The sequence below is a fragment of the Notamacropus eugenii genome, chromosome Y (genome assembly GCF_028372415.1).
Source record: "Notamacropus eugenii isolate mMacEug1 chromosome Y, mMacEug1.pri_v2, whole genome shotgun sequence".
Classification (NCBI taxonomy): domain Eukaryota; kingdom Metazoa; phylum Chordata; class Mammalia; order Diprotodontia; family Macropodidae; genus Notamacropus; species Notamacropus eugenii.
The window spans coordinates 5,895,457-5,967,545 of NC_092880.1; the positions used below are offsets into that span (position 1 = coordinate 5,895,457).

The 72,089-nt window shown below is 36.3% G+C and overlaps 1 protein-coding gene and 1 pseudogene across 1 annotated transcript; both read right to left on the reverse strand.

The window, feature by feature from the left end:
• Positions 1–4,143: 4,143 nt before the first annotated feature.
• On the reverse strand, positions 4,144–34,878 carry LOC140516741 (olfactory receptor 4C6-like; annotated as a pseudogene).
• A 13,642-nt stretch (positions 34,879–48,520) lies between these two features.
• LOC140516578 (olfactory receptor 4C6-like) lies at positions 48,521–49,429 on the reverse strand. Its single transcript, XM_072627510.1, is given in 1 exon segment — positions 48,521–49,429. A coding segment is annotated over 1 exon segment (909 nt).
• Between the last annotated feature and the right edge of the window lie 22,660 nt (positions 49,430–72,089).

A 72,089-nucleotide genomic window follows, 5' to 3' on the forward strand; every position in this document is an offset into this window, starting at 1 on the left:
GTCTATTAGTGTGTGTACGTTCCATGTGCTGATGGTGAGTGGAACCATCTTTGCAAATGTTTTCGTACATTTTGTACATTTTTTGTGTGTGTGTTTCGACCACATAGGGGATTCACTGCCTGCTGTGGTAATCAGGCTAGGGTTGAGTAAGCAGACAATGTTTAGGGCCCTTTTTCTAGTCCCCTTCCTCACACCAGGACGTGAGCAGTCCGATCCTTAAAAGACTGGTCAGACACCTGGGAGCTGCTGTATCCCACTGCTGCTTCCAGTGAGAAACAACCTGGGCCTCCTGTGTGCAGGGTTGTGACTACAGGTCCCAGTGTATCCTCACCTGCTGCTTCATCACTTGTCTATCTCCACGGGACTTTGAGGCATAATAATAAAATGGTATGGTGATGTATTTTGATTTGTGTGTGAACTGGATTTAAGTGAGACAGAGTTACACGAAGGCTTCAGCCTCACACTCTCCTCCAGAGTCATCACAGTCCAGTGGCAGGACAGAGTCAAGACGGCTGGCGATGGCTCAGGATGCAGTGGATGACCTTGGAGTCTTGGGTGTCTAACCAAGCTGTAAGCCCTTCACATCGCCTGCTTCATCTGCCTTCGTGGCCATAGGAGCAAATTGTTTTCATCCACCCATTCCACCAGATGAAGTCTTCACATGCTTGAGGCAGACACCCCCCAACTCACCAATGGGTTTGAAAATGCTTGGTTACCCTCAACCTGGTTGGGCTGCCTGAAAAAATGATTTACTGAGGTGTGGCCACTGTGCATGCTGCAGCTTCTTGGAGCCACAGGTGAAAGTTAGGTGTAACAAGTGGACACAGAAGGTGGAAAGAGCCCCGAATAGGACTCAGCAGCCATCACACCAAAGGTACTGGTCCTCCCTGAACACACCCTGCACTCCACAGTAGACATTTAATACGTAACTGACCATCCAATTCAATATTTAGCCCCATGTGAAAGAATTAGAATTAATGGATGGAAGTCTCAAGGAGGTAAATGTAAGTTTTAGGAAAGGGAAAACCAAAACCTTCCTAACTAGATATTCCAAAAGGGTATACAGTGTTTAGTGGGTGGTGGGTCCCCATCTTGTTAGCTTTCTGCAAGCAAAGGCACCACTTTGTGAGGCATGTTACAGTGAGGAGACAATCAATAAAGTGACAAACATTTAATAATTACAAAGTATATTTCAGGCACCATGATTGTCTCTAGGAATGCAGTGACTTCAAAGATTAGAGAATGCCAACCTATATGAACAACCTCAAGATATTTTGAGCTCACTTCTGGAGAAAATTAAGTATGGCATATGAATACTGAGAGGAATAGGCTCTTATGGTGGATCTAGGCTAGGGAGAAGCTCTACTGGGATGTGGCTATAAGGTAAAGTACGCTGGTGATCTGGTAGTTTCCTGGTTTAATGAATTATTTGTGCTAATTAGATATCAGGCTTCCCAGCTTCTACTGGGGTGGAATAAAAACTTAAATTCTCTCAACATAATCTGCAGCCCCGGGACGAAGCCACACTTATTTTGGTTCAGTTATTGTTCTACATAGGTTTTAGGAGAAAATAAACATCCTTTGGAATATTAGCCCAAAAGATCCATATTCGTGTCTTGATAGCAAAGACTGCACATTCTAAGGAACACAATATAATAATTTACCAAAGTTACTCCTGCCTCACTACAAATTGGGAATCAGATTAACTAGAAACCAGTGGAAAGGAGCAGACCAAAATTTAAATGAACTAATATTAATCACCAGATTAAATACATATTGTGATACAATATCCAGTAGATAAATGATCAAAGGAAATTATTAACAACCACATATTAGCCTTCTAGAAAGACAGTCAGATACGTGCATACATATGTAGATTGTGGTTTTGACCTTCATTCTTGAAGAGGACCATGACACCACGAAGATGATGCCATTATTCGCAATTGAATTGTATTTGAGGTAACAAGGAAGTTTACCAGCCTCACTTTCTCCTTCAGAGTCATCTGGGTCCAGTGGCCAGATATAGATCAGGACAAGTGGAGATGGGCCAGGGCACATCTAGTTTCTTTCTGAGTTCTTATTTCAAAGATTTGATTTGTTTAACAAGTGAGTCAAAGGATAGATACTTTAGTTAAAAGAAAATGAAACTGGGAGGGGAAGACTCTCAGGGTTGTTGGCCTAAAGAGAAACAACTACTATTTACATTCCTCCTGAGCCATAAGAGAATAACAAAAAAGTATTATGAGGATCTTGGGTAGGGACCTATTCTTGGCCATTCAAAGATAGATAGGTAGATAGATATAGAGACTGATAAATGACAGATTTGATCAGGCCTGCACAACCTACAACCAAAGGCACTCCAAAAGATGCTTTCCTCTAAATTTGTCATGAGCTGCCTGAAATCCTTTGGTAGTTCAGCAGGTTGTATAGGCCTAGATTAGATGGATAAATAGATAGGTGACATATTAAAGATATAGGTGATAAATCTGAGATAGATTTGACATAATTAAGTATAGTTTAGACAGATAGTAATAATCATTTAAGATCATATGAGTTCCAATAGACCAAAGCCAGAACTAATCAACCAGAAGAACCACCTTTGGCCTAAAGGACATGCTTTTCTTTGTTCTCTGAGCTACCTCAAAATGCCGCTTCCTGTGTCAGTAACTGAGGTTGATCAGGATTATTCCTTTGTTTATGGTAACTAATGATAAAGCCCTAATGATAACCTTGACCCACATAGTATCTTGAATAATGCAACTTTTTTTTTATTTTAGTATTTTCTGGACATATACCATGTTATATTATGTTAGCGATAGAAGAACACAAATATTCTGGATTGTAATTTCAATTGACAGTTTGTCGACTCTCTTATCTTATTGTATTTACAACCTATTCAACTAAGAAAATTCCTTTCTCATGCTGTGGTTAAACACATATGGGGACCATAAGTCTGAGTGAAACAGACATCCTGAGTCGGGATTGCTCTAAATGTAGAAAATTTTCCCATTCTCTTCATTTCATGTCAGAATTATTCTCTGTTTCCCATGTATTACATGTATTTCACTAGCTTAAAGAAATGAATAATACGAATTTATATATGACATAGCTTGTTGGCCTTTTTAACCAAACTTCCAGGTTGATGACAGACAGATAGTTAGATAGATAGATAGATAGATAGATAGATAGATAGATAGATAGATAGATAGAACATTTATTAATTACTTAATATGTGCCAGGCACTGTGATAAAAACTGAAAATACAAAGGCAGTCAAAGAGAAAGACCATCTTCAAGGAGCTTAAATTCTACTACGAAAAAGATAACATAAAAAAGAGATACAAAGTGTGGTGGGAGTCCCTTATATGTGGAGAGGTCTTCAGCAGAATGACAGGCTAGTCTGGGTTTAAGGAATGTTTTATTGTGAAAAGGATTTCCTCAAATAGAGATTCATGAGGGAAGTATTGCCTAGCACACATTATATGCTTAATAAAGGTTGAGTAATTGAACAAGATTGCTCCAGATCACCAATAAGTGAAATACAGGTGAAAACAATTCTGAGGTTTCACATGAAACTCTGATAATTGGAAAAATAATCGGGAAAAAAGATAAAGGTGTGGCTTCATAAAGAGAGGGAAAAATATACAAGTGAAGCAATTTTAAATTCTAGAAAGCCATTTGGAATTATACATAGATAATTCAATTCTTCTACTCTGTACTTTGTCAATCATTTCCTTACTCTTATTAGTATATCAAGATAGGAAGATATCCAGTCTGGTCAGGAAGGATTTCAAACTGCTCAAACTACTTTTATAAACGGGGCAATAAATATAAACAGGAAAACACATAAGGGAACAACAATGTTGATTGATGTAAGTAATCATGAGGATATGGGATCAACTTTGCCCAAAACATATAATAAGGAGATAAGATTATTGTGCATAATCAAGGGCATATCTTAGCACTCACTCCTCTAGGATGACTGAGAACATACTGAAGCCTAAAGCCGGTTTGAACATGGCTTCACTCTGATTAACTCTGCTAAAGGGGCTGATTTCCCACACAAGAAGTGATAAATTGACATAACCACTAAAGCGTTTATACCTTTCATACTCTTTTAAATGATTTGATTGTTGGACATAATTTATTGAAAAAGCAACGTAACATTTTTAATCCACAGTTTTGTCATGACATTTTTAAAGTTTGTATTCCTAAGGGAGTAGATCAAGGTGTTTAACACAGAAGTAATCAAAGTAAAGCATAGAGCCACAGCTTTGTCTATAGGAAAAGTGACTACTGGTCTCACAAACAAGAATATACAGGGAACAAAGAACAAGACCGCCACTCTGAGAGCTGCAAGTAGAAAGGGCCTTCCATATTCCTTCTGAACTACCAACCTTCAGGGAACAGAGGATAACAATATAGGAGACAAATAGAATGAGAAAGATTCACAGGCACATTACTCCACTGTTAGCAATTACTAAAAGGCCAAGTACCTGGGTGTCCATGCAGCAATGGGAACAAATCACAAATGAAGTGGTTAATAACATTAGGGCCATGGAAGGGAAGATGGGTCATGAAGAGGAGTTGTGTGGTGCCGTGTATGGAGCTTCCCATCCAGGCTGCTGCCACCAGCAGGTGACACACACGAGTCATGTAGTGAAGGGGTTTATAGATGGCCACATGGCAATAATAAGCCATGACTACAAGGAGGATGATTCCATCACCACCAAAAAAAAATGATCGGCAAAGGGTTGATTCAGACATCTTTCCAGGGAGATGATTATCTTCTCATAGAGTCAATCCACAGCAATCTTAGAAACAGTGACTGAAGAGACAATGGTATCCACGATGGATAAGCAAGTTAGAAAAAAGTACAGGGGTGATCTCAAAGTCTGTCTGACAGTCAACGTTATTACAATGAGTGTGTTTCCTATAATTGCGATAACGTGTATGATTTAAAAATGACAAAGAAAATTTTTCGAAGCTTTGGACTTTGGTTAAGCCCAAGCAGAATGAATTCAGTTACATTGTTTTTACTCTCTATTTTGGTTAATCCTCTGTCAAATTCCTTTTGCTTTATGTTAGTTTTATTGGTTCTTTCCTTTTCTCTTAATTTCTTCCTCTAATGAGACTTTGCCTTTACCTCACCTAAAAATCCAAGTATTTTATTTCTAAATTGAGTCAATCATGAATCCTCTGCATGAAACTAGTTATTCAGTTAGGGATGAATTTTGCACAGTTTGAATAAAGTGCTATAATATTGTCAATACTAAGGTATGTGATTCATCTCCCTCTCTTCATAGAGGTAGCTGATAATGGTAAATTCCTTCCAGGTAACTTGTTTGTAACTGAAGAACGGGAAAAATAGTCAACATCATGTTTATCGAGGATTAAAACCAAACAGACTAATGTAACTCATAGTTATGTTGCAACTACCCATTTTGCATTTTAGATGGAATTGCAGATAAGGTTAATGAATAGGTGTCTTCTAAATCAAATTAGATTGGAGGATCTAAAGCTTGACTAAAGTAAGCACGTCTTTCATGTCCTTCTTTTGGCTATAAGACTCAGAGAACAGCTGCACAAAACATCTGAACCTGAGGTTGTACAATTGACAAAGGATTCAAAAGTCAAGTAACTGACTGGGAAAATGCCCCAAAAGGGGAAAAACAAGACTATAGATAGTTACTTTCCTGATGAAAATGTATTTACTTCCATCCTTTCAGATGAGGAAGAGCGAAGCACACAATCAGAGGCAGGCAGCAAGGTCAAGGCTCGTACATCCAAGCCTCCAAAAAATATATAATGGTCTCAGGCCACGGAAGAGCTCAAAAAGAATTTTGAAAATCAAGTAAGAGAGGTGGAGGAAAAATTGGGAAGAGAAATGAGAGCTATGCAAGAAAATCTGGAAAACAAATCAACAGCTTGCTAAAGGAGACCCCAAAATGTTGAAGGACATAACACCTTTAAAAATTATCTAACCCTTTGTTGTTGTTTGTTTTTGTCTTCTGGTGGAAAATAAAGAGATTAGTTGAGACCAAAAGATAAAAGCTCCTGATCATAATACTCTGCAGGGCAAGTTGTAACACTTGTCCTAACTTTTACTCCTGCCTGATACCTTCTTTTCCTCATTATCTTCCCTCTTCTAGCACACCATTCTCCCTCACTCCTTCCCCCTCCTTTCTTCTTTCTCTTCCTTCTTTCCTCCCTCCTTCCCTTAATCTTTCTATGGTGATTGTAATGGACTTCACATACATTACCTCATTTGGTTGTCATAAGTATCCCTAGTGTAAAGATAAAGAAACTTAGGTTAAACTGTTTAATAACCTGTTCAGTGTTACATAGATGGTATATATCTTAGTCACCAATAAAAGCAGGTTTTCCTGAGCCTGAAGCTTGTACTTTATCTCCTATACCCTGGAGGCATCATAAACCTCTAACACTAATATTTCCTCTCTTTAAAGATGACTTCACTTGATGGAGGGAACTGAAAAAAAGATATCACTTCAATGTGATCTTTTCTTCTTACCTCCTTTCCTCTCATTTCTGGGAAGACTTCAATCTTTTGCTCTCCAAGAACAATGCCGCTCTACATGTGGGTTGATCTCAAACCCTCCTTATCCTAGAGAACCTTGAAATGGAAATTAATTTCTTTTATTTTCAGTGTCTTCCAGGTCACTGCTTCCTTGCCTGTTGTCTAACTCCATTTTCTCTCATTCTTTAAATATAACTTCACTTAACGCTCCCATGATCCTCAATTTATAAATCTTTGTTTCCCTTCTGTTAACCAGTCTCTCCTATGCAAAACTATCTCCATTTGATGTATGATTTTTTTTTCTTCTCACTTCATAACCCATGGTAATTCTGACCTGATAAGGCATCTGAATCCAATCTTTATGAGTGACAAAGGAACTCTTAATTGGTGATTTTTTTCAGTTTTCATAATCCTTAGATTACATCACATGGAACTCAAATTTAAAAACTTCATAACAGAACATGCATCATACATAATTCTGTGATATTTGCCAATAACGATTCCCCAGCTTTCTGGATACTCTCTCACTCTTGGGTCTTTGCTGATATTATTCTCTTGGTTGTACTTTGACATTGCCAGCCACTCTGAGCCTCCTTTGTTGGAACATAATTATTGCCCTACTGCCTGACTGTTGTCACCAAAAAAATCTCTTGCTTATACATTTTCTCTTTTTTTGTTGTGCACATTTTTAGTAATATTAGATTCCACAAGTTAAATTGTCATATCTATATAGATTACTCCTGAAAAATACACATATAAAATCTATCCACAAATATACATGCATAATGCATGTGTATGTGTATTTGTCTATCTACATAGATAAATACATATATACATACATGAACAGAAGCTAGTATGTAAACAAAACATTTGTGTTTTTCCAGTCTTGGTCTGTCTCTTTAGTTTGGAGTTTACAGATGGATATTTGGAACTAGATATCATATAGACATCTCAGAACCAATTAATACAAAAAGAACTCATGTGTCCCTGGTCATTATTTGTTGGTGGCATCTCCTTCCCCCTAATCTTCCAGCTTCACAGCCCCATGTAATCTTTCAGTCAATAAAACATTGTTGATAAATTATTAAATCTTATCTGTTCTGACACCACACAGTATCTTGTGTCTAACATGTCTCTCTATTCAATATCCACTAAACTAGTTCCCCAATAGACCCTTACTCTGCTTTGTTGACATATCCACCTAATTGAAGTAGGGATAGCTGGGTGGCTCAGTGGATGCTATCCCGAATCTGAAGTCAGAAAAATTCATCAGGCCGTTCCCAAATGGTCTACTTTCTCCCCTCTACACTTCATCCTCTTTCACTTTGCAAAAAAAATGATATTCCTGTACTAAAATTATAGTGACACTCCAGAACCCCCAGAGGACTATAGGACCTCCAATGTCTCTTGCCCTTAAGATACAACACAACATTCTTTTTTCAAGCATTTAAACACTTGAAAATATGTTTCCATCCTGCCTTCCCAGGAGGGTTATCCATTACGTTCAATCATTTGCTCTATATAACCCAGCCAAACTGGCCCATAGATAAGCTACATTTAGCCTATAGAATGATCAGTCAGGACATCCTATTTCTGACTCTTAAGATTTGACTCTTCCGTATGAAAACCTATCTTACAATAGAGGAAAGTGGGGGATAAGGGGATAGACAGGGTGGGGGGATCATGGAAGGGAGGGCATGGGGAGGAGGGAGCAATTTGAGGTCGACACTTATGGGGAGGAACAGGATCAAAAGAGAATGGAAGTAATGGGGGACGGGATAGGATGGAGGGAAATATAGTCAGTCTTATACAACACAACTATTATGGAAGTCATTTGCAAAACTACACAGATTTGGCCTATATTGAATTGCTTGCCATCCAAAGGGAAGGGGTGGGGAGGGAGGGAGGTAAAGAAGTTGGAACTCAAAGTGTTAGGATCAACTGTCGAATAATGTTCTTGCCACTAGGAAATAAGAAATGCAGGTAAAGGGCTATAGAAAGTTATCTGGCCCTACAGGACAAAAGAGAAGATGGAGACAAGGGCAGAGAGGGATGATAGAAGAGAGAGCAGACTGGTGATAGGGGCAATTAGAATGCTCGATGTTTTGGGGTGGGGGAGGGGACAAAAGGAGAAAATGTGGAACCAAAAATTTTGCGAAAATGAATGTTAAAAGTTAAATAAATAAATAAATAAAAAACCAAAACAAAAATAAATAAATAAAGATTTGACTCTTCCTCATGCCTGAAATGCATTCCTTCAACAAATCGTTTTATAATCCTCAATTTCCCTCAGAGCTCAGCCTGGGTTCCCTTAGGAGTAACCTTAGAAAATCTCTTCTGACACACCTACCTGCTGATGTGCCTCCCTTTTGGAGATTATCTACAACTGATATTTATGGAAGTAACTCTATACTGCTGGTTTTCTTGCTTATTCCTTTGAATGATTTTCCTCAGGAAAAAAATAGTATATATTACCGATTTTGTCTGGTGTATTCGTTCCTCAATCCATTGCTCAACCTTTCAGTAGTGGAGATTTTCTTAAGGGATGGACTATTTCACTTGTACGTTTATATATTCAGTGGCTATCAAAGTGTCTTTCATTTAAGTGCTTAACGAATGTTTGATCAACGAATGAAATAATATTTCAGAGTGATATAATATTGCCAGACTTTGAGTGAGAAAGACCCAAGTTTCTAACCTAACTCTACTGCTTAGTAGTTGTACAACTCCTGGCAAGTCATTAATTTCTCTGTCTCAAGCAATGTTCTAGGACTTATCCAATTTTAGATACCTTCTGGTATGTGTCTGCTGGTGGGATTTCCAACACCAGAATAACTATTCTGAAAAAAAATTGCTCAAATTATATATTCATATTTACTATACTCATTCACATATTACACTTATAGTTATGACTATACCTGTCACTAACAATATGAACTTAGGCAAGTCACTTGATATTTCTTAACTAAATGTATATAAGTAAGTAAACATAAAAGATACAAAGTTATCCAAAGTAACTTTTAGAAGTTGTAAAGACTGGCAACGAAATTAATCTGGATTAACAAAATGTAGGCAATTACAGATTATCGTACACTTTGAAGAAAACTAGGGAATCCCAGAGGCAGAGGTGAGGGAGGGAGAGAGCCAGCTGATCCACGGAAACTCAGAATTTCAGAGGAGGAAGAACCTCAACATCGCAGTAGTCAAACCTACATCCTTAAAGAATACTCACTATTACATACCTGACAAAGAAATATTTAGCCTCTGCACGTAGTCTGACAATCTCTTATTTAAATATATAGGCAATGTGGTAGATTGAAATTTATGCTGGATTTGGAATCAAGTCTTACTTCATGTTTTAAGGCTTATAGACAGAAAATCTACATATTTGAAGAAAGTTACTTAACAACTTTGGGCTTTAGTGTCCTTATCTGTAATACACTGTGATGGAATAGATGTTCTGTAAGTGCATTTCCATCATAAAAGTTGAAAAAAGAAATGACAGTTTCAATCAGGTATTAAAAAACACTGAGATATTTTAGTGCAACCTCTGAGAAATTCCTTTGTGTTGCGTGATTGGGTGGTGTTCCTTTATTAGAGAGAGAGAGGAAGAGAGAAAGAGAGAAGAGAGAGAGAGAGAGAGAGAGAGAGAGAGAGAGAGAGAGAGAGAGAGAGAGAGAGAGAGAGAGAGAGAGAGAGAGAGAGAGAGAGAGAGAGAGAGAGAGAGAGAGAGAGAGAGAGAGAGATTATTGCAGGGAAACTGTTATACCACCTAACAAAAAGAATCAACAATAACTTGAAGAAAAGACAGTGTCACTGCTTTTAGGGAACCAGTGAATTACTTGATCACTTGGAGTCTTGGTTATCAAACTCTCTGTAACCAAGAAATCCACATTGCTTTCTCCTAAGCTATATGATTAAATTAGAAAATTGGTCTCCTTCCAGATGCCCAAGTGTTATTTCTTTTCCTGTCTCTGTGACCACAGCTTGCCAGAAAGTGCACAGCAGTCACTCTGTAGGGCTCACAGTGCCTTTCTCTGGATAAGATTGGTCATTATGTTTTATACTGGATTAGAAGTCAGTGTCCCATTTATTTTATTTTCCATCATTTTTACTTAATTACTTAATATTTTAGGATTTCATTTCTTTACTAGGGAGAAGGTTCAGTTGGAAGATGTCTTTACCCTCTTGCTTTTCAGCCAAGATTAACATTTGAAGGACTAGATAAAACTGACACTGCTCCAGATGAAGAGTGAGAATTGAAGTGACTTTTATAGAAACCCAAATACCTGACATAAAAACCCACTTTATGCATTGCAGAAGGATTTAAATTATCATACACCACCTGGAAATTAAAAAAAATTGCAGAGTTTTAAAAATTAGATATTGTTCAATGAATTTTGTAATTAATCACACTTTAGCTTGATAGAAAACCTCTTTCTAAAAAAAAAACAAGCAATTAAAACAATGTCCATCTTGTGATGAAGGTGGAATTTCAGTGGCATTCAATAATTACCTTCTGACTGACAATAGCATTAAGTACTGTTTCACTACTGCAATGATGTCCCATTGATAATGTGTCTCCAGTGACTAGTGAGTTAGTCAGTATAGCAGTAATTTCACTTTTTCAGTGTGAGGTGGGGGAAGAACACGAGTAGAGTCAAGGAAGATTGGTAGTGGTAAGAGAAAAGTCAGTTCATAATTGCCACTAGTAAATCGGTGGTTATATCACCAAAGCAGACAGTTGAATAAAATGCAGCAGCAGTCATAAAATACTAATGTAATTAATCAATCCCTACTGGTTTTGGAGAATACAATACTAAAAATGTCCCAATGGCAGAGGAGATCCTTGCTGCCTCAGCACAATCTGATCACCATTGGATAAGTCTATTTGCAATCAAGGAACCTCAAAACACTTAAGTCAGTAAGGATGATTCTAAACTTCCCTTTTGTTAATGTCTTCATACTACTCAAAAATATCTCTAATATTTTCTCAGTTTTGCAGTAATATAATGAAAATACTTCTGGATTTGGGGTCATAGAATACAGTAAAAAAAAAAACTAGCACTTCTGTTTGTACCCCATGTAGACTTTCTCTGATCAAATCATCTCTTTGTGTCCTACCATTCTCATTTATAATAAGAGAGAAAAAGCTTATAATGGATTGATGATCTCCAAAGTCCTTATTCTTTTAATTAATTTATTTTTAGTTTTCAACATTTACTTCCATAAGCATTACATTTTCTCCACCTCCCTGCTTCTCGCTCCTCAAGACAGTGTGCAATCTGATATAAACTCTGCATATACATTCTTACTAAAAAATATTTTATTTTTTTGTGGTGGCTTTTCTTTTCTTTTTCTAATTTTAATTTTTCATTTTTTAATACGGTTTATAACAGATAAAACAATTCAAACTTTCGGTCTGGTGATACTTCCTTTTAAAGGATTTAAAATATGGACCACAAAAGAATATTTTTAAAACATTAACCAACTGAGACACAAATATTTATGTTGCTAACTTCACAAGCTCTTGAACTAATTGTCTCCACAGTATTACCAAGAATTAAAGGACCCTAACTTATTATTGTTGGTCTAAAGTTCTATGCCTAAAAACTTAATTTTAGACTTTACCTCTGATATTCCCCCATCAATAATTTATAATTGAATAGATCTGGTATTAAGCTTAAAAACCTTTTGACTATAGGAAATTGCCACCAAGAATGGGTACATTGCAAGGACACAATATCTCCCCAACCTCATGTCAATTCCAGGCAAGATTAGATTGCCCACTTGCATTCATTCAGGCTTAAAGTCTTCCAGGTGTCAGTGGGGAAACTGAGTCAGGAGAATCCTACTTCAGCCCAGACTGAACAGTGGCTCTCCCACCCTTCCCATGAAATCACTTTTTGCAGTTCATACCAGCATCTCACCAGCTTACTGGCATGGATTAGAGGCTCACATCGCCTTTCTTGCTCCCCATACCTGGAGTTAGACTCAGAAGAACAGTCACTTAAAAGTCCCATAGCATCTAAAAATGGCAAGTTCCAATAGCTAGGTTTCAAACATGATCATAATTTCACTTTGGCAAAGGAACATCTTTTGCAGCAAGTCTTAAGTGACTTACATGCCTTTCTATACATGTACTATTTCCTGATTAACTAGCAATCATAAAATCAAATTTACCATTAAAACCTTAACTTTTCCATCAATGCCAAATTTTATGCGAGTGTACCTTCCTGCTACGGTAACGGCATAACACACCGAGAGGAACAAGTCTTATGCCTGGCCAGCAGGCTGCTTGTCCTCCTGTGGAACTCACAAGTGAAAGAATGAGGCAGGAGAACGGGTCAAGAAGCAACTACAATTTATTCAAGCAGGCACTCTGGTTATATAGTCTCTGCCAGTCAGCCCAACTAACCATGGTAACACGCACAAACAAACCCGAAACTATAGTAATGAACACAAGCCGGAACTACAGTAACAAACACAAGCAGGGGTGGGGCCATCCCTTCCAGCGCCATCTTGTTCACCCTTCTCTGCTCCAGATTCAGTTTACCTGATATTCGTCAGTGTGGCGTCCCAGATGGTGTGGTGGTCAGCACCCCTTACACCTTCCTCTAGGCAATTTAGACTGAAATTCTGTTCTCCAAACTAAAGATGTCATTGACTTATTCTCAGTAATTAATTCAGTCAATTGTTTTAATACTAATTGCTTTTACCTCACTTTGTAACATGTCCAATTTTTCTCCCCATCAGTCCCCTTACCCAGCTTTCTAATACCTTGCATTCTGATTACTCCTTCCTTGAATGTAGCCTCCCTTCTATCACATCCTACCCTTCCCTTATCCACATCTTCTCTCTTTTCTTGTAAGGCAAGATAAATTTCTATACTCCATTCCCTGTAGTTCTTATTTCCCTATTATATGCAATAAAAATTCTCAACATTCGTTTCTAATACTTTGAATTCCAACTTTTCTCCCTCCTCCGCCCTCCCCAGCCCCACTTATAAGGGAAGCAATTCAATACAGACGAAATATACTTTCTTTTGCAAAAGACTTCCATAATCATGTTGGGTAATAATAATTATATTGCCCTCTGTCCTACTCTGTTCTCTCTTATTTTTTCCCCTACAATTTACCTTGTCCCTTCTCCAAAGTGCTTATTTCTAGTGACTCAATTCTCCCATTTGCCCTCCCTTCTAACATTCCCTTCACTCCACTTGTCGCTATCTCTCCTATTTTCCTGTGGTGTGATATAAATTTTCATATCAAATTTAGTGAGGATATTATTCCCTCCTTCAGCCACATGTGGGGAGAGTAGCTTCATTTTTCCCCTCTCCCATTCTCCCTTTTCTCCTCCATTGAATAAGATTTTTCTTATACCTTTTATGAATTATGGCCTGCCCCACTCCATTTCTCCATTTCTCTTCCAGGAATTTTCCTTCTTTACCCCTTAATTTTTATTTTATATTTTTTGGGTGGCTATCATCTCTTGTGATGTAACACACCCTGTACTCTTTATTTATGTGTGTGTGTGTGTGTGTGTGTGTACATGTACAATCTCTCCATCTACCCAAATACTGAGAAAAGATTCAAGAGTTATAAATATTTTCTTTCCATGTAGTAATGTGAACAGTTCAGGTTTAGAGAGTCTTTTATGATTTTTCTTTCCTGTTTACCTTTTCATACTTCTGTTGATTCTTGTCTTGGGAAGTCAAATTTTTCTATGCAGATCTGGTCTTTTCCTCAATATGAATGATTGAAAGTCGTCTATATCATTCAATGACCACTTATTGCCTTGAAATATTACACTCGGGGGGGGGGCAGCGCCAAGATGGTGGAGTAGAAAGACACACATACGCTACCTCTGAACACACTGCCCATAAAATACCTGTAAAAAAAAAAAAGAACCACCGGCGAATTCCGGAGCAGCAAAAGCCACAGAATGGAGCGGACGAGATTTCTGCTCCAGAGAGCCTGAAAACATCTAGCAAAAGGTCCCTTGCACCACAGACCCGAAGCAGAGTCCAACCCTGCCTTGGTAGCGCACCGCCGAAAGGAGCAGATCCGAGCAGGCTTCAGGGACAGAATCTTCAGCAGCCACACGAGCCCCTCCACCCACAGGTGACAAGGGTCGGTGAGAGGGTCTCTTTGGCGAGTCGAGAGGGGAGTGGGGTGCCCCCATAACTCAGGCCCCCTCGGGAGGCAGCAGTGGAGGAGGGAGCAGACCAGGACTCCCCAAGCAGGCAGAAGCCCAGATCCATTGTTGAAGGTCGCTGCAGAACCCCCCTGAGGGAACAGAGCCCGTGAGGCGGCCCTGCCCTGACCTGAGCACCTGAACTTAAGCTCACACTGAACAGCAGCCCTGCCCCAGCCCAAAGCCCTGAGGCTGGAAAGCAGCATTTGAATCTCAGACACCAAGTGCTGGCTGGGCGGACCTGGAGGCGAGGTGGGGGTGGAGAGGACACTCAGAAGTCAAGTCACTGGCTGGTAAAATGCCCAGAAAAGGGAAAAAAAATAAGACTATAGAAGGTTACTTTCTTGGTGAACAGGCATTTCCTCCCTTCCTTTCTGATGAGGAAGAACAATGCTTACCATCAGGGAAAAACGCAGAAGTCAAGGCTTCTGTATCCCAGCCCACCCAATGGGCTCAGGCCATGGAAGAGCTCAAAAAGGATTTTGAAAATCAAGTTAGAGAGGTGAAGGAAAAATTGGGAAGAGAATTGAGTGACATGCAAGCAAAGCATGAAAAACAAGTAAACACCCTGCTAAAGAAGACCCCAAAAAATGCTGAAGAAAATAACACCTTGAAAAATAGCCTAACTCAATTGGCAAAAGAGGTTCCAAAAACCAATGAGGAGAAGAATGCTTTCCAAAGCAGAATTAGCCACATGGAAAAGGAGATTCAAAAGCTCACTGAAGAAAATAGTACTTTCAAAATTAGAATGGAACAGGTGGAGGCTAATGACTTTATGAGAAACCAAGAAATCACAAAACAAAACCAAAAGAATGAAAAAATGGAAGATAATGTGAAATATCTCGTTGGAAAAACAACTGACATGGAAAATAGATCCAGGAGAGACAATTTAAAAATTATGGGCCTACCTGAAAGCCATGATGAAAAAAAGAGCCTAGACATCATCTTTCATGAAATTATAAAGCAAAACTGCCCTGAGATTCTAGAACCAGAGGGCAAAATAAGTCTTCAGGGAATCCACAGATCACCACCTGAAAGAGATCCAAAAAGAGAAACTCCTAGGAACATTGTGGCCAAATTCCAGAGTTCCCAGGTCAAGGAGAAAATATTGCAAGCAGCTAGAAAGAAACAATTCAAGTGTTGTGGAAATACAATCAGGATAACACAAGATCTAGCAGCTTCCACATTAAGGGATTGAAGGGCGTGGAATAGAATATTCCAGAAGTCAAAGGAACTATGACCAAAACCAAGAATCACCTACCCAGCAAAACTGAGTATAATACTTCAGGGGAAAAATTGGTCTTTCAATGAAATAGAGGACTTTCAAGCATTCTTGATGAAAAGACTAGAGCTGAAAAGAAAATTTGACTTTCAAACACAAGAATGAAGAGAAGCATGAAAAAGTAAATAGCAAAGAGAAGTCATAAGGGACTTTACTAAAGTTGAACTGTTTACATTCCTACATGGAAAGACAATATTTGTAACTCTTGAGACTATTCAGTATCTGGGTACTGGGTGGGATTACACACACAGACATGCACACGCACACACACATAGAGACAGAGTGCACAGAGTGAATTGAAGAGCATGGGATCATATCTTAAACAAATGAAATCAAGCAGTGAGAGAGAAATATATTGGGAGGAGAAAGGGAGAAATTGAATGGGGCAAATTATCTCTCATAAAAGAGGCAAGCAAAAGACTTATTAGTGGAGGGATAAAGAGGGGAGGTGAGAGAAAAATATGAAGTTTACTCTCATCACATTCCACTAAAGGAAGGAATAAAATGCACACTCATTTTGGTATGAAAACCTATCTTACAATACAGGAAAGTGGGGGATAAGGGGCTAAGCAGGGTGGGGGGGATGATGGAAGGGAGGGCATGGGGAGGAGGGAGCAATTTTAGGTCAACTCTCATGGGGAGGGTCAGGATCAAAGGGGAGGAGGGAGCAATTTGAGGTCAACTCTCATGGGGAGGGTCAGGATCAAAAGAGAGAACAGAAGTAATGGGGGACAGGATAGGATGGAGGGAAATATAATTAGTTCTTACTATTATGGCAGTCATTTGCAAAATTACCCAGATTTGGCCTATATTGAATTGCTTGCCTTCCAAAGGGAAGGGGTGGGGAGGGAGGGAGGGCAGATTAGCAGACAGGGGCAATTAGAACGCTCGGTGTTTTGAGGTGGAGGGAGGGTACAAAAGGGGAGAAAATTTGGAACCCAAAATTTTGTGAAAATGAATGTTAAAAGTTAAATAAATTAAATTTTTAAAAAAGAAATATTATACTCAGATTTGTTGGGTAGGTGATTCTTGGTTTTAATCTCCATTCCTTTGACCTCTGAAATATCCCATTCCAAGCCCTTCGATCCCTTAGTGTTGAAACTGCCAGATCCTGTGTTATCCTGATGGTATTTCCATAATACTGAAATTTCTTCTTTCTAGCTGCTGACAGTATTTTCTCCTTCATCCGGGAACTCTGAAATTTGGCCACAGCATTCCTAGGAGTTTCTCTGTTTGTCTCTCTTTCAGGAGGTGATGGGTGAATTCTTTCAATATTTAATTTGCCTTCTGGTTCTAGAACATGAGGAAAGTTTACCTTGATAATTTCCTGGAAGATAATGTCTAGGCTCTCTTTTTTTGATCATGGCTTTCAGGTATTCCCATAATTGTTAAATTATTACTCCTGGATCTATTTTCCAGGTCAGTTGTTTTTCCAGTGAGATGTTTCACGTTATCTTCTATTTTTTTCAAATTTTTGGTTTTGTTTACTGCTTGGTTTAACTCAAAGCCATTCATTTCCCTGAACTCAATTCTCTTTTTCAAAGAATTACTTTGTTCAGTGAGCTTTTGAACCTTCTTCTCCATTTGGATAATTCTGCTTTTTAGAACCTCCTTGTCTTCATTGGCTTTTTGAACCTCTTTTTCCAATTGAGTTAGCCTCTTTATAAAGCTGTTATTTTCCTCAGCATTTTTTTTGTTCTCTTTTAGTAATCAGGTAACTTGTTTTTTAAGGTCTTCTATTGCCTGAGCCCACTTTAAGTTCCCTTTGGAGGCCCTGGAGGCAGAGGCCTTGACTTCCTTTGACACCATGCCTTGTTCTTCCTCTTCCGAAAGGATGGGAGGAAACATCTGCTCCCCCAGAAAGTAACCTCCTATGGTCTTATTTTTTCCCCTTTTGGGACATTTTCCCAGCCAGTTAATTGACTTCTGAGTTTCCTCTCCACAACCACCTTGCCTCCAGTTCTTCCAAGGCAACACTGGGGGCTGAGATTCAGATGAGCTGCTCCAAAGCCTCAGGGGTTTTAGGCGGGGGCAGGGTTGCTATTCAGTGTGAGATTAAGATCAGCAACTCACTTGGGGGCAGGGCCATCCCCAGGGTTCAGTTCCCTCATGGGCTTTACATGAGACCTTCAACAATGGATGCGGGCTACTGCCTGCTTTGGGAACCACGTCCCCTGCTGCCTCTACTGCTGTCTCCTGAGGTGGCCTGAGTTTTGGGAACACCTCACTCCTCTCTCGGCCAGCCGAAAAGACCCTGTCACTGACCATTGCCACTTATGGGTTGAGGAATCTGCTTTGCCGTTGGAGATTCTGTCCCTGAAGCCTGTTCAGATCTGCTCCTTTTGGTGTGGAGTGGCCAAGGCATGACTGAGCTCTGCTCCGTGTCTGGTGGGTGACCTTTCCCGTTGGTCTTTCAGGTCTCTCTGGGATAGAAATCTCCTGCACTCCATTGTTTTGTCGCTTCTGCTGCTCTAGAATATGTTGAAAGTTCTTCTTTACAGGTATTTTATGGGCTGTGTGGTAAGAACTAGCATACGTGAGTCTTTCTACTCCATAATCTTTGCAACTCCCCCCACATATTTTTACATTAGTCATATTGTATAGAAGAATTAGAAGGAATTTGGCCAACCATGAGAAATAAAAAAGGAGAGCAAATAATATGCTGCGATTTCTGTTCATACTCCATATTTCTCTCTCTGGGTGTGGATAAGATTTTGTATCATGACTCTTTTGGAGTTGTTTTAAGTCCTTGGATTGCTGAGAAGAGCTTTGTCTATCAAAATCAGTCATCGCACCTATTTACCATGTAAATTTTTCTCCTGCTTCTACTCACTTCACTCAGCATCAGTTCCTATAAATATTTCCAGATTGTTTTTTTTCTCTGATGTTCTTGCTCATCATTCCTATAGCAGACAATAGTATTCCATTACATTCCTATAGCACAGTTTGTCCAGCCATTCCCCAATTGATGCTCATGTCCTCAATTTCCAGTTCCTGGCTTCCACAAAAATATCTGCTATAAATATTCCCAGCAGTTTTTGTCAAATCATGAATTCTTTTCACAAAAGTTGAGGTCTTTGGGTTTATCAAAATGTAGATTACCACAATCATTGACTACAGTCTTGTGTTCCTAATGCATTCTACTGATCCACCATTCTATTTCTTAGCCAATACCAAGTGGTTTGGATGAATGCTGCTTTGCAATACAATTTAAGATCTTGGATGGCTAGGTCACCTTCCCTAGCATTTCTTTTATTAATTTTTTTGATACTCTGGACATTTTTTTTTCTTTCAGATGAATTTTGTTATTGTTGTTTTTAGCTCTGTAAAGTATTTCTTGTTAGTTTTATTGGTATGATATTGAATAAATAAATTGATTTAGGCAGAATTATCATGTTTATTATATTAGGTTGTCCTACCCAAAGGAATCTTGTGTTTTTCCAGTTATTTAGATCTGACTTTATTTTTGTGAAAAGTGTTTTGTAATAGTATTAATATAGTTTCTGGGTTTCTTTTGTCTGGAATCTATCCAAATATTTTATAATATGCACAGTAACTTTAAGAGAAATTTCTATTTCTATCTGTTGCTGTTGGGCATTGTTATACTATATATGTACATGTGTACGTATATATGTAAGTATGTATGTATATATATATATATGTGTGTGTGTGTGTGTGTGTGTATGTGTATATGTAATATAAAATGTGTTTTTAAGATTGCTGTTAGCAATTGGGTAGCCCATAGAAAGATTGTGATACACCTGAGCATAACATAATTTTAAAAGGTGAAGCTGTTTAGGAACAGCTAAAAGGAATAATTCTCTTGACTTCTGAACATTCTCGTCACACCCACTTTGCCTCCAGATCTGCCCAGCCAGCGCTTGGGGTCTGAGATTCAAATGCTGCTTCCCAGCCTCAGGGCTTTGGTGGAGGCGGGGCTGCTATTCAGTATGAGATTAAGTTCAGGTGCTCAGGTGGGGGCAGGGCCACCTCACGGGGCTCAGTTCCCTCAGGGGGTTTATGTAGAGAACTTCAACAATGGATCTGGGCTCCTGCCTGCTTGGGGAGCCTCAGTCTGCTCCTGCCTCTGCTGCTGCCTCCCGAGGGGGCCTGAGTTATGGGGGCACCCCACTCCCCTCTCAGCAAGCCAAGAAGTCCCTCTCACCAACCTTTGGGGTCCGTGGGTGGAGGGACCCACGCTGCTGCTGGAAATTCCGTCCCTGAAGCTTGCTTGGATCTGCTCCTCTTAGTGCAGTACGGCCAAGGCAGGGCTGGGCTTGGCTCTGGTTCTGCAGCGTGACAGACCTTTCGTTGGTTTTTCAGGGCTCTCTGAAACAGAAATCTCGTCTGCTCTGTTGTTCTGTGGCTTCTGCTGCTTCAGAATTTGTTGGGAGTTCTTTTTTACAGATATTTTATGGGCTGTGGGTTCAGAGCTAGCGTATGTGTGTCTTTCTACTGCGCCATCTTGGCTCTGCCCCCAAATAATTCTCTTGTACAAATGAGGTGTGAGAGGAAGAACTGACAGGAACAGAAGGGGCAGGAGGCAGTTCTGCAAATCAGCTTTCATCAGGATTGAGTTAAAGAGGGAGCAAGTCATGTATTTTTAGAGGAGTATAAAAGTTATCTAAATTCAGAAGGAAATATAAAGCTAAGGGAATAAGAAGGTGGAGAGGATAAGTAAGGGATGTCTAAAGAAGAATGTAAGGGATTAGGTTAAAGGTATGTTAGAAAGATTTAAGATTAATAGGAATGGAAGGTGAAGGAACAGATGCTTGCAAGGGGGATTGTTAAGTAATGAGAGGGCAAGGAAGTGGATTCAAGTACAGGAGTCAGAAGAGATAGGAAATAAGAGATACACACAAACATAAAACAAAATTCAAGAGAAGAATTTGTAAAGGGAATAAGAGCAATATTGGTAATCATGATCTGGGACAAAGTTAACTTTAGAATAGATTTAAACAAAAGAGAAAATAGGGAAATTATACTGTCACCCATATCTCTCAATGGTGTTTTGGGCTGTTTAAAGCAACTGTACAGAATAAGATGGAAATATTGCTGTGGCATAGGAAACGACTAGTTGGTGAAGGTGGAAAAATATGGAAAGACTTGGTCTTGTGAAGGAAGAGATCATTGACACTCAGAGAAACAAAGGACAAATAAGCAAAGAATAGTCTTACACAGATGCACTTGAAGGTATATGATATATATGATTATGATTATTGATTTCCAAGTTTCCAATTCCATACTAAAATTCTAATTCAAAATTCCAATTTCAAATTCCAATTCAAAATTCCAATTCTAAATTCTACTTCCAAATTCCAGTTCCAAATTCCAACTCCACATTCCAATTCTAAATCCCAGTTCCAAATTCCAATTCTGAACACTTCTTATAAATTCCAAATTCCTATTCCAAATTTCACATTTCAATTCCATACTAAAATTCCAATCCCAAATTCCAATTCTATGTTACTAATCCAAATTCTACTTTTAAATTCCTACGGTAAACTCATGTTTCAAATTCCAATTCCATGCTCAAAATTCAAGACCAAATTAAAACTGAAATTCCACTTCCAAATTCCTCCTCCATAGTGTACTTCCAAATTCCAATTTCAAACTCCTTTTTCAAACTCTAACTCCAAAACTCATGTTTCTATTCCGAATTTCACATTTCAATTAAATACTAAAGTTCTAATTCCAAATTTTGATTGAAATTCCACTTCCAAATTCCTCTTTCATCATCTACGTCCAAATTCCAATTCCGAATTCCAGTTCCAATGTCTAATTCCAAATTCCAAGTTGTTTTGTGATTTTTAGGGGTTTGGATTCGTTCCTGTAAATAGCACTCCCACATTGCTTTAAAAATGAAGGTAGTTTAATTATAGACTGTCTATAATTACATCCAATACAACAGATAATACACAATAAGCACAGAGTAATAAGTATAATAATAATCAGTATAGCAGAAAAAGAAGAAGAAAAAGAAAACATCACCAATTCGAGGAGCACCAATACCTGAATGACATCAGCTGGGGAATCCCGGGATACAGCGTTCAGGGTCCGAATTGGGAGCACAAGAGTCCCAGGCAGAGCGTCCTCTCCATGGGTGAGATTACGAGGACTTGCACTAAGAGAGGGGAGTTTATAGGGACCTAGACAAAGAAGGCTTTTTGCCAACAGCTCCACACACTGTTCCAAGCTGGTCAGGCACATGGCCATGGGAATGCAGGTTTTGTCCATCAAGGAGATATCATACGGGGGCCACAAGATATAAGTTAATTAATTATATACTGGGAGGACTAGCCAGATCCTCCAAGTATTATCTATGTGTTCCTGGAGTGGCTAGTTCCCAAAACATTAAGGCATGGCCAACTCGCGCATGTTATGTTCCTTGAGAGGTCACCAAAAGCACAGAGTGAACTTACTTTATTCAAGGGATATGAAATATTCCTTCACAAGTCTAAATTCCACTTCCAAATTCCAATTTTAAATTTCTGTTCCAAATTCCAATTCCTAATTCTAATTCTGAATTACTATTCCAAATTCCAATTCCATATTCCAATTCTGAATTACTATTCCAAATTCCAATTCTAAATTCCAATTAGAAATTTCACATTCCAATTCCATGCTAAAATTCTAATTTGAAATTCAAGTTCCAAATTCGAATTCCAAATCCCACTTCTAAATTCCACATCCAAATTTCCCTTTCATAGTCTAATTCTAAATTCCAATTGTAAACTACTATTTCAAAATCTAATCCCAAAATCCATGTTCTTTTTCCAAATTTCTCATTCCAATTCCATAATAAAATTCTCATTCCAAATTCCAATTCTAAAATCTTATCACAAACTTTTCAAACTCATATTCTGAATTGCTGTTCCAACTTCCAATTCCATACTCAAATTTCAATTCCACCTTCACATACTAACTTATTATTTCAATCTATGGTTTCAAATCCCAAGAGAGATTTGATGTTCCAAATTCTAATTTCATACTCAAATTGGAATTTAAATTCAAATTCAAATTCCTCTTCCAAATTCCTTTTCTGTACTATAATTTTAAATTCCAATTCCAAATTCCAGTTCCAAATTCCAAAATTAAATTCCAAATTTCACTTCTGATTCCTATTCCAAATTCCAGTTCCACAATCCAATTCTGAATTCTTATTCCTAATTCTATTTCCATATTCCTATTCCAAATTTCACATTGGAACTCCTTACTAAGATCCCAAAAGCAAATCACAATTCTAACCTTTTAATTCAAATTCCACTTTCAAATTCCAATTGTAAATTCATGTTCTAAATTCTAATTCCAAACTCCAATATAAAATTCTAATTGCAACATCCATATTCCTCTTCCAAATTTCACATTCCAATTAAATACTAAAAACTAATTCCAACATTTAAATCTAAAATTTTATCCTAAATCTTAATTTCAAATTCCTACTCTAAATTCATGTTGCAAATTCCAATTCTATACTCAAATTTCTTTAAAAATTCAAATTCTAACTTATTATTGCAAATTCTACTCTCAAATTCCAAGTGTAAATTCAAGTTCCAAATGCCAAATCCATACTCAAATTTCAATTCCAAATTAAAATTGAAATTCAGCTTATAAATGGCTCTACCATCATCTACTTCCAAACTCCAATTCTAAATTCCAATTCCAAATTCCAGTTCCAAACTCGAATTCCAAATTCCAATTCTAAATTCCACTTCAAAGTTCCAATTTTAAATTTCAATTCCAAATTCCAGTTTCAAATACCAATTTCAAATTCCAATTCTGAATTTTTATTCCAAATTTTAATTCCAACATCCTACTAGAAATTTCACATTCCAATTTCATGTTAAAATTCTAATTTGAATTTCTAATTCCAAATTCCCACACCAAATTCCAATTCTAAATTACAGTTACACATTCCAATTCTAAATTCCAATTCAAAATTCCAATCCTGAATTCTTATTCCAAATTATCAATACAAATTCTTATTCCAAATTTCATATTTCAATTCCATACTAATATTCCAATTCAAAATAGCAGTTCTATCTTATTAATCCAAATTCTTCTTTCAAATGCAGATTGTAAATTCATGTTTCATATTCCAATTCTATACTCAAATTTCAATACCAAATTAAAACTGAATTTCCACTTCCAAATTCCTCTTCCAAAGTCTAATTACAAATTCTAATTTCAAACTCCAATTTCAAACTCTAATTCCAAAAGTCATGTTCTTCTTTCAAATTTCACATTCCAATTAAATACGAAAATTCCAATTCCAAATTTTAAATGTAAAATTTTATACCAAATTCTATTTTCAAATTCTTAGTCTAAATTCATGTTGCAAATTCCAATTCCATACTCAAATTTCATTTCAAATTCAAATTCTAACTTTTTATTGGAAATTCTACTCTCACATTACAAATGCAAATTCAAGTTCCAAATACCAAATCCATACTCAAAATTCAATTCCAAATTCAAATTCTAACCTATTATTCTAAATTTTACTTTCAAATTTCAAGTACAAATTCATGTTCCAAATTCAAATTCCATGCCCAAATTTCAATTCCAAATTAAAATAGAAATTCTACTTCCAAGTTTCTCTTTCATCATCTGCTTCCAAATTCCAATTCTTAATTCCACTTCCAAATTCCAGTTCCAAATTCCAATTCAAAATTCCAATTTTATATTCCAATTCAAAATTCCCGTTCCAGATTCCAATTGTGAATTCCTATTCCAAATTCTAATTCCAAATTCCTATTCGAAATTTCACATTCCAATTCCAAATGAAAATTCTAATTCGAAATTGCAATTATAAATTACAATTTCAAATTCAAGTTCCAAATTCCAATTCTACATTCCACTTCAAATTCATCTTCCATAGTCTAATCTCAAATTCCAATTCTGAAATCTTATGCCAAACTCTAATTTCAAATTCCTAGTGTAAATTCATGTTCCAAATTCCATTACCATACTCACATTTCAATTCGAAATTCACATAGTAACTTTTTATTCCAAACTGTACTTTCAAACCCCAAGTGAAAATTCATGTGCCACATTCCAGTTTCATACTCCAATTTGAATTCTAATTTAAAATGAAAACTCCTCTTCCAAATTCCTCTTATATACTCTAATTTTAAATTCCAATTCCAACTTCCAGTTATGTTGGAGTCCTTTCACCTAGGAACTCCTTGGGCAGAGGGTCTTGACCAGCAAGACCTTCTGTTCTCAGAAGCAATGAATGTGGAGGGAGGCAGGATGTAAGGCAACTCCGTTTATTCAACTGAGAATCAGGGTATTTAAGGGCTGTAACCACAATCATGTGCAGGATGAGCTCATCCCATTACTTCACCATCTCATCACTTACCCACTTCCTTGCACCCGAAGCAAGTAACGAAGCTTATCTTGTTCCTGAAGTTAGTTTCTGAGTTCCCAGACCCAACTGCAACTTTTCTGCAAAGAACATCAGTATCTGCGGGAACATCAGGTTCCAGGGTCATGGAGAACTTCTGCCAGGGTTTGAATGAGCACAAGTCCTACGGGAACAGGCTTTGCCACAGATATGGCCTTGATCACAGGACCCGAACTCCTCTGTGCCTTCTACACAGTTCCAAATTCCAAAATCAAATTCCAATGCCAAATTTCAGCTCCAATTTCCTATACCAAATTCCAGTTCCACAATCCAATTCTGAATTCTTATTCGAAATTCTCTTACCATACTCCTTCCAATTTGCAATTCCTTACTAAAATCACAAGTCCAAATTCTAATTCTAACCTTTTAATTCAAATTCTCCTTTCACCTTCCAGCTGAAAATTCATGTTCCAAATTCCAATTCCAAACTCCGATTTCAAACTTTAATTCCAAAAGCCCTGTTCTTGCAAATTTGACATTCCAATTAAATACTAAAATTCTAATTCCAACATTTAAATCTAAAATTTTATGCCAAGTTCTAATTTCAAATTCCTAGTCTAAATTCATGTTGCAAATTCCAATTCTATACTCAAATTTAACTCCAAATTCAAATTTCAAAATATTATTGCAAATTCTACTCTCAAATTCCAAGTGTAAATTCAAGCTCAAAATGCCAAATCCATACTGAAATTTCAATTCCAAATTCAAATTCTAATTTGTTAATCCAAATTCTAATTTCAAATTAGAAGTGTAAATTCATGTTCCAACTTCATAATCCATACCTAAATTTCAAATCCAAATTAAAATTAAAATTCCACTTCCAAATGCCTCTTCCATCATCTACTTCCAAACTCCAATTCTAAATTCCAATTTCAAATGCCAGTTCCAAATTCCAATTCCAAATTTCAATTTTAAATTCCTGTTCCAAATTCAAATTCCAAATTCTAATTCTATCTTACTAATCCAAATTCTACTTTAAAATTTCAATTGTAAATTCATGTTTCAAATTCCAATTCTACACTCAAATTTCAATACCAAGTTAAAACTGAAATTCCACTTCCAATTCCTCTTCCATAGTTCAATTCCAAATTCCAATTCCAAACTCCTATTTCAACCTTTCATTCCAAAATCCATGTTCCTACTCCAAATTTCACATTCCAATTAAATGCTAAGATTCCAATTCCAAATTTTAATTCTGAAATCTTATCCCAAATTTTAATTTCAAATTCCTAGTCTAAACTCATGTTGCAAATTCCAATTCCTTGTCAAAATTTTAATTTCAAATTCAAATGCTTAATTATTTTTGCAAATTCTACTCTCAAATTCCAAGTGTAAATTCAAGTTGCAAATTACAAGAAAATATTCAAATTTGAATTCCAAATTCAAATTCTAACTCATAATTCCAAATTCTACTTTAAAATTTCAAGAGTAAATTCATGTTGCAAATTGAAATTCCATGCTCAAATTTCAGCACCAAATTAAAATTGAAAATCCACTTCCAAATTCCTCTTTCAACATCAACTTCCAAATTCTAATTCTAAATTCCAATTCCAAATTCAAGTTCTAAATTCGAATCCAAATTCCACTTCTCAATTCCACTTCCAAATTCTCTTTCCGAAGTCAAATCCCAAATTCTAATTCTAAACTTCAATTTCAAACTCTAACCCCCAAATCCATGTTCCTTTCCCAAAATTTTCATTACAATTCCATAATAAAATTCTCATTCCAAGTTCAAAATCTAAAATCTTAACACCAAATCTAATTTCACACTACTAGTCTAAATTCATGTCCCAAGTTCTAATTCCATACTCAAATTTCATTCCACATTCTCATACTAATTTACTACTCCAATCTATACTTTCACATTTCAAGTGACAATTCATGTTCCAAATTCCTATTTCATCAGATTTGAATTCCATATTAAAATTGAAATTCCATATCCAAATTCCTCTCCTATACCCTGATTTTAAATTCCAATTCTAAATTCCAATTTTAAATTCCAGTTCCAAATTCCAATTCTAAATTCCATTTCCAAATTCAAATTCCACACTCAAGTTCTAAATTCCACTTCCAAATTCTACTTCCAAATTCCAGTTCCAAATTCCAGTTCTGAATTCTTATTCCAAATTCCAATTCCAAATTCCAATTGCAAATTTCACATTTCAATTCCATACTGAAATTCCATTTCAGCTTCCAGTTCTAACTTATTATTCCACATTCTACTTCTACTTCCAGTTGTAAATTCATGCTTCAAATTCCAATTCTATACTCAAATTTCAGTACCAAGTTAAAACTGAAATTCCACTTCCAAATTCCTCCTCCGTAGTCTAATTTCAAATTCCAGTTCCAAACTCCTATTTCAACCTTTAATTCCAAAGTATATTTATATATCTATTCCAATTTCTATCCCAAATTTCACATTCCAAATAAATGCTAACATTCTAATTCCAAAATTTAAATCTAAAATTTTATCCCAAATTCTAATTATAAAATCATAGGCTAAATTCATGTTTCAAATTCCAATTCTATACTCAGATTTCACTCTGAATTCAAATTCTAACTTTTTATTCCAAATTCTACTTTCAAATTTCAAGTGTAAATTCATGTAAAAACTTCAAATTCCATACCCAAATTTCCATTCCAAATTTAAATTTAAATTCCATTTCCATATGCAACTTTCATCATCTATTTCCAAACTCCAATTCTAAATTTGAATTCCAAATTCCAATTCCAAATTATAATTCCAAATTCTAATTCGAATTTTCTCTTCCAAATTCCAGTTCCATATTCCAGTTCCAAATTACCAATTCAAATTCCTATTCCAAATATCAGTTCCTATTTCTATTCCAAATTCCAATTCCAAAATTCAATTCTGACTTCTTATTCCAAATGATAATTCCACCTGCCTATTCCATATGTCACTTTGCAATTCCTTACTAAAAATCCATATTCAAATTCCAATTCTGACTTTTTAATCCAATTTCTATTTTCAAGTTCCAATTGTCAATTAATGTTTCAAATTCCAATTCCATGCTCAAATTTCAATACCAAATTAAAATTGAAATTCCACTTCCAAATTCTTCTTCCATAGTCTCATTCGAAATTCCATTTCTAAATTCCAATTCCAAATTCCCCTTCCAAAGTCAAATTCCAGATTCTAATTCAAACTTCCTCTATCAAACTCTAATCCAAAAATCCATGTTCCTTTTCCAAATTTCTCATTCCAATTCTATAATAAAACTCTCATTCCAGATTCCAAATCTAAAATCTTATCACAAACTCTAATTTCAAACTCCTAGTATAAATTCATGTTCCAAGTTCTAATTCTATACTCAATGTTCATTTCCACATTCACATACTTATTATTCCAGTCTATACTTTCACATCCCAAGTGATAATTCATGCTCCAAATTCCTATTTCATACTCAAATTTGAACTCCAAAATAAAATTGAAATTTCACTTCCAAATTCCTCCTCTATATCCTAATTTTAAATTCCAAATCTAAATTCAAATTCAAATTCAAATTCTGAATTCCTTTTCCAAATTCTAATTCCAAATTCGTATTCTAAATTGCACATTCCAACTCCATAGTAAAATTCCAATTCTAAATTCCAATTCCTATTTCCAGTTTCAAATTCCAATTCTAAATTCCACTTCAAAATTACAGTTCCAAATTCCAATTCCACATTCCCAGTCTAAAGTCCAGTTCCAAGTTCCAGTTCTAAATTCTACTTCCAAATTCCAATTTCAAATTCCAATTCCAAATTTCAGCTCCAATTTCCTATTCCAAATTCCACTTCCAAAATCCAATTCTGAATTCTTATTCTAAATTCTAATTCCATATTCCTATTCCAAATGCCACTTTGCAATTCCTTAGTAAAATCCCAAATACAAATTCTAATTCTGATTTTTAATCCAGTTTCTATTTTCAAGTTCCAATTGTCAATTAATGTTCCAAATTCCAATTCCATGCTCAAATTTCAACAGCAAATTAAAATTGAAATTCCACTTCTAAATTCTTCTTCCATAGTCTAATTTGAAATTCCAGTTCCAAATTCTAACTCCAAGTTCCAGTTAAAAATCACAATTCCAAATTCCAATTCTGAATTATTATTCCAAATTCCAATTCCAAATTCCTATTGCAAATTTCACATGTCAATTACATACTAAAATTCCAATTCCAACTTTCAATTCTATCTTATTAATCCAAATATTACTTCTAATTCCAATTGTAAATTCATGGTTCAAATTCCAATTCTATACTCAAATTTCAATACCAAGTTAAAATTGAAATTCTGCTTTAAAATTCCTCCTCCATAGTACAATTCTAAATTTCAATTCCAAATTCCTTTTAGAACTTTAGTTCCAAAACTCAATGTTCCTATTCCAAATTTCACATCCCAATTAAGTACTAAAATTCTAATTCCAAATTTTAACTCTAGAATCTTATCCCAACTTCTAATTTCAAATTCCTCGTCTAAATTCATGTAGCAAATTCCAGTTCCATACTCAAATTTCAATTCCAAATTCAAACACTGATTTATTTTTACAAATTCTACTATCAAATTCCAAGTGTAAATTCAGGGTCAAATTTCAAATAAATACTCAAATTTCAATTCCAAATTGAAATTCCAAATCATTATTCCAAATTCTACTTTGAAATTTCAACTGTAAATTCGTGGTCCAAATTCAAATTCCATATCCAAATTTCAATTCAAAATTGAAGTTGAAATTTCACTTCCAAATTCCTCTTTCATCATCAAGTTCCAAATTTCAATTTTAAATTCCAATTCCAAATTCTTATTTGAAATTTCACATTCTAATTTCATACTAAAATTCTAATTCAAAATTCCAATTTGAAGTTCCAATTCCAAATTCCAGTTCCAAATTCCAATTCTGAACTTTTATTCCAAATTCTAGTTCCATGTTCCTATTTCAAATGTCACATTTCAATTCCTTACTAACATTACAATTCCAACTTCCAATTCTATCTTATTAACACAAACACTACTTCTAATTCCAAATGCAAATTCATGGTTCAAATTCCAATTCTCTACTTAAATTTCAATACCAAGTTAAAACTGAAATTCCACTTCCAAATTCTTGTTCCATCGTTTAAATACCAATTCCAATTCCAAACTACTCTATCAACATTTGATTCCAAAATTCATGTTCCTGTTACAAATTTCACATTCCAATTAAATATTAAAATTGTAGTTACAAATTTTAATTTTAAAATTTTATCCCAAATTCTAATTTCAAAATCCTAGTCTAACCTCATGTTGCAAATTACAATTCTATGCTCAAATTTCAATTTCAAATTGAAATGTTGAGTCATTTTTGCAAATTTTAGTCTCACATTCCAAGTGCAAATTCAAATTCCAAATAAATATTAAAATTTCAATTCCAAATTCAAATTCTAACTTGTTATTCCAAATTCTACTTTTAAATTACAAGGGAAAATTTGTCTTCCAAATTGAAAATCCGTGCCCAAATTTCAATTCCAAATTAAAATTGAAATTTCACTTTCAAATTCCTCTTTCATCACATACTTCCAAATTGCAATCACAAATTCTAATTCCAAATTCCAATTCCAAATTCCACTTTCAAATTCCATTTCCAAATTCCAGTTCCGAATTCCAATTTTAAATTCCAGCTCCAAATTCCAGTTGTGAATTCTTATTCCAAATTCTAATTCCAAATTCCTATAAGAAATTTCACATTCCAATTCCATAGTAAAATTCTAATTTGAAATTTCAATTCTAAATTTCAATTCCAACTTCAAGCTCCAAATTCCAGTTCTAAATTCCACTTCCAAATCCCTCTTTCATAGTCTCATCCCAAAGTCTATTTCAAACATCTTATCCCAAACTCCAAATACAAATTCCTTGTCTAAATTCATGTTCCTAGTTCTCTTTCTATGCTCACATTCCAAATTCATATACTAGCTTTTTATTCTAAACTATGCTTTCAAATCCCAAGTGAACATTCGTGTGCCAAATTCCCCTATCAAACTCAAATTTGAATTCCAAATTAAAATTGAAATTCCACTTCCAAATTCTTCTTCTATACTCTAATTTTAACTTCCAATTCTAAATTCCAATTCCAAATTCCACCTCCAAATTCCAGTTCCAAATTCGAATTTTAAATTCAATTTCCAAATTCCACTTCCAAATTCCAATTCCCAATTCTTATTCCAAATTCTAATTCCACATTCCTATTTCAAATTTCACATTGCAATTTCTTACTAAAATCCAAAATCCAAATTTCAATTTTGACTTTTTAATCAATTTCTACTTTCAAATTCCAATTGTGAATTAATGTTGAAAATTGCAATTCCATGCTCAAATTTTAATACCAAATTGCAATTGAAATTCCACTTTCAAATTCCTCTTCCATAGTCTAATTCGAAATTCCAATTCTTAATTCCAATTCCAAATTCCAATTCTGTGTTCTTATTCCAAATTCTAATTCCAAATTCCTATTACAAATTTCACATTTCAATTCCATACCAAAATTCTTCCTCCATCTTCCAGTAAAATCTTATTAGTTCAAATTCTTTAAATTCTAATTGAAAATAAGTTTCAAATTCCAATTATATACTCCAATTTCAATACCAAGTTGAAAATTCAACTCCACTTCCAAATTCTTCTTCCATAGTCTAATTCCAAATTCCAATTCCAGACTTCTATTTCAACCATTATTTCCAAAATTTGCGTTCCTATTCCAAATTTCACATTCTAGTTAAATACTAAAATGCTAATTACAAATTATAATTCTAAAATGTTATCGCAAATTCTAATTTCAAATTCTTAGTCTAAATCCATGTTGCAAATTCCAATTCTATACTCAAATTTCATTCGAAATGCGAATTCAAACTTGTCATTCCAAATTCTACTTTCAAATTTCAAGTGTAAATTCATCTAAAAACTTCAAATTCCATACCCAAATTTCAATTCCAAATTAAAATTGAAATGCCTGTTCCAAATGCATCTTTCATCATCTAATTCCAAACTCCAATTCTAAATTCCAATTCCAAATTCCAATTCCAAATTCCAGTTCCAAATTCCAATTCCAAATTCCAATTCTGAATTCTTATTCCAAATTCGTATTCGAAATTACTATTACAAATTTCACATTTCAAATCCATGCCAAAAGTCTTATTCCATCTTCCAATTCTGTCTTATTAGTTCAAATTATTATTTAAATTCTATTGAAAACACATGTTTCAAATTTCTATTCTATACTCAAATTTTAATACCAAGTTAAACTGTAATTCCAGTTCCAAATTACTCTTCCATAGTCCAATTTGAAATACCAATTCTTAATTACCATTCCTAATTCCAGTTCCCCATTACAATTCCAAACTGAGATTCTAAATTCCACTTCCAAATTCCACTTCCAAATTCCATTTCCACATTTCAAATATAAATTCCACTTCCAAATTCCAGTTCAAATTCCTCTTCTGAATTCTTATCACAAATTCTAATTTTGAATTCCTATTTCAAATTTCACATTTCAATTCCATACCAAATTCTTATTCCTTCCTCCAATTTTATCTTATTAGTTCAAATTCTTCTTTAAATTCTAATGAAAAATACATTTTTCAAGTTCCAATTCTACACTCAAATTTCAATACCATGTTGAAACTTAAATTCTAGTTCCTAATTAATCTTCTATAGACTAATTCCAAATTCCATTCCAGACTCCTATTTCAACCTTTAATTCCAAAATTCATGTTCCTATTCCAAATTTCACGTTCCAATTAAATACCAAAATTTTAATTCCACATTGTAATTCTAAAATTTTATCCCAAATTCTAATTTCACATTCCTAGTCTAAATTCATGTTACAAATTACAAGTCCATGCTCAAATTTCAATTGCAAAATCAAATGCTGAGCTATTTTTGCAAATTCTGCTCTCAAATTCCAAGTGTAAATTCAAGTTCCAAATTAAAAATAAATACTCAACTTTCAATTCCATATTCAAATTCTAACTCATTTTCCCAAATTCTGCTTTCAATTTACAAGAGGAAATGTATCTTCAAAACTGAAGTTTCATACAGAAATTTTAATTCCAAATTTTAAATGAAATTCCACTTCCAAATTCCTCTTTCATCATCTACTTTCAAATTCTGGTTTCAAATTCTAATTTCAAATTCCAATTCCAAATTCTTTTTTTTTATTTTTTTAAACTTATTTATTTAACTTTTAACACTCATTTTCACAAAATTTTGGGTTCCAAATTTTCTCCCCATTTTTTCCCTCCACCTACTCCAAAACACTGAGCATTCTAATAGCCCCTATCAACAATCTGCCTGCTCTTCTATCATCCCTCCCTTCCCTTGTCCCAATCTTCTTTGTTGTCCTGTAGGGCCAGACAACTTTCTATACCCATTACCTGTATTTCTTATTTCCTTGTAGCAAGAACAGTACTCGACTTTGAGTTCCAACTTCTTTTCATCCTTCCCTCCCCACCCATTCCCACTGGGAAGGCAAGCAATTCAATATAGGCTATATCTGTGTAATTTTGCAAATGACTTCCATGATAGTTGTGTTGTGTAGGACTAACTATATTTCCCTCCATCCTATCCTGCCCCCCCATTGCTTCTATTCTCTCTTTTGATCATGTCCCTCCCCAAGAGTGTTGACTTCAAATTGCTCCCTCTTCCCATTGTCCTCCTTTCCATCATGCCGCCACCTTGCTTATCCCCTTCTCCTCCACTTTCCTGTATTGTAAGATAGGTTTTCATACCAAAATGAGTGTGCATTTTATTCCTTCCTTTAGTGGAATGTGATGAGAGTAAACTTCGTGTTTTTCTCTCACCTCCCCTCTTTTTCCCTCCACTAAAAAGTCTTTTGCTTGCCACTTTTATGAGGGATAATTTGCCCCATTCCATTTCTCCCTTTCTCCTCCCAATGTTTTTCTCTCTCACCACTTCATTTCAAATACATCATACTCATTGTTCATTGTTATACTGAGAATTCTGATTCTACCGATCACTAACTGTATGAACTTATGTCAAACATTTAATATTTCTTTACAAAATCTATATAAGTGAATGATTATAAAAGATACAAAGTAATAAAAAGTAATTTTTAAAAGTCATGAAGACTGACAATGAGGTGATTCAGAAGAAGCAATGTGTAGGAGATTGTATCTTATTTTGTGCTTTAAAGGAAAACTCTCCCAGGGGCAGAGGTGAGAAAGGAAGAGTGCCAAAAGAATCATAGAGTCACAAAATTTCAGAGGAGAAAAGACTTTAGCATCCCAGTAGTGCAACCTGTACGCATAAAGCATCCTCACTATTATGTACCTCACAAAGAAACATCTAGCCTCTGCATGCAGAACAATGAGTAGAACTGTTCCTCATCATCCTCGTCCTGGTCTTCTTTGGCATCCTCCTCTTCCTTCACGACCACAACCACCACAACCAATATCACCAGCACCACCATTTACTGCTACTATAATGATGATAAAAACCACTATGACTGTGAAAAGTATAACTACTGTACCACTACCACAAATACCTAGCCATCACTTTTCTGGTTCTCCATAATGATTACATTACAATTTTTGAAAGTTCTCTTTAAAGCATAGAATCTACAACCAGACACAACTGTACAAATGAGTTATTCCATGATCGGAATATAGTGGAACTAAAACATCCCTGTTCATAGAAGACATATTTGTCTTGAGGCACCTCAAGATTCCATTAGCTTTTTCACACTTATGGCTATGTTACATGGCTGTCATATTGACTTTGCAGTTTATTACAATTACTAGGATTTTTCAGAGAAAACTACGTAACTAACTATGCCTTATTCTTGACACATATCCCCCACTTAATTTTATTCTCTTTACCAATTATGTGTAAAAATAGTTTTCAACATTTACTTTTAGAATATTTTGTTCTTTTTTTCTACTTTTTTCTTGTTTATTTATTTATTTTTAGTTTTCAACATTCATTTCCACAAGATTTTGAATTCCAAGTTTTCTCCCCATCTCTCCCCTCCCCCACCCAAGACACCATGTATTCAGATTACCTCTTCTCCCAATCTGCTCTCCCTTCTCTCACAACCTTCCGTTCCCTTATCTCCATCCCCTCTTTTCTTCTGGGCAAGATAGATTTCTATGCCCCATTGCCCGTATTTCTCGCTTCCCAGTTGCATGCAAAAATGATTCTCAACATTCATTCTGAAAACTTTGAGTTCCAACTTCTCTCCCTTCTTCCCTCCCCACCCATCCCTACTGAGAAGGCAAGGAATCCCCTATAGGCTATACACATGTAGTTATGCAAAGGACTTCCATAAGAGTTATGTTGTGAAAGATTAGCTGTATTTCTCTCCATCCTGTCCTGCTCCCCGCTTACTCTGTTATCTCTGTTGACCTTGTCCTTCCCCGAAAATGTTTACTTCTAATTACTCCCTTCTCCTATTTGCCCTCCCTTTTTTCATCCCCCACACCCCACTTTTCCCCTTCTCTGCTACTTTCCTATAGTGTAAGATAGATTTTCATACCAAATCGGGTGTGCATGTTATTCTCTCCTTAAAGCAAATGTGATGAGAATAAGCCTCACTTTTTCCCTCTCACCTCCCCCCTTTTCCCTTACATTTAAGAAGATTCTTCTTGCCTCTTTGGTGAGAGATATTTCACCACATTCCATTTATACCTTTCTATTCCCAATATATTACTCAATAATCCTTTAATTTTATTTTTTCAGATATCATCCCTTCCTATTCAACTCACCCTGTGTCCTCTATGTGTGTGTGTGTGTGTGTGTGTGTGTGTTTGTGTGTGAACCCTCCAACTACTCAAACACTGAGAAAAGTTTCAAGAGTTGCAAGTACGATCTTTCCATGTAGGAATACAGACAGTTCAACTTTAGTAAGTCCCTTAGGCTTTCTCTTTCCTGTTTACCTTTTCATTCTACTCTTGACTCTTGTATTTGTAAGTGAAATTTTCTGTTCAGTTCTGATCTTTTCATCAAGAATACTTGAAAGTCCTCTATTTCATTATGTGACCATTTTCCCCTGAAGTATTATACTCAGTTTTGTTGGGCAGGTAATTTTTGGTTTTAATCCCAATTCTTTTGACTTCTGCAATACCATATTCCAAGCCCTTCTATCCCTTAATGTAGAAGCTACTAGATCTTGTGTTATCCTGATTGCACTTCCACAATTCTTGAATTGTTTCTTTCTAGCAGCTTGCAATATTTTCTCCTTGATCTGGGAAATCTGAAATTTGGCTACAGTATTCCTAGGAGTTTTTCTTTTTGGATGTCTTTGGAAGTGATAGCTGCAATCTTTCAGTATTTCTTTTACCCTCTGATTCTAGAATATTAGGGAAATTTTTCTTGATAATTTCGTGAGAGATGATGTCTAGGCTCTTTTTTTCATCATGGCTTTGAAGTAGTCCCATAATTTTTGGATTGCTTCTCCTGGATGTATTTTCCAGGTCAGTTGATTTTCCAATGAGGTATTTCACATTGTCTTCAATTTTTTCATTCTCTTGGTTTTGTTTTGAAATTTCTTGGTTTCTCCTAAAGTCTTTAGCTTCCATCTGCTCCATTCTAGTTTTTAAAGTACTATTTTCTTCAGTGAGCTTTTCAACTTCCTTTTCCATTTGACTAATTCTGCTTTTTAAAGAGTTCTTTTCCTCATTGGCTTTTTGGACCTCTTTTTCCATTTGAGTTAGTCTGTTTTTAAGAGTGTTATTTTCTTCAGGATTTTTTGGTTCTCTTTTACAAGGTGTTGACTCTATTTTCATGATTTTCTTGCACCACTCTCATTTCCCTTCCCAATTTTTCCTTCACCTCTCTTACTTGATTTTCAAAATCCTTTTTGAGGTCTTCCTTGGCCTGAGACCATTGCATTTATTTTGGAGATTTTGGATACAGAATCCTTGATTTTTATGTCTTCCTCTCTTGGTATGCATTGTTCTTCCTCCTCCAAAAGAATGGAAGGAAATACTTATTCACCAAAAAAATAAGTAACCTTCTATAGTGAAATTTTTCCCTTTTGGGAGCATTTTCCCACCCAGTTGCTTAACTTTTGAATCCTCTGTGAAGAGGAGGGTATATTCTAGGCACCTCTATTTTCTCAGTTCCTCCAAGATGACCCCAGTAAGGGATAAGACTTTACTCCTCTCCTGGTCTGTGCATTGGTCTGGGAGCTACCAAAAACTTTTCTGCCCGGGAAATGAGAGTAGAATTCTCTTTCCACAACACCCTCCATCTCCACCCCTGCCAATGCTCCTCCTCACCCCAAGGCTGCCACTCAGGACTGAGACCCAGATCAGTCACTCAGTACAGCAAAGTGGGGGAAAAGGGGATAAGCAGGGTGGGGTGGATGATGGAAGTGAGAGAAATGGGAGGAGGGAGCAATTTGAAGTCAACACTCTTAAGGAGGGACAGGATCAAAAGAGAGAATAGAAGCAATGGGGGCAGGATAGGATGGAGGGAAATATAGCTAGTCCTACACAACACGACTATCATGGAAGGCATCAGCAAAATTACACAAATATGGCCTATATTGAATTGCTTACCTTCCTAAAGGGAATGGGTGAGGAGGGAGGGATGAAGTGAAACTGGAACTCAAAGTTTTAGGAATAACAGTCGAGTACTGTTCTTGCTACTAGGAAATAAGAAATACAGGTAATGGGGTATAGAAAGTTTTCTGACCCTACAGGACAAAAGAGAAGATGGGGACAAGGGAAGGGAGAGATGATTGAAGAGAGGGCAGATCAGTGATAGGGGCAATCAGAATGCTTGGTGTTTTGGGGTGGGGGAGGGGAGAAACGGGGAGAAAATTTGGAACCCAAAATTTTGTGAAAATGAATGCTAAAAGTTAAATAAAAATAAAATAAAAAAAATAAAAGAAATTTTAAAAAAAGAAAATAATTCGCTAAATATTAGATTGGAGCAAATGGAAGCTAATGACTTTATGCGAAATCAGTAAATTATAAAACAGTACCAAAAGAATGAAATAGGAAATGCCTCATTGGAAAAACCACTGACTTGCAAAATAGCTTCAATAGAAGTAATACGAAAATTATTGGACTATCTGGAAGTCATGACAAAAAAGAAAAGATCCTAGACATAATCTTTCAAGAAACCATCAAGGAAAACTGCCCTAACATTCTAGAAACAGAGGGTAAAATAGAATTTGAAAAAATCCATCAATCCTCTCTTCAAAGAGATCCCCAAAGGAAAACTCCTTGGGATAATGTAGCCAAATTTCAGAGTTCCCAGATCAAGGAGAAAATATTGTAAGCAGCCATAAAGAACCAATTCCAATATTGTGGAAATACAATCACGATAACACAAAATCTAGTAGCTTCTATATTAAGGGGTCGAAGCGTTTGGAATATGATATTCTGGAGGTCATAGGAGCCAGAATTAAAACTGCCAGTCACCTACCCAGCAAAACTGAGTATAATAGTTCAGGTGAAAAATGAACATTTAATGAAATAGGGGACTTTCAAGTATTTTTTATGAAAAGACAAGAGCTGAATTGAAAATTTGACTTTCAACAAGAGAAGCATGAATTGGTGACCAGGAAAGAGAAATCCTAAGGGACTTAGTATCATTTTTTTTTTTTTACATTCCTACATAGAAAGATGAAATGTGTAACTCATGAGACCTTTCTCAATATTAAGATAGTTTGAGGAAATATAGATTAGAGATAGATGGATAGATAGATAGATAAGAAGGAAGGAAGGAAGGAAGAGAGAAATAAAGAGGGCATAAGGTGAGTTGAATACGAAAGAATGATATCTAAAATATAAAATTAAGGATGAAAGGGGAATATATTGGGAGAAGGAGAAAGGGAGAGATAGAATGAGGTAAATTACCTCACATAAACTGGGCAAGAAAAAGGTTTCACAATGGAGGGAAAGAGGTGGGAGGTGAGAGGGAATGAGTGAACCATACTTTCCTCATATTAGGCTTAATGAGGGAATAACATACACACTCAATTGGGTATCTTACCCTACAGGAAAGTAAGGGGGAAGGTGATAAGAAAAGGATGATAGAAGGGAGGGCAGATTGGGGGAGGTGCTAGCCAGAAGCAAACACTTTTGAAAAGGGACAGGGTCAAAGAAAAGAGAATAAGGGAGTGAGCAGAATAGGATGGAGGCAAATATTTTTAGTCTTTCATAATACGATTATTATGGAATTATTTTATATAACTACATATATTGAATTGCTTGCCTTCTCAATGAAAGTGGGTGGAGAGGGAAGAAGAAAAAGAATTTGGAATTAAAATTTTAAAAACAAATCTTCAAATTTGTGTTTACATGCAAGTGGGAAGTCAGATATACAGATGATGGGGTATAGAATTCTGCATTGCCTTACAAGAAAGTGGTAAGGGGATAAAAGGGGGTGGTAGGGCAGATTGGGGGAAGCGGTGATCAAAATGCATGCCATCTCAAGGGTGGGTTGGAGGGGAGAGATGGTGAGAAAATTTGGAACTTAAATTCTTGTGAAAATGAATGTTTAAAACTAAAATAAATCAAGTTAATAAAAATAGAAAAAAATAAAAATTCACAGAAAAATAAAGAGATGTAATAAATATTTCAAAAAAAAAATGAGATCCAATTTCCCTTTCCCCCATCATCTACCCATCCATTTTAAAAGCAAGCAATACGTCAATAATTGATGTGAAGAAATACAAAATATATTTCCATGGTGGACATGTGAAAAAAAGCAATGAAAAGCAAAAGCCATGAAAAATAAAGTGGAATATATATATATATATATATATATATATATATATATATATATATATATATATATATATATATATATATATATATATATATATGTACATAGATGTAGACCTATATTGAGACAGGTACTAAGATATAAATTAGCTGAGTAAGAAAATTATTAAGGTATGCCAATCCTACCCAGAAGAAGAGTGGGAGAAGCCTATGAATAACAATTCACAAGCGTTAAGTAAATTATTCCAGAAATGTTAGGCAGTAAATATAGAAAGTTTTCAAGTACACGTTATATGAACAGCAACAAAAATTTCTTTGCTCTCTACTCTGTTACCTTTTCAGGGGAGAGCAACATTTTTATTTCTTGTGGAACAAACACTTTCCATCTTGGTTTAATTTGAATTTGATTTTATAAGGCAACTCCTGGTTCAAGCTGAGTGAAAGAAATTGCATGCCTCTGTATAGAGAATAGTGTGTTTTAGGCATTTCTGTAGACAAAAGACTCTGACAAATTTCTTAAAATCGGCTCATCAACGTAAATATGGAAGAAATATCTGGTAGTTTGATATCTAATGGGGGTTAAGGTAGAATGGAGCTAGATGGCAGGAAATACATTCATCAAATTTACTGCAGTGAAAATCAGAGACAGTGCAGGTACAAGGGCTACATTTGGGGCCAGCTCTAACAGTCTTGTGGAAAGAGGGTTGTTAAGTTTTCAGTGAGAAAATTTACACCTCAGGAATTAGCAATCAGATTGTGGTTTGATTTATGATTTTCTTCATTGCTTAGACTTAAGAAAATGTTAATAATGAAGATTAAATTTAAAAGTTTATGCATTCTTTTTTTTCTTGCTGGAAGCTCAGTTCCAAATATACAATCATACATCTGTGATGCTTTATAACTTTGGCCGAGCTCTGGAGAAATGTCATAGAAGACTTAAGGACTGAAGTCTTTCCCGGACTGGAGACCTGTGACTGCAAGCCAATCATCATGATCATCATCATGACCACCATCATAACCCCTTTCCTAGTCTTTCCTTATCTTTCCTTCTCATTTGAGATTTCCTTCCAATTCCTCTCTAACTCTCCTAAATAGCAAATTATTTGCATATTATCTCACCCATGAGAGTGTGGGTACTTTGAGTTTTAAATTTGTCTTTTTACCTTCTTTTGTTTCTTCAGCTTTAACTCAATAGATCATGTAAGGTTCTTCTTGAAACTTTTCTAACACTTTAGAAAGGCAGTCTATTGGCACCCAGTGTAAGACAATTTCCCTTAGTCTCCATGAAAATCAACACAGTTCTGTATCTTTCTTTCCTTCAAAACTAAACGTTTTCAGGCAGAGAAGGCTTCCTCGTGAATGGAACCAACTGCACAGAAATCTAGACCTTTTGCAGTTTCCTTTGACTTCCTGAAAACTGGTAATCATTTTCATTGTTTCTAGTTCAATAACGTTTCAAAAGTTTTTTTTTTCATTCCAAATGGGGTTTCTCTTTCAGTAAAGATTTTGACAAAGTAAATCCTATCTGCTAATGAGGGAAAGAACTGTCTTAACTACCCCTCCACATTCAGGAACCTACACAGTCTCTAGTTATATCAATGCACTGAATCCAATGAAGCACAGCAAGTCATTAGGGAATGTAATTTTTCCCACTCAACATTTTGCACTCTGAGTAAAATTTTTCCTTTGTAGCAGTTGGTGATAGTCATTGATTCACTAGCACAAATTGAAAAAAAAAAGACTCCTGGCACATAATTCCTTAATAACTGCTTATTGACTGTGACAGAAGTTGTGCTCATTAATTAATTTTATCCACATAGGACAGATTCAAAAATAAGACTCACAGACTGAGGAAAATTGGAAAGAGGGTTTGAATCCAAATCCTAGTGACAAATTTTTCAATTCTGTATCACAATCTCATCCAACCTCTAAGGTGAGGCTAAAGAGATGATTCCTTATGTTGTGAGGTGAGGTGGAGTGGAAGCAATTATTTTTTTCATTTTTTTAAAATTCTTTTTTACTGTTAATAAAATGTTTTTGCTTTTTTAATATTAATTTTATTTATTTTTAGTGTTTTACGATCACTGCCATAAAATTTAGATTTTTTCCCCTACCTACCCCTTCCCTCCCCAAGATGGCATAAAATTTTATATAAGCTCTACACAGACACTCCTATCAAATACGTTTTCACTGTAGTCATGCTGTGTAGAAGAATTATAATTAATGGGAAAAAATCATATAACAAACCAAAAAGTGATACATGCAAAAAAAAAATGATCTGCTGTATTCTGCGATTGAATTCTATAGTTCTCTCTCTGAATGTGGAAGACATTTTGCTTTAGAAGACCATTAGGAATTTTTTTTAAGTCCTTGCATTGCTACGAAGTTCCAAGTCTACCAGAAAAAAGTCTTACACGCTGTGGTCGTTGTTGTGCACAAATTTCTCCTGGTTCTGCTCCTTTCGCTCAACATCAGATCATGTAAGTATTTCTAGGCTTCTCTGAAGTCTTCCTGTTCATCAATTGTTATAGCACAATAGTATTCCATTACATTGATACACCATAATTAATTCAGCCATTCCCCAATTGATGGGCATCCCCTTTATTTACAGTTTTTGGCCACCAAAAAGAGTGCTCCAATAAATAGTTTTGTACATGTGGTACCCTTTCCCATTTTTATGATCTCTTGATGATACAGTCCTAGAAGCAATATTGCTGGGTCAAAGGGTATGCACATTTTTGCACCCCTTTGGACATAGATCCAAATTGCTCTCCAGAGTGGTTGGATCACCTAACAGCTCCACCAATGTATTATGTACCAACTCTCCCACATCCTCTCCAACATTTATCATCCTCCTCTTCTGCCATGGTTACCAATCTGATCGCTTTGATGTGGTACCTCAGAGATATTTTGATCTGCCTCTCTCTAATCAATAGTGACTTAAAGCATTTTCGTATGACTATTGATATCTTTAATTTCTTCCTCTGAAAACTGTCTATTCTTATTTTTGAGCATTTATCAATTGGAAAATGACTTGGATTTTTCTACATTTGACTCAGTTCTCTATATATTTTAGAAATGACACCTTTATCCCTCACATCAGCTACTAAAATTCTTTCCCACTTTTCTACATCCCTCTGAACTTTGTTTGCATTGTGTTTGGTTGTGTAAAGACTTTTTAATTTAATGTGATCAAAATTGTCCATCTTGTACTTTGTAATGCTTTCTATTTCTTCTTTAGTCAAAAATTCTTGCCTTCTCCATAAATTTGATAAATACACTACTTCTTGCTCCACCAAATTGTCCATAGTATCAATCTTTATACCTAGATCGTGTATCCATTTGGAATTTATTCTTATTTATGGTGTCAGGCATGGGTCTATGCCTAGTTTCCACTACACTTTTGTGCAGTTTTCCAAGCAATTTTTGTCGAACAGTGAGTTCTTATCCCAAAAGCTGGGGTCCTTGGGTTTATCATACAGGAGATTGCTATATTCATGAACTATTGTGTCTTCAGTACCTAGCATAGTCCACTTGTCTACCCTTCTGTTTCTTAGCCAGTATCAAGTGGTTTTGATAATTGCTGCCTTATAATACAATTTGAAATCTGGTAGCGTTAGACCACCTTCCCTAGGATATCTTTTCATTAGTCCCCTTGATATTCTGGACCTTTTGTTCTTCCAGATGAATTTTGATACTGTTTTTTTCCAGCTTTAGAAAATAATTATCTGATAGTTTAATTGGTGTGGAACTAAATAAGTAAATTAATTTAGGGAGAATTGTCATTTTTATTATATTGGCTCAGTCTACTCACGAGCAAGTGATGTTTTCCACTTACTTAGATCTGATATTATTTGTGGAAAAAGTGTTTTGTAATTGTATTCATATAGTCCCTAAGTTTGTTTTGACAGGTAAACTCCCAGATATTTTATAGTGTCTACCTTAGCTTTAAATGGGATGTCTCTTTCTATCTCTTGCTGTTGGGCTTTGTTACTACTGTATAGAAATGCAGTAGATTTGTGTGGGTTTATTTTGTAACCTGCAACTTTAACAAATTTGTTTATTATTTCAAGGAGCTTTTACTTGAATCTCTGTGATTCTCTAAGTATATCGTGATATCATCTGCAAAGAATGATAACATAGTTTCTTCTTTGCTTCTTCTAATTTTGCCAATTCCTTTATCTTGTCTAATTTCTATAGCTAAAATTTCTAGTACCATATTGGATGATAGTACTCATAATGGACACCCTTGTTTCACCCCTGATCTTATTGAAAATGCATCTAGCATTCCCCATTGCATATAATACTATAATAATGCTGAAGGTTTTAGGTAGATAATGTTTATTATTTTGTGGAAAGTTCCCTTCATTCCTATGATCTGTAATGTTTTTAATAGATATGGGTGTTGTATTTTGTCAAAAGCTTTTTCTGCATTTATTGAGATAATCATGTGGTTTCTGTTAGTGCTTTTGTTGATATGATCAATAATGCTAATAGTTGTACTAATGTTGAACCAGGCCTGCATTCCTGGTATGAATCCTACCTGATCATAATTTATTATTCTCATGATAAGTTTCTCTGTTCTTTGTGCTAAAATCTTATTTAAAATGTTTGCATCTATATTCATTAGAGAAATTGGACTATAATTTTCATTCTGTGTTTTGTCTCTTCTTGATTTAGGTATCAAAACCATATTTGTATCATAGAAAGAACTTTGGAGAACTCCTTCCCCAATTTTCAGAAATAGTCTAAATAATATTGGAATTAACTTCTTTAAATGTTTGATAGAATTCACTTGTAAATACATCTGATCTTGGAGACTTTCTCCTATGAAGTTCATTGATGGCTTGTTCAATTTCTTTTTTCTGAGATGGGGTTGTTTAAGTATTCAACTTCCTCTTCTGTTAATCTGGGCAATTTATATTTTTAAAAATAGCCATCCATTTCATTAGGATTGTCAAATTTATGAACATAAAGTTGAGCAACGTAATTTCTAATTTCTGTTTTAATTGGGGGTGAGTTCACCTCTTTCATTTTTCATATTGGTAATAGGGTTGTCTTCTTTCTCTTTTTAAATCTGATTCACTAATGGTTTATCAATTTTATTAATTTTTTTTCATAAAACCAACTTTAACTTTTATGTATTAGTTCAATAGGATTTTAATTTCAATTTTATTTATCTCTCCTTTGGTTTTCAGTGTTTCTAATTTGGTATTTACTTGAGAATTTTCTATTTGTTCTTTTTCTAGCTTTTTCAACAGCATGCCCAAAGTCATTGATTTCCTCTTTCTACTTTTAATTCATGTAGGCATTCAAAGACACAAAACTTCCCCTAAGAATTGCTTTTGCAGTATCCCATAAGATTTGTTAATTTGTCTCATTATTGTCATTCTCTTGAATGAAGTTGTTGATTGTTTCTATGATTTGTTGTTTTACCCACTCCTTCTTTAGGATTAGATTATTAGTTTCCAATTAATTTTTGGTTTATCATTCCATGACATTTTATTACATATAATTTTAATTTTGTTATGATCTGAGAAGGATGCTCTGGCTATCTCTGCTTTTCTGTACTGGATTGTGAGGTTTTTGTGCCCTAGAACATGGTCAATTTTTGTATATGTGCCATGTACCGCTGAGAAAAAGGTATATTCCTTTCTGTCCCCATTGAATTTTTTCCAGAGTTCTATCATATCTATCTTATCCAGAGTTTATTCACCTCCTTGACTTCTTTCTTGTTTATTTTGAGGTTAGATTTATCAAGCTCAGAGAGGGAGAGGTTGACTTCTCCCACTAACATAGTTTTGCTGTCTGTTTCTTCCTGCAACTCCCCCAACCTCTCCTTTAAGAATTTGGGTGCTATACCACTTGGAACATACATGTTTAGTAATGATATTGATTCATTATCTATGGTGCCTTTTAGCAGGATATAGTTTCCTTCCTTATCTCTTTTGATTAGATCTATTTCTGCTTTTACTTTGTCTCAGATTATGATTGCTACCCCTGCTTTTCTTACATCAGCTGAAGCACATTATATTATGCTCCAACCTTTTACCTTCACCCTGTGTGTATCCTCCCGTTTCATATGTGTTTCTTGTAAATGGCATGTTGTTGGATTATGGCTTTTGATCCATTTTGCTAACCGTCTGCATTTTATGGAAGAGTTCATTCCATTCACATTCAAATTATGATAACAATCTTTGTCTTTCCCTCCATCCTTTTTCTCACCTTTTGTGCTTTTAGCTCTCCCGTCTCCCTTCCCCTCCTCAATAGAGTTTTCACTTTAGACCACCAACTCCAGCCATTTTCCCTTCCTTCTTTCAGTCCGCCTCCCTTTTACTCCCCTTTACCCTTACTAATTCTTCCTCCAATTCTATCTTCCCCTCCCCTCTTTTCCCCGTTCCCCTCCTACTGCCTATAGAAGTAGTTAGATTTATGTAATTAATTAAGTTTATTGTTCCCTCCTTGAATCAAATCAGATGAGAGTATCTCTCTAATAATTCTCCTCTCCCTCCCATTTTTGCCTCTACTGTAATATAACTTTTTACTTCTTCCTGTGATGTTATCATTTTCTGCTTCCTCCTTTTTACATCTCCTTTTACAATCCCTTCACCTGTTTGAATCACATTTTTATCATCATATCTTTTACTTTATAACAGTTCCTTCTATCTATGTATATCCTTTTTGCACTTCACGATAGATGTACAGTTCTCAATATTAACAAGTATCATCTTCCCTTATAGGGATGTAAACAGCTTGCCCAAATTGAGTAACAAATTTTTCTTTTCCCCTGTTTACCTTTTTATGCCTCTCTTGAGACCTGCATTTAAAGATCGAATTTTCTCTTGAGTTCTGGCCATTTTGTCAGGAAGGTCTGGAAATCCCTTATTTCATTGAATGTGCATCTCCTTGTCTGAAATGTTATACTAAACTTTGTTGGGTAATTGATCCTTGATTGTATTCCCAGCTCCTTACAGAATATCATATTCTGATTCCGGCGATCTTTTAATGTAGATGCTGAAAGGTCCTGTGTGATCCTGACTGTAGCTCCTTGATATTTGAATGCTTTCTTTCTAGCTACCTATAATATTTTCTCATCCACTTGATAGTTCTGGAACTTGGCAACAATATTTCTTGGTGTTTTCAGTTTGGGATCCCTTTTGGGAGGTGAACGGTTGATTCTTTCCATGAGTATTTTGCCCTCTAAATGTAGCACTTCTGGGCAGTTTTCCTTGATGATTCCTTGGAATATATTTTCCAGACTCCTTTTTTCATCATGGATTTCTGGTAGGCCAATAATTTTTAAATTTTCTCTCCTGGATCTATTTTCCAAGTCAGTTTTTTTCCAATTAGATATTGTACATTTTCTTGTATCTTTTCATTCTTTAGATCTTGTTTGACTAATTCTTGATGTCTCATAGAGTCATTAGCTTCAACTTGTCCAATGCTAATTTTCATCAAATTGTTTTCTTCAAGTAACTTTTGCATCTCCTTTTCCATCTGTCCAATTATTCCTTTTAAGGAATTATTTTCTCCTGTAAATTTTTGTTCTTCCTTTTCCATTAATCCCTCAAAAGTTGCCTTTCCTTTAGGAAAAGCAGATCAAATAACCTGTGATCGCAGTCCCTCCTTGCTTTTACTAAGAGAAATAACACTGCACTTAAATCACCAGGATATCAGTTTGATTTTTTTTATCGGACAATCACTATGTGAAGGATCATACACGTTGCTAGGCATATAATATATCTGCCTAAATTCCCTTGTTTCTAAAAGGAGGATGATAAGAACACTTACTCCTGAGGGATGTTTCAAGGGCAAAATTAGGCAATATTTGTAAAGTGCTTTGAGAAACTGTGTCTAAAGCATTTTGTAAACCTTAATGGTCTATGAAACCATTAACTATCATTATTGTTAATAGATGGAAGACCATGTGTGAGATATTCTATATGCCTTCAAGTTCAGTTAATATTTGGGTTTGTCATGTCTTTTATATGTCAGTTATTCAATCACTCTTTTTGGAGGCGGGAAGGAAAGGCAATTTTGGCTAAGTGACTTGCCAAAGGTCACACAGATAATAAGTGCCAAGTGTCTGAGTTGAGATTTGAACTCAGGTGCTCCTGACTCCACCCCTGGTGCTCTATTCACAGTGATACTTATCTGCCCCTAACCTGTCAACTATAACTTCTCTCAAACATTTATAGAAAAAAAAATTAGCCTAGGAAAATTCAGTGAAGGAATTTATGAAAGGATTATGATCTTTGTTATTAAAAGAAATATGTGCACTGAGTAAAACATCATTCTCTCAATACATTTGTATGCTTCTGCTGCACTTGAATAATTTTCAATTAGGATCCTGACTTTCCTGAACAAAGGCATTCATCTGAACCAGAGTTTTTTCATGGCATTTTTAACCTCTGTATTCCTAAGGGTATAGATCAAGGGGTTTAACATAGGCGTAATCATAGTAAGACATACAGCCACAGCTTTATCTATAGGAAAAGTGGCTACTGGCCTCACATACAAGAATATGCAGGGAACAAAAAACAAGACTACCACTGTGAAGTGAGAGCTGCAGGTGGAAAGGGCCTTTCTCCTTCCTTCTGATCTATCACCCTTCAGAGAACAGAGGATAACTATATAGGAGACAGTAAGTATGAGAAAGATTGACAAGCACATTACACCACTGTTAGCAATCACTAAAAGACCAAGTACTTGGGTGTCTGTGCAGGCCAGTTTCAGCAATGAGAACAAATCACACATGAAGTGATCAATAATATTGGGGCCACAAAAGGGAAGACAGGCCGCAAAGAGCAGTTGTATGGTCGCATGTATGGAACCTCCCAGCCAGGCTGTTGCCACCAGCAGATGACAAACACGAGGATTCATGATGATCATGTAGTGCAAGGGTTTACAGATGGCCACTTAGCTATCATATGCCATGACTACAAGGAGGATGATGCCTACACCACCAAAAAAATGTTCTGCGAAGAGCTGTGTCAGACAACCTTTCAGGGAGATGGTTGTCTTTTCATAGAGTAAATCCACAACCATCTTAGGAGCAATCACTGAAGAGTAGGTGGCATCCATGACCGATAGGAAGGTTAGAAAATAGTACATGGGTGATCTGAAAGTTCGGCTGACAGTCATGGTTAAAACAATGTGTAGATTCACTGTGACAGTGACAACATATATGATTAAAAAAATTACAAAGAAAATTTTTCGAAGTTCTGGACTTTGTGTAAGGCCTAGAAGAATGAATTCAGTTACATTGTTTTTATTTTCCATTTGATTATTCCTCTGTGAATTTCTTGATTATTCTCATCTGTTTTTGTTTTTGTTTTCTCTTTTATCTCTCTTTCTTCCTTGTCTCAATTCATAGAGTACTGGGTTTGAGGTAAGGATTGCCAGAATTTAATTTTTTCTTCAAACACTTAGTTCTCTCAGCCTGGATAATCATTTAACTTCTCTCAGCCTCAGTTTCCTCATTTGTAAAACAAGGATAAAACAATCATGTTCCTCACAGAGCTGCTGCAAAGAAAAAATGAAATATTACATATGAAGTGCTTTTTGAACACTTTAAAGTGCAATATTTCTAATAGTTATTATTACTCTTCATAAAAATCTAATTGATTGAATCCAAATTTAAGAAAATGTTCAGTCTTTTGCATGACACTGCAATTCTTTCTGTGAAATAGTTTGTACTACGTACATCATCGTAGTTAAGGAATAGGGTTTATTTCCATTGATGTCAGCAAGCCTCTGATTTGGAAGTCCAATGAAGCGAAAAATGAGCAATCGCATTTCTGTTGAAAAATACAATGCAAGAGATTAATATATCATTTAGGTACACTTGTAAATTTTTTCATGCTAAAAGCATATAACTTAAATTTTCATGAACTTGTGGATATCAGCAAGTGTTATTCCTAAAAACCAACTGGAGGGAAGGTAACAAGACCTAACAATATCAATGAGAACCAGCAAGTAGTATTGGTCTTACTTCCGGCATATTTCATCCACATTTCTGAAAACATCTTTACACCTACGAGAGCCCTATGCAACTCCTTACAGTCATCAGTTGCATGAAAGTTGTCTAAATGCATTGGTGATAGAGACTTATTCATTGCGAGTGCCCAAATACCAATGAAATTAAAGGTGTGGTTTTAAAAAAATAAAACACCCTGAAATAATTTATTTTAAGCCTGTTACTTATACAATACATTAAGGTTTCAAAGTTCTTTTCATTCATAACTTCATTCCGCCCATAAAACAAACATTCGACCTTGGTTCAAGAACTAAGACTCCTCATTTTACAAATGGAAAAATTATCATTTACCACTAAAGATGTTGCCATTGGTCACAAAATTTTGATTCTTCTCGACATGAATCCATCTTATCCTTCAATTTTTTGTTTTTAATTTGCAAACATATTTACGTTATCTAATTTGATCTTGTCGTGAAAACAATTTTTTTTCATTTTCTATTAAAATTCTTATTATCCCACCCTCTTCCCCTCCACAGATTCTACAACTCAGCTACAAAACATCATTTTTTTTGGCCTAGCAAATGACACTTCATCTTCTATTTTTGTGCCTTTTTACTGACTGCCCTCTGTCTCTGGTAACGCTTCTTTCTTCCTTCTGAAATGCATAAATTTCCCTAGCTTCCTAGAAACCTCAGTTTGAATTCCAACTTTTTAAAAGACCTCTCTCTTTGCTTGCTGATAGTACCTTCCCTCTCAGCTTCTCTTTATTCTCATTCTCATCATTCTAATTTTCTCTCTCTCTCTCTCTCTCTCTCTCTCTCTCTCTCTCTCTATATATATATATATATATATATATATATATATATATATATATATATATATATACATACATATATACATATATACACACACATACATATATACACATATATATGTGTATATGCATATATGCATGCATATACATATACATATATACATATATATATATACATATATATGTGTGTGTGTGTATATATATATATATATATTCCATCATAGACTTCTAATATAATGAGGTTTAAAGTTTCTATTTTATATTTGGTCAGACCCTTTCCTCCGAATTAAAATTTCTTAAGTGTAGCTAAAATTTATCCTCATGGTAACCTTTTCCTCACTTTCCTTTCCCACTTTTCTATTCAGTGTCAGGTCTACAATGTAAATCATAGCTCTTCATAATATTGCCACATTCCCTTACTACAACTAAGAAAGAATTATGAAAAGGTTCGAGCACAGGGAAGGGAGGAAAGGGATAGATTTCAGGGTTTACTTTCATCTATATAATCCTTTCTTATAATGTGTGATCTAGAACAAATAGTTTTTTGTGTGTGTGTTCTTTTACTTTTTAGTTTTCAACATCCATTTCCACAAGATTTTGAATTCCAAGTTTTCTTCCCATATCTCCCCTCCCCCACCCCAAGATACCATGCATTCTGATTACCTCTTCTCCCAGTCTGCTCTGCCTTCTATCACAACCCTCCCTTCCCTTATCTCCATCTTCTCTCTTTTCTTCTGGGCAAGATAGATGTCTATACCGCATTGCCCGTATTTCTCACTCCCCAGTTGCATGCAAAAACAATTCTCAACAGTCATTCCGAAAACTTTGAGTTCCAACTTCTCTCCCTTCCTCCCTCCCCACCCATCCCCGCTGAGAAGGCAAAGAATTCTCTACAGACTGTACACATGTAGTTATGCAAAGGACTTCCATAAGAGTCATGTTGTGAAAGACTAGTTTTATTTCCCTCCATCCTATCCTGCTCTCTGCTTACTCTGTTCTCTCTTTTGACCTTTTCCTTTCCCAAAAGTGTTTACTTCTAATTACTCCCTTCTCCCATTTGCCTTCCCTTTTTTCATCTCCCACACCCCACTTCTCCCCTTCTTCCCTACTTTCCTGTAGTGTTAGATAGATTTTCATACCAAACTGTGTATGTCATTCCCTCCTTCACCCAAAGGTGATGAGACTAAACTTCCCTTTTTCTTTCTTACTTCCCCCCTTTTCTCCTTCATTGAAAAAGCTTTGTCTTGCCTCTTTTAAGAGACATAATTTGCCCCATTGAATTTCTCCATTTCTTCTCTCAATATATTCCCCTCTCTTTTACCTCTTAATTTTACTTTTTTGAGTATCATCCCTTCCTATTCAACTCACCCTGTGCCATCTGTCTATATCTATATCTATATCTATATCTATCTATCTATCTATCTATCTATCTATCTATCTATCTATCTATCTATCTGTCTGTCTATCTGTGTGTGTGTGTGTGTGTGTGTGTGTGTAATCTCTCCAACTGTCCAAATATTTAGAAAAGTTTCAAGAATTACAAACATGATCTTTCCATGTAGGAGTGTAAACAGTTCCATTTGGTAAGTCCCTTATGATTTCCCTTTGCTGTTTACCTTTTCATGCTTCTCTTGATTCTTGTTTTTGAAAGTCAAATTTTCAATTCAGTTCTAATATTTTCATCAAGAATGCTTGAAAGTCCTCTATTTCATTGAATGACCATTTACTTCCCCTGATGTATCACAGTCAGTTTTTCTGCGTAGGAGATTCTTGGTTTTAGTTCTAGTCCCTTTGACTTCTGGAATATCACATTCCATGCCCTTCGATCCCTTAAGGTAGAAGTTGCTAGAAAAATTCATCTGTATTTTTTCCTTCACTTCCTCTCCTTTCACTCGCTTTAAAATCCTTTGCAATCTGTACTCTGATTTTATCACTCAGTTGAATCTTTCTTTCCAAAGTTACAAAACAATTTAATTGTAATTTTAATTATAGTGGTTTTCTCCATCCTTTTCCTTCTTCCATTCTATTGCATTTATTACTGTTGACCTACATCACCTCAAGAATAGCCTATACTTCTCCACTTTAATTTTGGTGATTTGGCTTTCATAATGATACCCCAACGACTAAACACTCTCCTTTGCGGGATCATAATAAATGTCTCAACCTCTAATATGTTGACCACTCTTGAATATACATGTGTGTGTTCATATGTGTGTGAGAGAAAGGGAGAGAGACAGATAAAGAGAGAGACAGAATCAGAGACAGAGAGTGAGACACAGAGAGAGAGAGAGAGAGAGAGAGAGAGACAGACAGACAGACAGACAGACAGACAGTGCAAAATATAGCTTTGTATTCTTGCATTTACTGTTATTTCCTTACATTGTCTCTTCTGTTTCTGAGAATAATTATTAAGATAGGTAATTCCTTGCAAAATTAACATACACAAAATGAATGACATTAACATATTGTCTTTCCTTTACCGACTTTCTTGAGTAAAGTTTGATTAAAAAAAAAGATAGTGAGGCAAATCTTCAAGCAAGATAACATTTATTAGCAGGGGCATGCTTTCTGTTAATAAATGGCCTTGTCTCCATTTATGCCAAAGACCCTAAGCAAAAGGACAGTTCCTATTTCTACGTTTTGGGGAATACAGAACAAATAAAAGGACAGGTGATGTCATGGAATTGAGGACAACATGGTTAGTTACAGAGCTGAGGCACAAGGTACAATATGAATGATTTAAAATGTGGTAATGAAGTCTATCTTCTTTCTTCTCTCATGAGACTAAGAATTGCTATTTGCTTGAGTCTCTGTTTAAGACAATGGCCCGTAATCTTAGAGAGCAAACCAGATATCATTGAAGGATGGCTTGGTGAAGTAAAGATATCAGGCTTGACTCCTGAATGTTCATAAATATTCCCTAAGATTAACAAATTCCCCTGAGGCAAGAACAGGTCAGTGATTAGGAGGAGAGTTGGATTTCTACAACAAATCTATGTCAGGTCAGTTGAATTGTAAACTAAGTTCAGATACAATGAACTATGACTTAAGTGATTACAAGACAAAAGGAGTTATAGGACAAAACCAATTAACTATAAATAGGACCAACAAATAAATGCTACAAGATCAGTTTTAATCTTCTTAACTCTGGCCGTTTTTTTTTAACTTTCTACTGTCTTTTGGGAATATCGATTTCCCTCTAGTCCCCTACTTTCTCAAGCTGAGAGCAATTCTTCAATAATTACTCATCTTCATTTTCCCCATCTGATCAGTTGTAATATCTTATTAATTATATCTCCATATCAAGTTTTAAACCTATTTTTTGTCACCATATAATTTCTGCCATCCCAGTTTGCCCCTGAACTTTTAGAATCTCTTGAATTTTAGTACTGACATAGATTTCGAATTGATCTCCCATCTCTGGTTTCTCCTTCCTACAAGCTATCTTCCTCCATAAAATTATCTACTTGGCATTCCCAAAACACAATTCCTGATGTGATTCCACTTCACACCCAAATTAAAAAGGCCTAATAGATTCCTCTTGATGTTGATATACACTCATAATCAAACTCATCCCTTCAGCTCTTAAAGTCTATAAAAATCTGTCTCCAATCTGCCTTTCCAGGATGATTAGATATTAGTTCCTGTCATAGACTCTATAATCCATCCAGACTCTCCAGTTTATTCTTCTCATTCAAGATACTTCATTTCTAACTGCTGAGCATTTGCATCAGATGATCTTCATACTTAAAATTCATTGCTTCTTAATTCTCTCTCTTACAGTCTTTAATTTCCTCTAAATCTCAATTCAAGTGATGTTCCCTACTAAAAACCTATCCTAATCCACATAGTTGCTAGTTTTCCAGTCCTTTGGGAATCACTTGATATATACTTTTATTTATGGATGTATTTTCATGTCCCTGACTTTACTGCTTATCTCTTTCAATTACTATCCACTGCAAGCACAAACAAACAAATACATGAATAAAAATTAATGGATAGATAAATGAATAAATATATAATGCATTTACTGACTGCATTTTCACCCTGACCCCCCATCTCTGCATTACGTGATGAAAATCTTTAAGTTTGAAACGTATTTCATATGTGCTGTTGTAGAACCATTGTCTGGCAGAGTGCCTCTCAATTAAAAATTCAATAAATTATTGAAGGATAAATTAATGAATGAATCTTTCTAAGGCAGAGTATTATAGAGGATGGGTTGCTGGGTTTTTAGAAATTCCCAAATTATCATCTCAACTCTAATACTTAGTAACTCTGCGACCTTGAACAAGTGTCTTGACTCTTATGTCTTTCAAGCAACTTCCTAGGATTTTTCTATGAAATTATAGATATGGTATCATCTCAGGCCTCCAGAGGCAAAGGACACATCCAAAAGCCGCTCTCCTGATGAAACTGCTGCTAAATGTTCAAAATTCATATTTATCACACTAAATAATCAGCTGTTTATACTATTAGTTCTGAATGCTACTTAGTGTATGACCTTGGGTAAGTCACTTGACTTCTCATTAAAAAAACTTCCATATGCAAGTAAATATAAAATAGATAGAAATTATGCCAAGTAATATTACAAAAGAGTGAACACTAACAAGGGGGCAGATGAGAAATTACATCATGTAGGAGGTGACACCTGATTTGTGTTTTGAACGAAGTTAGGAATTCTAAACCGGAAAGAATTCGTAGTCTCCAGAATCCCAGGATTTGAGGGTACTAAGGGACCTAAGTATCTGCTAGTCAAACTCATTACTTAAAGAATCTTCACAATGACATGCCTGATAAATGGCTGTGGAGCTCTTAAATAAAGACCTCTAGAAATGCGGAATCCTCAGTCACTCTAAGCAGTCAATTTTACTTTTGGACAGATCAAACTGAAAGGGAGGCCTGTTTCTTTTTTGTTTGGTTTATCTTTTTTCCCTAACCTCAAGCGAAAATTATTCTCTTTGCCACTTCTCTCTATTGTTGACCCTTGACTCTTTGAGAGTAAACTAAATAAATTTACTCTACCAGTGCCATGACTTCCCCTCAAATAATTGATTTAAAACACCATTTACCTCAATATACCTTTCTCTCCAGCCGTAACATCTCTTGTTCTGTCTCCTAATTCTTATTTTTGTAGATTCAACGCCCTTCAAGATCTGAATTGCTCATGTAGAGAAAGTTTGAAAATCATGGTGTTCAGACCAAAACCCATTATTTCAAATGAGTTTTCACAAAAATAGAGTACAATGGAACTGACATGACATTAGTCATGGAAACCATGGTCCTCCTCTCAAGTAAACCCAAGTAAACCCAAGTTTCCATTAGCTATTTTGGTTGTTACAAGTTATAGTTAGCTTTCAATCCATTAAAAACAACCAGAGCTCCCTTCCATCCCCCATTTTTGTTTCATAAAAAACAAAACACACCTATTGTCTCCTGTGCCTTACACTTTTGAAGCTGATTTTCTTATTTTATTTAGCCCAGTAGTAAGGGTAGCTTTACCATTATTGGCAAGCTCTAAAACCTTTGAACAGGGGTGGGGAACTTGTGGCCTATAAGCCACATGTAACCCTCTAGGTCCTCAAGTGTGGCCTTTGATTGAATTCAAACTTCACAGAACATTTGGCATGCCTGTCTTGGACAAATCTCTCAATTTATGTAGGGTCCAATTTCCTCATCTGTAAAATGAGAAAGTTAGACAAGGGGAGGTTTAAAGTCTCTTCCATTTCTCAACTGATGAGCATATGAAGTTGTATTTGAAAAAAAAAAGCTTCAAACAGGCTTCAAAATTTCAAAAAAAAATGCACTTACCTCATTTCACTCCCCTTTCCCTGTAGCTTTTTGTAAGTCCCCTTATGGTAAGTAGCATTATTTTCTTAGATCTGATTTTCCTCAGAACTCCTTTCATTTAAAATATTAAAAAATTGACAGCAGGAAAATGTTCCTCACAGTATTTGGGGTACTTGTCAGTGGCAGGATTACCTGTTGCCTCAGGGTCTCTACACTTTCTGCACCTAAGAGCTCTGCTCCAGTTCTGCAAACATATATGTTCAGAATTAAAGTTATTTTACTTCTAGAAATACAAGCAGCATTCCTCTTCATCTCTCTATGATTGCAGACTATCAGAAAGGATGCATCCATTCACTGGGGTGCACAATTCATTAGTCTGGACAGTTCTGTCTTTCCTATTTTGTTATGCCTTAAGAGCCACAATCCCAGCTCTGCTTTTCCCTGAATGTATAACCCTGAACAAACTGTATCTCTCTAAGATTCAGTTCTTTATCTGATAAGGTTTGAATAGGATGGCATCTCCCTCTTACAGGTTTTATGACAAACTTACCTTCAGCAGAAATTGTTAGAACTAGCATTTCTTCAGTTGAAGAGGGAAATTTGACATAGATTCTATAAAAACACAGAGACCTAGTATAGAATCTACCACAACATTGCAGAAGATTTCAATGATCCTTCATCATAGGGAATTTTAAAAAAGGTAGGAGCATGAAAAATCATTTGGGTACTACTCATTCGAGTTTATAGTTAACTATAGTGTAGATTTATAAGGAACCTATTTTCAGAATGAGATGTAGTTAAAATAATAGTTAAAATTATTAGTTAAAAATAGGTAAAATAGTTTAAATAATGTTCACTCTGCGGTGAACCTGGAAATGATTATGCATGCCGTCATATCTCTTTTGATAGCAATAACACCAAATAATGTTGCATCATTCATAGGGGATCCCTCTGAGGCTATATCTCTACTGACTGCTCAGTTAATCAGAATTCCAATGAGTTCATCATTTCAGTGAGGAAGGGAGAGAGCTTCACCTAGGTCAGGTGAACATTAAGGGTGACAAAAGAAAAACAAATCACCATACTTGTTGTCTAATGCTTTGCTATGCTACAAAAGTTGAAAGGTGAATAAAATATGATGGAACTCAAGAAATAATATTGGATTAATATTATCCTTAATGATGTTAGGGTGACATCTTGGAGACATTCCAACAGCAGAGAAGATTCATATGGAGATCCATCTTTCATATCCGCTCCACACTTCCTCCATAGAATCTAATCATTACTTACAAAATTATTCACAGTCAATGAGTCAAAAGCATTGAAGTCCATTAGGATGATACCAAAATTCTCTTTGATTATAGCTTTCATAACCCATTGAGTTGGAGCCAGGAAGATCTAAATTCAAATTAATGCTTTAGAAAGTAAGAGTCGTGTCTACAGTAAAATATTTTAATTTCCCTCAGTCTCAGTTTCCTTATTCATACTACCATTGTTTAAGAAGATTAAAAATTACAAGTCAACCAAAGGGAAATGGAGAGGTAGAATACAGTGATGTATTAAAAATAGCTGTATTAAATAAGCACCATTAGGTGTATTAAATAAGTACCATTAAAATCTATTTGCAAAATGGAAGACTGGACAAGAAGGTGGGTTAATTTAAATCAAGAACATCAATATTGTAATAAACATTTTGAAATATTAAAACAAGGAGACCTTTAGCATTTTGGGAATTCTTCCATGGAGAGTTTCTTAGAGGATATAGACATTCATCTCATGTACACAGATAACATGTTTATCAAATGTGGACACAACACAAAACAAGAAGGGACAGCAAATACATGGAATGACACTTAGGAAAAGAAGTAAGAAATTAAACAAGTTAAACTGTTGAGCCTATCCTGATAAAATGGAATTTAATAGGGAATAAATCAATCAACAAATATTTGATGAATATCTGATTCAAACCAGACACTACGCAAAGCCATAGAAATGCAAAGATGAAAACAAAACAGTCTTTCTCCTCAGGGACCTTATATTTTAAGGTGGAGATTTAATACATAATCTATCCATATATCTGTATCTTGATATATCGATATCTACATGCCTGTATCTTGACATATATATGCAACACTGAGGAACTGTAGAGGGTCCTAGAGGGCACTAGTGGGTAACTTTGGGAAGTAAAAAACAGAACAAAAGTATAAGCTGGGAAGATCAGGAAAGGTGTCATGCAGAATGTTTTTTCAACTGGATTTTGAAGGAACTCAAGCAATTACAAGAGATGAAGAAGGGGAGGAAGTGCAATTTAGTCATTTGGGATACTCAGTGCAAAAGGTACAGAAAGAGGATGTGGTATATTGTGTGTGAGGGGCAGTAAGAAAGTCATTTTGATTAGACTATACAGTTTGTAAAGAAGAATAATATATGATCATTCTGGAAATGTGTGTATGTGTGTTCATCTTTTGTTGCCAAAGAAGACCATGCCATCAGAGAAATGAGGACATGACTTGCACTTGACTTTGTTTTTTTGAGTGAGGTAGGGCTGTGCAGGTCAGCAGCCTCACTTCTCCTCCAGAGCCATCTGAATCCAGTAACCAGATATTCATCAGGATGACTGGAGATGACCCACGATGAGGCAATTGGAGTTAAGTGACTTGCCCAAGGTCACACAGCTAGTGAGTGTCAAGTGTCTGAGTTGAGATTTGAACTCAGGTCCTCAAGACTTCTGCACTGGTGCTCTATGCACTGCACCATCTAGCTTCCCCTTCTGGAAATGTTGGGTGGCCCTGATTATAAAGACTTTTAAATGTGAGATGAATCAGTCAATCAAACAAATATCTAAGTGATTGATATGTCTGTGACGCTGTGCTAGCAATTGGAAATAGACATGAATGAATGCACGAATGAATGAATGAATGAATGAATGAATGAAAAGATTTATTTAGTGCTTCTTAAATGCCAACCTCTATGCATAGCAAAGCAAAACATTCTTTATGTTCAAATTTTACCACATAGTAGAAAGTACAGGAGGATTCGCCTGCAAAGCAGGTAGAAATTTTCTATAATCCTTAATTTACAGCAGGAAGGCAGATTGTAATGTATCTTTCATGGCATTTACACTGAAAAAAACATATCTCTTTCTTCTGCTGATGCATTAGAGAGTGTTAAGTATTTTGATGAGGAGAAACGAATTTTCCCTTGTTAACTGTGGCAGCTGAGGAGGAAGGGTTGCAGTACTTGAATGAGCATTTACCAGATTGCATTTCTTCATGGCTTGTTTTCCTGGACTTACAGCTACTGGGACAGGCCTGCAACTGTGACTGATGGCTATGGTGTTGGGGAAGGAGGGATTAACACATTGCTATTCTTATTATTATCTCTGTCAGTTGATTGTGGTAGTTAGTTGTTGTCTTTTATGGAAGAGGACCAAAATGTCACTATTCTAAAGTCAAGTTACAACTTTGCAGTGCATCCCACTGTGACTGATCAGACCCAAACAGGTTCGGAATGCTTTACCACAGGTTGGGCACAAATAGTCTTTGTGAACATTGGGGGTGGATTCTCTAAATTTGCATATATCATATTTTTTTGACCTATATCAAATCTGCTTTGCTTATAGAACACAATACCTTCTCTGATTATGGCACTCCATATGGAGCAGTCCTGTGTCAGTGTCTCCCATATCCCACAATCTATTCCAAAGTTCTTAAGAGAGACCTTGGAAGTGTCTATGCATGGCTTTTGTTTCTGACCACTATTTGAGCACTTGTCTTGTGTGAATTCTGCACCGAATAGTCTTTTTGGAAAGCATATGTTTGGTATTCCAACAACATGGCCAGCCCATCCTTTGATATACTCTATGCAGTAGAGTTTGAATGCTTATCAGTTTAGTTCAAGTAAGGGCCTCAGTGTATGGTATCTTACCCTGCCAGGTGATCTTCAGAATCTCTCCAAGAGAATTCAAATGAAAGTGATTCAGTTTCCTGGCATGGTACTGGTAGACTGTCCAGACTTCACAGGCATATAACAATGAGGTCAGCACAACAACTCTGCAGACTTTTACCATGGTTGTCAGTCTAATACCTCTTCTCTCCCATACTTTCTTTCAGAGCCTCCCAAACATTGAGCTATCTCATGAAAAGTATGTTATCAACGTTATTATGTCCCTGGAATGTTTACATCCCTGGAAAGTGTGCTATTGAGGTAAGTGAACTTATCCACAACATTTAAAACTTCTCCCTTTGCTGTAACCGATGGTTTCATGTATGAATGGTGTGGTGCTGGCTGATGTAGCACCTGTGTTTTCTTGGTGTTATTTATTAGACTAAAATTAGCACAAGCAGTAGTTGTGAGAAGGGTGGTTCCTTTCTCCACAGTGATTTCAGCCCTGAGTGATAACTGTGGACGCTTAGACAGAAGTGTTGTTGTTGTGTTAGTCCTTTGTTTTCAAAGAAGACCATGACATCAGAGAAATGATGACATGACTTGCACTTGACTTTGTTTTCGGTGACGGAGGGCTGTAAAATACCACCAGCCTCACTTTCTCCTCCTAAGCCACCTGGATCCAGTGACCATATATTGGTGAGGATGACTGGAGATGGCCCAGAATTCAATGGCAGACATTTGCCTTTTTAGACTAAGGCCTTTTCAGGTACTCACTTGGAGGGAAGTAACGCCCATTCAGTGAATAGGGCTCTTTTAGAAACAGTGAAGGAATAGCTCCCTTTAAAGAGAAAATAAAATAATTCAATCAAGCTGGAAGGGAAGGGAAACAGTTACTATTTATAATCACTCTAAGTCAGCAGGGTCCCAAGAACAGTCATTAAATGGAATTGGGAGGGACCACCAATTATATAGGCTGCTGCTTTTCCCATTTCACTACAGTTCAACGTTTTGGGCTCTCCCAATCAGTATCTGAGGGGAGGCTTCAGGTAGATGAGTTGATGGTGGTCCTATTAATAGTTTTTCACATGACTTCCCTTCCTTTCTCAGTGCTCCTTGCTTTTTCAGCAAGTTTAGTTTCCCTGCCCAATGTGTGGCAATTGACAGAAAGACTGAAACAACTCCTACGCATAAGGAGCTTGCAACAAGTACATGAATGCATGTACATACTATGAATATAAAGTATTATATTAACATATACACAGAGTAGCTACATGCAGAGTAGTTTATCAGGGAAGGCGTTAGAAATCCACAGAGTTTAAGAACAATTAAAGGCAGAGGTGAGGAAAGTGCATTTCAGACATATGGTATGGTCTTATAAAAACAAAGAGATTGGAGATAGCTTTGGCTTTTTGTTGTTGGTTGTTTTTGTTGTTATTTATGTGATGAATGGAGAGAGGACCCATTTTGTAAGGGGCGCTGACGGCCACACCATCTGGGATGCCACACTGACGGACATCAGGTAAACTGAGTCCGGTGCAGGGAAGGGTGAACAAGATGGCACTGGAAGGGACGGCCCCACCCCTGGTTTGTTTTTGTCACTATAGTTCCAGCTTGTGTTCATCACTATAGCTTCGGGTTTGTTTGTGTGTGTTACCATGGTTGACTGGGCTAGCTGGCAAAGACTATATAATCAGAGTGTTTGCTTGAATAAATCGGAGTTGCTTCATGACCCACTTTACTGCCTCATTCTTTTACTCGCGAGCTCCACAGGAGGACAAGCAGCCTGCTGGTCAGACGTAAGACTTGCTCCTCTCTGTAAGCTATGCCGTCACAATAGCACCATTTGGCTTTAACACAAAGTGTAGTCTCTGTGTGTGTGTGCGCGTGTGTGTAATATCTCATAAAGCTATAGCAACAGGTTGGAGGCATGTTGTAAAAATCATACTTTTTTTACATACATATACATAAAAATCTATATTATATATGTGCATATGCCTGTGTATATAAACATTAAATAGCTTATATAGTTGGTAATAAGGCACTCCTTTCAAAGCAATGTCACATATTAGAGGATGAAAAACAAAAACAGAAAGTTATATTTTATCTTAGAAGCAATAAAAAGACGCTGGAATTGTTTGAATACGGGAATCACATGGTCAATTCTGTAAATAAGTTAAAAAAACGCTCTGGAAACTGTATAGAAAACAGTAGAGTTTTGGTGTTTTTGTTTTGTTTTGTTTTGTTATTTTGACTTGAGGTAGGGAGGAAAACATTGCAGTAATATAGGGGAGAGTTTGTGATGTCATGAGTAAGATGATAATTTTGAGTAGAGAAAGGGGGTGAATCGAAAGGCGATCTGGAAAAAAAAGCAAACCAGGCATGTTGATACACTGTTTGTGAACTTGTGAATTGATTCAACCATTCTGGGAAGCAATTGTGAATTATACACGAAAATGTTACTAAATATTGCATAGATTTGTACCCAGAAAGAAAGAAGAAAAAGTTATATGTGTACAAAAATACTTATACAAGATTGTGCTGTTATCTTGTTGGGAGGAAAAAAATTAAATTAAGTAGATGCTCACCAATTAGGGAATTACACAGTAAATTGTGATATCCAAATGAAATGGGATAGTATTTTGCTGTAATAAATTAAAAAATGGACTCAGAGAGACATGAATAGACTTTTACAAAGTAAGGCAAAGTGAAGCCAGCAGAACCAGAAGAATATTTTTTACTTAATATGAATGCTATGAAGTAAACAATTTTGAAAAAAATATATAAGCTGATGAAAAACGAAATGAGCTAAATCAAAGGAATTAATATAATAAAAGTAACGTACAAATAACTTTGTAATTCATGAAAAATAACCTTGGTCAGTATATGGATAGATAAAAGACAGAGAAAAAATAGATGCAGATGATATAGATACCTCTAAGTAATCTAGATAGAAAAAATTAGTTAAGCTCATGGGAACTAAGGAGGTTACCAAGAGACATTGTATACAGAAAGAGAAGAAGAACTGGGATAGAACCTTTGGGAATATGCATTGGCAAACTGGGATTCTATTTGATCCTATGTATAGTAGGGAACAATCGAAATTTATTGAGTGGAGGGATAACATGGTCAAATCTGACCTCCAGGAAAATCAATTTTATGCCATTGTAGGCCAATAATGAGACAATTTCCATAATGTTATGAATGTAAAGTCTTTCACTCATAATCACTGTGCAATTTACAAATACAGAATATGAGAGTGTTAGTTAGACAACAGTTTTGCCCCTAAATTTTTCTGAATTTCAGTGGACCACGAACTCATTATGAATGAATTACCATCTGACAGACACAAGAGATAAAGTAATCGTGTGCTTCATTACACTCATAGCTGAAAACAGGGAAGTGATAATGATGCAAACTACCCTGGAGACAAAATATCTGGATTTTTGTATTCAGTTCAGAACCCACATTTTGACAGGCATTGGAATGTTACTAAACTCAAAAAGGAAAGTAATTGGGGTGGCAAAAGGTCTCAGGAAAGTTTCATAGGAGGATTGTTTGTGGGAACTGGTGAAAGTTAACCTGGAGAGCAGAAGCTTTCAGGAAAACAAAACTGCTACTAGGAAGTATTTGAAAGGAACCTGGAATGAAAGAGGTTAAAGATTTACTGATTGACTATAGAGGGTAGAACTAGGGAAAATAGGATGAATTCCCAGAGAGACAAATCCGGACTTGGTGTAAACCAACCAGGCAAGCAAACAATAAATGAAACTTTAAAAGAACTAACTTCTCAATTAGGACAAAAAGAGATAATATTTGTTAATCGCTTAGCACATAGTAGGCATTTAATAAATTTCTGTTTCCTTCATTATTATAATGTAAATATTTTCATCTCTACCAAGAACAGCTGCTTTGACATTTTTGAAAGATAGCATGTCTGCAAATGTGCCCCCCTCCTATTCCACTCTCTCAGAAAAAATCTATTTCTTTTTTAGTTTTGCTAAATTCCTTCACTACTATGACCACCCCTTCCACCACCATAGTTATCATTAACCTGTAGAAGTGGCTGCAGAATTGGCCTTGAAGTTCAGAAGACCTAGATCCACTGTTATTGTTGTTTCTTCTTCATCCTTTGACAGACACAGGCTGTTTGATAATGGATACGCCACTTAACTTGTCGGCTAGGTAACTCAGTAAGACTGTAAATTGTTGAGAAGACTCATATCTGCATCCTCTCTCTCTCTGTCTCTCTCTCTCCCCCTCTATCTCTCTCTCTGTTTTTCTTTCTCAATGTGTCTCTCTGTTTTCTATCTGTTTCAGTCTTTGTCACTCTTTCTTTGTATGTTTCTGTCTCTATTTGCTTGTCTTCTTTTCCTATCCACTCATTTATATATTTATTTATATATTACATATATACGTATGTATATGTTCCATTTATATATTACAACACATGACATTCTGGTTTGAAGAGGGTTATTAAATTATCAGTCAGTAATTGAACTGATTAAAAAATACATAAGTGCATATGTGTGTGTGAGGAGGCATGTGTGTGTGTCTACATATATACATAGCTAGTACTTCAAGTTAGGAATATGTTTTAATAACTTTTTCCTTCTTATTAGACAAGTAATTCTTAAGGTACAGTAAGAATTCTAAACATAAGAAACATTCATTCAAACCCTAATAAATTTGTTAAATATCTGTCGGCCAAGTTACAATTCTAGGCAGAGGCAGTAGAAAATATCCAAGGCTTTCATTAGAAACATTGTTTGCACTCACTCACTTTAGATTCTCAGCTAAAATCTTAATCCCATTGTATCATAATATAAGAAAGATAGCATAGTGACTACTCCAAAACCTTAATTTTGCATATGAGAAAACTGAAACCCAAAGAGAAGAAAGTGCTTTGTTTAAATTCACAGAGTAAGACACAGAATCAATATTTGAACATTGTATTCTCAGTTTCCAATCTTGTTCTTTTGAAAATGCAACACTCGGGGCTGAGCCAAGATGGTGGAGTAGAAAGACGCACATACACATAGCTCTGAACCCACAACCCATAGAACGGCTACAGGGAAGTAACTCATGGCGAATTCTGCACCCAGAAACCACGGAATATTGGAGCAAGGGAGATTTCTGTTCCGGAGAGACCTGCAAACCTCTCGCGGAGGGTCCTTCGCTCTGCGGACTGGGCGCCGGGACTGGGAGCTGAGTGCAGCCCTGCCGCGGCCGGGGCACCAAGAGGAAAAGATCCGAGCGGGCTTCAGGGACGGGATCTCCAGCGACCACGCGGGTCCCTCCACCCACAGAGGGACCTGCAAACCTCTCGCAAAAGGTCCATTGCGCTGCAGATGCGGAGCCCAGCCCAGACCTGCTGCGGCCACGGCCACGGCACCAAGAGATACAGATCTGAGCAGGCTTCAAGGACGGGATCTCCAGCGGCCGCACAAGTCCCTCCACCCACAGGTGACGGAGGTTGGTGAGAGAGTGTCTTTGGGGGGTCGAGAGGGGAGTGGGGTGCCCCCATAATTCAGGCCCCCCCGGGAGGTAGAAGCTGAGAGGTGGCTTCAGACAGGGGCTCCCCAAGTGGACAGGAGCCTGGATCCATTGTGGAATGTCTGTGCATAAACCCCCTGAGGGAACTGAGCCTGAGAGGCAGCCCTGCCCCGACCTGACCACCTGAACATAATCTCACACTGAATAGCAGCCCTGCCCCGCCAAAAGCCCTAAGGCTGGAAGCAGCATTTGAATCTCAGACCCCAAGTGCTGGCTGGGAGGACCAGGAGGCGAGGTGGGTGTGAGGAGAATGTTCAGAGGTCAAGTCAAGGGCTGGGAAAATGCCCAGAAAAGGGAAAAGAAATAAGACTATAGAAGGCTACTTTCTGGGAGAACAGGCATTTCCTCCCTTCCTTTCTGATGAGGAAGAAAAATGCTTACCATCAGGCAAAGACACAGAAATCAAGGCTTCTGTGTCCCAGCCCATCCAATGGGCTCAGGCCATGGAAGAGCTCAAAAAGAATTTTGAAAATCAAGTTAGAGAGGTAGAGGAAAAGCTGGGAAGAGAAATGAGAGGCATGAAGTCAAAGCATGAACAGCAGATCAGCTCCCTGCTAAAGGAGACCCAAAAAAATGTTGAAGAAATTAACACCTTGAAAATTAGCCGACCTCAACTGGCAAAAGAGGTTCAAAAAGCCAATGAGGAGAAGAATGCTTTCAAAAGCAGAATTAGCCAAATGGAAAAGGAAATTCAAAAACTCACTGAAGAAAATAGTTCTTTCAACATTAGAATGGAACAGATGGAGGCTAATGACTTTATGCAAAACCAAGAAATCACAGAACAAAGCCAGAAGAATGGAAAAATGGAAGATAATGTGAAATATCTCATTGGAAAAACAACTGACCTGGAAAATAGATCCAGGAGAGACAATTTAAAAATTATGGGACTACCTGAAAGCCATGATCAAAAGAAGAGCCTAAACATCATCTTTCACGAAATTGTCAAGGAAAACTGCCCTGAGATTCTAGAACCAGAGGGCAAAATAAATATTCAAGGAATCCACAGAATGCCGCTTGAAAGAGATCCAAAAAGAGAAACTCCTAGGAACATTGTGGCCAAATTCCAGAGTTCCCAGGTCAAGGAGTAAATATTGCAAGCAGCTAGAAAGAAACAATTCAAGTATTGTGGAAATACAATCAGGATAACACAAGATCTAGCAGCTTCTACATTAAGGGATCGAAGGGCATGGAATAGGATATTCCAGAAGTCAAAGAAACTAGGACTAAAACCAAGAATCACCTACCCAGCAAAACTGAGTACAATACTTCAGGGGAAAAATTGGTCTTTCAATGAAATAGAGGATTTTCAAGTATTCTTGATGAAAAGACCAGAGCTGAAAAGAAAATTTGACTTTCAAACACAAGAATGAAGAGAACCATGAAAAGGTGAACAGCAAAGAGAAATCATAAGGGACTTACTAAAGTTGAACTGTTTACATTCCTACATGGAAAGACAATATTTGTAACTCTTGAAACATTTCAGTATCTGGGTACTGGGTGGGATTGCACACACACACATGCACACACGCACACATACATAGAGACAGAGTGCACAGAGTGAATTGAAGAGGATGGGATCATATCTTAAAAATAAATGAAATCAAGCAGTGAGAGAGAAATATATTGGGAGGAGAAAGGGAGAAATTGAATGGGGCAAATTATCTCTCATAAAAGAGGCAAGCAAAAGACTCATTGGTGGAGGGATAATGAGGGGAGGTGAGAGAAAAGCATGAAGTCTACTCTCATCACATTCCACTAAAGGAAAGAATAAAATGCACACTCATTTTGGTAGGAAAACCTACCTCACAGTACAGGAAAGTGGGTGATAAGGGGACAAGCAGGGTGGGGGGGGATGATAGAAGGGAGGTCATGGGGAGGAGAGTGCAATTCGAGGTCGACACTCATGGGGAGGGATAGGATCAAAAGAGAATAGAAGTAATGGGGGACAGGATAGGATGGAGGGAAATATAGTTAGTCCTATACAACACAACTATTATGGAAGTTATTTGCAAAACTACACAGATTTGGCCTATATTGAATTGCTTGCCTTCCAAAGGGAAAGGGTGGAGAGGGAGGGAGGTAAAGAAGTTGGAACTCAAAGTGTTAGGATCAACTGTCGAGTAATGTTCTTGACACTAGGAAATAAGAAATACAGGTAAAGGGGTGTAGAAAGCTATCTGGCCCTACAGGACAAAAGAGAAGACGGAGACAATGGCAGAGAGGGATGATAGTAGAGAGAGCAGATTGGTCATAGGGGCAATTAGAATTCTTGGTGTTTGGGTGGGGAGGGGATAAAAGGGGAGAAAATTTGTAACCCAAAATTTTGTGAAAATGAATGTCAAAAGTTAAATGAATAAATTTAATTAAAAAAAAGAAAAAAAAAGAAAATGCAACACTCCACGTCTAGATTATAGCATAATGGATTTGGGTTGGTTGCAGAAATAGCCCATATATATACACATACATATACATATGCACATATGTATATATATATACATACATATGTATATACACATACATACACTTATATATATACACATACATCTATATGCATATGTATGCATATACATATACAGTCTATCTGTCTGTCCCTGTTAGCCCTTCCTTTTCTAAGAAGACCATGACATCAGACAAGTGATGACATGGCTTGCACTTGACTTTGTTCTGAGTGACGGAGGGCTTTGCAAGGTAATCAACCTCAATTTCTCTTCCTGAGCTATCTGGGTCCAGTGACCAGATATTCATCAGGATGACTGGAGATTTACAAAGATGCAGTGGGAGACCTTGACCTTTTTAGACTGGCATTTTCAGGTACTCACTTAGGGGAAAGTAATGTCCATTCAGTGAATAGGCCTCTGTAAGATGTAGTCAGGGAATGACACTTTTAATGAACAAAAAAAATAACTAAATCAACAGACACTGTTATTAGTGATAATCACTCTAAAGCAACCATTAAGTGGAGCTTGGGCAGGGAGCTATTGTTGTCCAGTCCATGGGCTTCAGAGGTCACTAGGTTTAAGGTTTGGGGAATAAGGAGGAAGGGAGGAAGGAAGGAAGAAAGGATGGAAGTAAGGGGCATCTAGCCAGAAAATCCCAAAGGTAAGGGAGAGGGAGACAGAAGGGAAAGGATGAACTGGGTTACCCAGCTATCTGGGTCCCCACTCAGTCAGTTCTGTCTACTCACAGTCTGTGTTCATCCTTTGTTTTAGAAAAAGACCATGACATCAGAGAAATGATGACATGACTTGCACTTGACTTTGTTTTGAATGAGGGAAGGTTGCACAAGGTCACCAATCTCACTTTCTCCTCCTGAGACATCTAGGTCCAATGACCAGATATTTATCAATGCATGAGAATGACTGGAGATGGTCCAGGATGCGATGGGAGACCTAGGCCTTTTTAGGGTAGCCTTTTCAGGCACTCATTTAGAGGGAGGTAACACCCTACATATGCATATATAGATGCAGACACAGATGTATAATTTTCTGGAAGTCATGAAACTATTTAAAGAAAACAAGATTTTTTTTTAAATTTCTCTTTGAGGGAAAAGGTTAATGGATTGTATATGTACTGTCCTTCCATCTCCTTTGGAGGCTTTCATTATTACTAGAAAAGAGGCAGTATATTGCCTCACTCTACCCTTCTTCACTACCCAAGGACTTCTACCTTCTTTTCTACTAGTCTGTCAACACACAATAAAACCTCACATTAAATTGCCTGCGGTTGGTTATAAAATTCTCCCTTCAAAGCAATGTGACATAGCTGAGTATTCATAGAATTATTTAGTCCAACCCAGAGAGGTGAAATATTTACCCAAAGTCATGGGTGTGGCAAACAGCAGTGATGAAATTGGAATTTTTAATTCTACCTCTTATAGTCAATGGTCATCAAACATCTTGAAAGTGTTTACAATGTGCAAGGTTATATACAAGGGCAAGATAATAAAAGAAAGGTCTAGAGATGTACAGTGAACTGCCAAGGTCATAGTGCTAGTGGATGTCCTTTCCTAACTTTATGTTCATGAGTTAGTAGCATGAATCCAGGCCTTAATTTTCTTGTCTGTGAAATAAGGTAATGGACCAAAATTGATTATTTAAATGACCGTCAGCTTTAATAATCGATTTAACTCTATAATATAGACATATACAAATATATATGTATATATATATATAACGCACACACAAACATATATATATATATAATAAATATATATAATCTAATTAAATTTCATTTAATTTAAACCACAAATATAGCAAAAGGGAGTAATGTATGACATGGGGTGAAACATAGTTTGAGGTCTTGATGTGAAAGTATGCAAAAGAGAGGAATCTATATTTTATCCTCAAGTCAATAGCCAGAAGAGTTGACTGAGTAGGGAAATGATGTGATTGTACTTATGTAGAGGGCCAGTGCTGATGCAGTGCGGAATATGAGGTACTGTCCAGGTTTTACGTGAGACTTGTAATAACATGAGCGGCTAACTTTATCAGTAAAAGTGGCTCACCATCCCCACTCTCAAATATGCAAGGATGAGAAAGTCCTCTCCTCCCCATGCCTCCCCGAGGGTGTCTCACCAAAAGGAACTCGATTAGGGTGTATAAGAGTATATATAGTAGGGAGTGTAAGAAATAAAGTAAAAGTGTTCTCATGGGAATGACCTTGGTTGCTTGAATGTTCTCACGTAAATAATTCTACTTGTTTGCCTGTAAAAACCTGTATAAATCTTGGCTATTCAGTTAATAAATGAGAGCTGTTCTTTACAACTCTTCGACCTGGCCCGTGTCTACTTTTCTTTCACGATCTCTCAGCATTCACAATTGGCAGCACCCCACCCCCCACCCCCGGCCGGTCCGCCGCAAATGGAGCCCAGAACAGGGACTGCACTACTGTGACCAGTGCCTAATCGCCATCAGCGGCAGGTACCCTTGAAAATCAGAGCTCCGAACAATGCAAAGGTAAGGGCAAAAACTGCGACTTCTCAGCAGGGAGGACTTCTTTGAATCAGTCACCAAGCTTACCAAGATAAGGCACACAAAAGAAAGTAGAATCAAGAACTAGTTTGCAACACATAATTTTAAAAGGTGGTGAAACGAAAGTAAAATGGGACTCACATTCAAAAGATAAAGGTAGAGAATATTATTTAAGGGTACTAAAGAAAATAGTCAAAGAGAGAGGTTTATTGATAACAACGTCACAACTGGAAGAATTTCTCAGCTGTGTGGAAAAATGTTGTCCATAGTTCCCAGAAGAAGGGACTATAGACCCTCCAAAATGGGAGACAGTAAGTACAGAAATGAGTGAGAATTATAGGGAAGTACGTCCTTCAGCTTTCCCTGTAACAGCATTTTTATTTGGAGTATTCTCCAGGTATGTTTACAAAAACCCGAGAAAAGGCCCTTGGCCAATAAAGTTTTAAAAGCAGACTCTTCGGTGGGGACAGAAGAAGACGAGGAGGGAGAAATTTTAGAGAAAACAGGACATCTACATAGAGGTGAGGGAACTTTTCACACTGCTCTCCCTCTAAATCAATTGAATTCCCAAGTGTGGGAAAGACAGACATAAAAACACCAAGAAAATATAGTGCAGGCAGCCTTTAGGAGAGCAGCTGAAAAGGGGAAGAGATTCCACATGAAATGAGACTATCACTACCAGTTATAGAGATACAAGATCCAAATAATCCCCAGCAAGTAATAAAAGAACATAGGGGACTTGATCTGAAGTTGCTTAAAGAATTAAAACAGGGTTCTGTAAATTACGGGCCTAATATATTCAGTCACCGCTTGAATACACTTCGCATGCAGCATTAGCCTCTGCATATTGGTATGCATTAGCAAAAACTGCTTTAGAAGGAGGAGACTATTTAACATGGAAATCAGAGTTTTATGAGCAATGTTCTGATCAGGCAAAAAGAAATTGTC